Source organism: Rosa chinensis, chromosome 1 (genome assembly GCF_002994745.2).
Source record: "Rosa chinensis cultivar Old Blush chromosome 1, RchiOBHm-V2, whole genome shotgun sequence".
Classification (NCBI taxonomy): domain Eukaryota; kingdom Viridiplantae; phylum Streptophyta; class Magnoliopsida; order Rosales; family Rosaceae; genus Rosa; species Rosa chinensis.
The window spans coordinates 33,530,287-33,602,375 of NC_037088.1; the positions used below are offsets into that span (position 1 = coordinate 33,530,287).

At 39.7% G+C, this 72,089-nt stretch overlaps 2 protein-coding genes and 1 pseudogene across 2 annotated transcripts; 1 reads left to right on the forward strand and 2 right to left on the reverse strand.

The window, feature by feature from the left end:
• Positions 1 to 8,835: 8,835 nt before the first annotated feature.
• Positions 8,836 to 9,992, reverse strand: LOC112165366 (annotated as a pseudogene).
• Positions 9,993 to 12,079: 2,087 nt separating this feature from the next.
• On the forward strand, positions 12,080 to 12,818 carry LOC112182844 (protein ECERIFERUM 26-like). The gene is made up of 2 exons (XM_024321397.2): positions 12,080 to 12,576; positions 12,688 to 12,818. Exons 1-2 carry the CDS (start codon positions 12,241 to 12,243, stop codon positions 12,691 to 12,693), a joined length of 342 nt encoding a protein of 113 aa, XP_024177165.1. The 5' UTR covers positions 12,080 to 12,240; the 3' UTR covers positions 12,694 to 12,818.
• Positions 12,819 to 24,399: 11,581 nt separating this feature from the next.
• Positions 24,400 to 51,616, reverse strand: LOC112165376 (glutamate receptor 1.4). Its single transcript, XM_024301870.2, has 6 exons — positions 51,319 to 51,616; positions 32,403 to 33,754; positions 31,930 to 32,233; positions 31,412 to 31,791; positions 30,540 to 30,845; positions 24,400 to 24,486 (listed from the first exon to the last, which is right to left on the reverse strand). The coding sequence occupies exons 1-6, from the start codon at positions 51,614 to 51,616 to the stop codon at positions 24,400 to 24,402; spliced, it is 2,727 nt and encodes a 908-aa protein (XP_024157638.1).
• Between the last annotated feature and the right edge of the window lie 20,473 nt (positions 51,617 to 72,089).

Here is a 72,089-nt window from a genome sequence, read left to right on the forward strand (position 1 = left end):
TGTACATATATCAATATCATATAATATTTTGTTACACTTACACATAATCATCTGCATCTAAGTCCATTGTGCCCTCTCATTAGTCACGTTTTACCGTAGCTTGTAAACAAACGAAACACAAAACTAGAAAGTGTCTTCTAAAACAGCAAAAGGCACCGATCTAAAAGAGCACCTAATTTGTCCCATTTTCTAGTACTGGTGGGTCGATGGGTTCGGTAGTAGAACTGCTGGTGCCTTCCTCTTGGACACGTTGAGCAGTTTGATTTAGTGGAGTGGTATGTGGTCCTTGTACGGGTAGCAGAAGAGCTCCGTCCGTGTTCACCGGCGGCCATGGCCTGTTTTCATCTACATTGTGTGGTGGTAGCTCAATCCACCGTGTGGCTCAAACAGATCAACTGCACTTGGGTAACCCTAATTCCAAAGGTGAAGACTCCAGAGTTTGTTCATCAGCTTAGACCGATCAGTTTGTGTAATGTTATATATAAGATTGGGTCTAAAGTCTTAGCAAATAGATTAAAGCCCCTCTTGGATGATATCATCTCACAACAACAGAGTGCCTTTGTCCCCGGAAGATTAATTTCGGATAATTCTTTCTTGCTTTTGAGATCTCTCACTGTCTCAAGCGTCGTAGAAGAGGTAATGTGGGTTATTGTGCTCTTAAATTGGATATGAGTAAGGCTAATGATAGGGTTGAATGGAATTTTTTGGAAGCAGTCTTGAGAAAATTGGGTTTTGGAGCTACGTGGATCAGATGGATTATGACTTGTGTTCGTACAATGACCTACTAGTTTCTGGTGCATGGCGATCCGTGTGGTAATATTTCACCTTCTAGAGGACTTAGACAAGGCGATGCAATATTGCAGATGACTCGTTCATTTTTTCTAAAGCAGAGACCACTGACATATTGAGCATGAGAGATATTTTCCAGAAGTATGAGTAGATGTCTGGGTAACAAATTAATTATGAGAAGAGTTGCAAATCCTTTAGCAAGAATGTTCCAAGATGGAAGCAAGATGATTTGGCTTTTGTGTTGGGTGTGAAGAGAGTGGACAAACACAAAAACAATTTAGGTTTACATACAGAACTCAGTTACTCTAAGGATGAGGCCTTCAAGTATCTGGTCGATAGGGTGAGGAAGAGGACGCAGGGTTGGAGAGACAAAACTCTAAGCATGGTGGGGAAAGAAGTGTTAATAAAAGCTGTGGTACAATCTATTCCAACATATGTGATGAGTTGCTTCGAATTACCTAAACACTTGTGTAATGAGATGCATAGCCTGATGGCCTGGTTTTGGTGGGGAGAATTTGGAGAGGAGAGGAAGATCCATTGGGTGGCGTGGGAAAAGCTTTGTGCACCAAAAAAGGAGGGACATGCTTTGTGCACCAAAAAAGGAAGATCCATTGGGTGTCAAGGGAACGTTACCCACTCGAGCTGCCCTAGTTAAGAGGGTCCAACTCTCAGACCTGAGATGTGTGTATTGTTCTAATGGTGTGGAGGATAGCTTACACGTGTTCAAAAACTGTGTTGCTTTGAGAGATTTCTGGATGCATCGTTCACTGGGGCTACAACCCGGTAAGTACCCCTCTATTGTTATTGATATTTGGTTTTGGGATATGGTTGATGCACTTAATGGTGTGAAGCTGGAGTATTTTTTGATGGCTCTTTGGGTGATTTGGATGGAGCGAAATAATATTGTTTGGAAATGGTCAATTTACAACACCAATAACATGCATGCATGGGCTACATCTTTTCTTAATGATTATAAACAATCACATACACGTCAAGGAGGCAAGCCTAAGAGACCACTCATCAAGTGGACTTGTCCACCAACAGGAAGGTTGAAAATTAATATAGATGGAGGTTTTTGCGATGAAACTGGTGGTGGAGGTGTGGGGTTGTAGTCAGAAACTTTGAGGGAACGTGCATGGCTACTTTTGCGCGACCTTTTCACTCTGCACAGTCAGCCATCCATATGGAGCCTGAAGCTCTTAGGGCGGGTTTGTTGATTGCAATTCAACAGGATTGGAAGGAAATTGAAGTTGACTGCGTGAACTTGGTGAGTGCATTACATGCAACTGATGATGATTTTTCGATCATTGGAAGAATCTTGGATGATTGTAGAAGGTATGTTAGTGCTTTTACGTTGTTTCAGTTTCAACATATATGTCGTGAAGCAAATGGTGTGGCCAATAGATTAGCCCACCTTGCTAGATGTGGTAATTTGGATGAGTTTTCTTTAGAGGAGACGCCTGCTATTATCCAAACCATTTTCAAAAAAAAAAAAAAAAAAAAAAAAATTCTGTTTAAGTATAATGTATTTGAGAGAGATTGATGAGAGAGATGTGTTCTTATTATTGAGAATAGGAGCCCTATATATAGGGATTACAAAGTGCTAGTTCTAATGTTACAAGGAATACCAATCCGTGTAGGATTGGGAAATCTAGAACCTTCTCTCCTATTGCTACTCCTAGTTTGATAAGGCACACTAAATCGATATTCCTTCAACACTCCCCCTTGTGCCGCTTCAAACTTGGTGGTGACGCTTCATCCGTTGCCTCGTTAAAAACCTTGCCAGGTAACAAAAACCCTGTGGGATAAAAATAACCCTGGTCGAAGGACAAAAAGAGCACAACACGTCATTCACTCTTCGAGATCGAACATCATAACTCCCCCTGATGTCGATATCTCCCCCTGATTGCTATAATCGTGGGAGTTCGGATAACTTTCTCAATCCGATGCTCTTCACATGTTTCTCGAAGGTGGATTTAGGTAACGACTTAGTGAATAAGTCCGCTACATTATCCTCTGATCGGATTTGATTCACTTCAATCTTTAGAAGTGATTGTTGTTGCTGATTATAAAAGAACTTAGGCGATATATGCTTGGTGTTGTCGCTCTTGATGAAACCTAACTTCATTTGTTCAATACAAGCTGCATTATCCTCATAAATGCATGTAGGTTCATTTGTGGTAGACTTCAAACCACAACTTCCTTGAATGTGTCGAATTACAGACCTTAGCCATACACATTCACGTACAGCTTCATGTAGAGCAATAATCTCTGCATGATTTGAGGAAGTAGCAACAAGGGTCTGTTTTGTAGACCTCCAAGATATCGCAGTGCTTCCCATGGTAAAGACATAACCAGTTTGGGAGCGACCTTTGTGAGGGTCAGAGAGGTACCCTGCATCAGCAAAACCCATCAAGACATCATTGTCGTTTTGATGGAGGGAGATAGGAGAACGCCGGCCACCATGAGCGGTGGCGGCGCCGGCGGCGGCAATATGGCCGACGGCCATTCCATGGACGGGGGCGTTTTGCCTTTTGGGGTCTAATCCCAATTTTCCGTCATTCCTTCTCTCTCTGTAGGGATAGAATAGGCCCATATCAATCGTACCTCTTAGGTATCGAAAGATTGTCTTTATACCAATCCAATGGCGGCGTGTTGGCGCAGAGCTATGTCGAGTTAACAAGTTCACTGCGAATGAGATATCCGGTCTTGTGCATTGAGCTAAGTACAATAATGCGCCTATTGCACTCAAATAGGGCACCTCGGCCTCTAATGGTTCTTCGTCCTCATCCCTTGGACGAAACGGATCTTTTCCGGGCTCAAGACTACGGCCGATCATGGGAGTACTCGTAGGCTTTGCTTTATCTTCATTGAAGCGCCTTAGGATTTTCTGAGTATATGCAGACTGATGGATCAAGATTCCATCACTACGGTGCTCGAGTTCTCAACCGAGACAAAACCGTGTTTTCCCAAGATCTTTCATCTCAAATTCGGATTTCAAGTATTTAGCAGTTTCCTTCAACTCATCTAGAGTTCCAATTAGGTTCATGTCATCGACATAAACTGCTACGATTGCAAATCCGGAACTTGTTCTTTTAATGAACACGCATGGGCATATTTCATTGTTAATATATCCCTTCCCAATCAAGTAGTCACTTAGACGGTTATACCACAACCGTCCGGATTGTTTTAATCCATATAGTGAGCGTTTTAATCTTATTGAAAACGCGCTCCGTGGTTTAGAGCCACTTGATTTGGGTAATTGAAGTCCATCTGGAACCTTCATATATATCTCTGAATCTAGATCCCCATAGAGATATGCTGTAACCACATCCATAAGCTGCATGTCAAGTTTTTCGGAAACTACCAAACTGACAAGGTAGCGGAACGTTATGACGTCCATTACGGGAGAATATGTCTCCTCGTAGTCAATTCCAGGGCGTTGTGAGAAACCTTGCGCCACAAGGCGGGCTTTGTATCTAACAACCTCGTTTTTCTCATTACGCTTTCTAACAAAGACCCATTTATGGCCAACAGGCTTTACATTTGGGGGTGTCTGCGTTACAGGCCCAAATACCTCTCTCTTTGTTAGTGAATCCAATTCAACCTGGATCGCATCTTTCCATTTAGGCCAATCCGCTCTTCGTTGACATTCTTCAACAGAGCGAGGTTCGATATCATCATATTCTATAATTCCTTTTGCAATATGATATGCAAATGCATCATCAATCGCTATAGAATTTCTATCCATCATCTCATGTACACTAGTGTAATTTATGGAGATCTCTCTATTCTCTGGAGTTGGTTCTGACATTGGAGCGTCCCCCAATGATGTCTCTTGGACATAACCATAATCCGGAATATTCTCATGAGATGGATTATTTACATCGATGATTAATGGATTATTTTGTGCCGAACTCGCTTTCTTTCTTGGGCGAGAATCCATCGAACCTATGGGCCTCCCGCGCTTCTTGGCGGGAGCCGTGGGCCTAGCCATAACGTCACCATCATTGAGAGATGGGACGTTGGCGCCATGCTCATGCATTCTTGAGTTGGCGTCATGTCCTCTACTTTTAGGGACATCAATCCTTGCAGGCACGTTTACAGCAGGTATGTGTGATCTTGTCACTTTAGCGATATCAGAAAACGCATCAGGCATCGAATCTGCTACGTTCTGAAGATCGAGAATTCTCCGCACTTCAATTTCTGACTGTGCGGTTCGGGGATCAAGATGAGACATAGTGGGGACAGACCACGACAATTCCTGTCGTTCCTATTTGAACATTTATGTTCCTATCTCCCCCTAACGACGGGAAGACTGTCTCATCAAAGTGACAATCCGCAAATCTAGCGGTAAAGAGATCGCCTGTCAAGGGTTCTATGTAGCAGATAATCGTTGGAGAATCATATCCAACATAAAGGCCTAATCGTCTTTGAGGACCCATTTTGGTGCGCTGTGGCGGCGCAATAGGCACATAGACTACACACTCAAATATGCGTAAGTGTGAGACATCAGGCTCATACCCAGTAACCATCTGGGATGCAGAGAAGGGTTGAGTGGCAGTGGGCCTCAGACGAATAAGCACAGCTGCATGCAATATTGCATAGCCCCAAACAGAAATAGGGAGATTGGTGCGCATCACCAATGCTCGAGCAACCATTTGTAGTCGTTTAATGGTGGCTTCTGCGAGACCATTTTGGGTATGAACATGAGGAACAGGATGTTCAACATCAATCCCAATGGACATGCAATAATCATCAAAAGTCTTTGATGTAAACTCCCCAGCATTGTCTAATCTTATAGACTTAATGGGATGATCAGGGTGGTGAGCCCGTAACTTAATTATTTGTGCTAGGAGTTTAGCAAATGCAGCGTTCCTTGTGGACAATAGCATGACATGTGACCAGCGTGTCGATGCATCAACCAACACCATAAAATATCTAAATGGTCCGCATGGTGGTTGAATAGGTCCATAAATATCACCTTGGATTCTTTGCAAGAATGGTATATTTTCTTTGGTGTCCTTTGCATAGGATGGTCTCGATCCTAACTTTGCTAAAGAGCAGGCTTTGCAGAACGAATGATGGGCTTTGGAAACAACCAATGAGGATTTTGGTTGAGCCATGAAGTCACAATGGACCTTAGAAGTAAAAATTGGAGGCAAAGGAGCCTTGGTGGCGTCAATGCCACCCTGAGGCCGCAGGGGGATGGCGGCGCCGGCCAAGGATGGCCGGATTTTGGGGTGAACGGCGCCGTGAGGCGCAGGGGCTCCTTCGGTGTCCAAAAACCGAGTTTGACTTCTTTACGTTCTGAAAAAAGGGATGTCCGTGTGAAGTCTTTAAGATACGGATCATCATGTCACGACCTGGGTGTCCCAAACGGTCGTGCCAAAGCCTATATGTGTCGGAATCCCATAAATCATCTCTTATGACATGGTTGGATTCAATTACTCGAATAGTGGTTGCATACAACCCACTAGAGCGACACATAAGTTTCTCTAATACTCGTTTATTTCCGTAGTCATTAGAGGTGATGCAAAGGAACTCTTGTCCATTCTCACAATGTATTTCCACATGAAAACCATTGGCTCTTATATCTTTGAAATAATAAAGTTCGAAAAACATGTCTACGACATGAGATAAAATAAATCGATACTTTATTAATAATATCCAATGATGACACCAAAGTTTCGTGACCATAATCTAATCCAATATAAAAATCAAATCGTAGACAAATCGTAGTCACTCTATCCGTTCGGTAATTTCAATTTAGTTGTGACCAGGTAAGGTAAGGCGAGATTTTGGTGGAGCGTTGCTCACTTTTAAAACCGTTCTCTCAGATCAAACCTTGCCTAGACATCACAAGTACTCTTGAGTACGCCTAGAGGGAAAGAGTTAATACAATAAGTCATTTTATTGATTTAAGGCATAATTGCCATGACATAATTCTTGGAAAAATAAAAGACTATAAATAAAAATCTGCGGTATTTTGTCTTCATCGCCATATTTAAAGTCTTTGTGAACTCGAAGTCTTGATCACCATGATGCGACTACCTTCGTAGGTACATTGCAAATTCAGGTCCATTGATCAGACGTTCCATATCAGAAATAGACACCATAAAGAGGATTCTCCCTTGATTGAGGCGCATTGGTGCAATATGCATAGTCCCTAGGACTGGTGGCGTTGGAAAGTGGTGCCCATGGCCAACGTTGGCTCCATGGTTTCCAACCCTATTTCCCTCAAAATCACGCCTCCTACGGTCGTGGGATTGTCGCCTTGAGCGATTACCTTCTTGAGCATTTCGATCGTATGGATCATGACGTCGATGGCGACTTTCTCTAGCCATAGGACGATGCTCTTGATAGCTATCTTGAAGCCTATCAAATCTTCTTTTCACAAGTTCATTGCCATGTCTTTCAGTAGTCACCATAGCTTCAATAAGCTGTTGAAAACTTGTGATTCGCCTTGCATTTACATGAGTCCGGAATAAGTCAGAGGACCTCATAGCATAGACGGGGAAGGTATTGAGGGTTTTCTCAATCAATTGGTCTTCTGTGATTGTTTTTCCACAGAGACGCATCATTGCTTTGATGCTGAGAGCTTCCGAATAAAATTGCATGACAGTGTCAAATTCATAGAAGCGAAGATCGTTCCATTCTGCTTCTGTATTCGGAAGAATGGAGTCACGAACATTGCCATATCGTTCGCGAAGCGCATGCCAAAGCTTTATGGCGCTATCCTCATTTATGAACTCAAACTGGAGGTCACTATCCATGTGACGTTTCATAAAGGCAAGTGCCTTGGAATTATCTTTCTCAGTTTGAGGGTCTGGAGCTGTTTCTATAAGACAAAGCTCTTGGATTGTATGCAATAAATCACGGGCAATGAGGTGGATCTCGACATCAGTGACCCAAATTAAGTACCTTTTGCCTGCATAATCCAATGGAACAAAATCGAGTTTGTTTGTGTTTGACATCCTGAAAGATGAAACAAAAACAAGTTAGTTTCGGAGTCAATGCTTCCACGAAAACTAAATAAGATTTCCGAGCTATGCTACCAAGAAATCGATTTCCAAGAATAATTGGATTAGACCGAAACAATGATGTTTAAATGGTCAAAATCTATGCTCACGAACGCTCTTAGTCCGTAGCTTACGAACGCTCTTAGTTCGTTAAATCGATGCTTACGGACGCTCTTAGTCCGAAGTCTTACGAACGCTCTTAGTTCGTTAATTGCGTGAATCCCCACGATTCCGCTTTTCTCAAAAATCGAACCCACGTTATAAGAAAGGTGGGATGTAGAAGAAGGGAGGTTTTCAAGTCCCCGAGAAAAGAAGAAGAAATATAAATTCTGAAATTATAGGAACTTCAAAACTTACTCTTTTGAATACTTACTTGTATTTGGATCACGCGCGTGTCGATGCAGGCGTGATGGAGCGAAGCAATCCGAGTAGATTCTGTTCTGAACAGCTTGTACCTCGATTGGTGTACAGATCTCAATATGACTCCGATAAGGTTGAAATTCGGAGGTTAGATGGAAGAGACAGAGACGAACAACTTTGATGAAGAAAGTTTTTCGATCTGAGCTTCCGAACTAGACGTTTCGAGGCTTGCAAGAAGACGGATGTGCACAGGAACGGGAAAAAGATGCAGTGGGTGTGCGTTGGCTTGTTTGCGCAGCAGGGATGCTTCGGTGGCAGCAGGCTGGAACGCAGGGCTGCAGGGAGGGGGCAGCAGGGGCTGCTGTGCAAGGTTGCAAGCGCACGGGCGCTCGGGCTGCAGCGAAGGCTCGGCTAGCTCGGGCTAGGGGCTGATTTGTGAATGAGTTTTGGTTTTCTGTTTTGTGGTTAGAGTCGTGCTGATAACGTGTTTAAGTATAATGTATTTGAGAGAGATTGATGAGAGAGATGTGTTCTTATTATTGAGAATAGGAGCCCTATATATAGGGATTACAAAGTGCTAGTTCTAATGTTACAAGGAATACCAATCCGTGTAGGATTGGGAAATCTAGAACCTTCTCTCCTATTGCTACTCCTAGTTTGATAAGGCACACTAAATCGATATTCCTTCAACAAATTCAGATTTTTCATATTATTTGAAAAGCCTTTATTTGGTCTTGCACAATTTACCCTGATGACTCTGATTTTATCTGTTCCTTGCAATATGAAAAACCAATAGTATTAACAATCAATGCAAAACTCTTTATCAAATAATGATGCATACAGAGATGGTCTTTAACATCATATTATATGAATATAAATTGATATACTTACTGTATTAAAAGTTTGAACATAAACAACATCCTCGTGACGTGCCACCACAGTCTGCACCGCTCTTCAGGTTCGTTTGGTGATTCTTGGTGAACTATATCTGTTCCCATTTCCTCGTTCAAATCATGCATCGAAACAATCTTACCAACCAAAGGCTGATTTGAAATAGTTATAAGGGCCTTTTCTGCAAGTGTTTGAATAGCAATTCTAGAGTCTAGTCCAGAATCTTCTAGAATTTGTTGTACATATTTCATCTTTTTACCTTTGAAGAAACATGCAATATCAGGGCTATTTTCACAGTATCGTTCAATGCATCATAGCTTCGTCTAGGCACATATTCAAACTCAATGTAATGGGCTCTTTTGGAATGCAAAGTCTCTTTCCATTCATCTATACTTCTACCACGTAGATGACTACCTAAAACTGCCAAAAGTAATGGAAGACCATAAGCATACTCTATTGCATTCACTGCCAGTTCTGCATAATCACCAAAAGGCTGTCCTCTGAAGGCATGCCAACTGAAGAGTTCAAGAGCTTCATCGTGATTTAATTCCTCGACCTTGTATATGGTTTCAACTTGATGAGCATTTAGCAGATGTGTGATGATAATTTTACTTCCTGAACCAAACCAAGTGGACCTTTGAGCTGATTTGTCTAACTGATTGAGCTGATTCACATCATCAAGAACTAAGAGAACTCTCTTCTGACTCAACTTCTCTTCTATTAGTTGCATTCCTTCCTCAACATTGGTCACTCTCAAGCTTTTGTCTCTAGAATATCAGTAAGTAGAGTTTCTTGTAGTTGGACAAGGCCTTCATCCAGCATCGACTTTTCTCTAACGTTGGCCAAAAAACAAGTTCCTTCAAACCTATGGGCAATTGAACTATAAACTTATTTAGCAATTGTTGTCTTGCAATTCCCCCAATCTCCCATATTCCTACCACATGGACCGAATTTTCCCCAATGTTTAAAAGATTACACATATGTCGTCTACAAGGACCCATTCCAACTTTATACATTGCCATATCCAAAAATGTCCCATTAATTGGATAGTGTGGATGAGATATCCGTGACCAGCATGTGAATAAACTGAGAGACATATCTGAAAAAAAAAAAAAAAAAAAAAAAATTATATATATATATATATATATATATATATAATGAATGAACAATTTGCACTAGAATTCTTATATCTGTACATTTTATACACACACACACACAAGACCAAATGTTGGTTTGCTTGTTGGTTGAGTTTAATAAATCATTATTAAACTAGATCTATTAGCTAATTTTTCTCACAATTAATCAAAGTAAGTAACAATATTATGCGGTTAGAAATGCACATACCCGTCCAAGAAACACCAACGTGACAAATTTGCTATATTTGAAAGAGCACTACGATCTCGTAGATTTGTCGGATCCACCTTGTAGAAAATCGGCTGAACCAATTGCTGCTTCGATTTACTACATTGAATGATCTCTACAAGTTGTTCCAACCATGTGGAGGATGCCAAAGTTTCAGAGAATACAATCAATGAAATCTTTGACAGTTCAAATACTTGGAGAAATATTGCTGATATTTCCTCCCCTAATGCAAGTAGGTGTTAATTCCCATCCCACACAAAGCAATATGCAAATGGCACGTAAAGGCGCTTGTATCCTCGCTATTATTATAGCTGAGGAAGACATCATATCCATATGAATGGGCGGAACAAGAGGAGGAAGAAGCACCTTGATTGGTCATAGAAGCCTTGGATTATTAACAGGTAGCTTAAGAGTTGCCTCTAGCTGCATCTCCTCTGGAGTCTGGACCGATTTATCTCGATATAAAATGTGGAGAAGGTTACTGCTACCTGCAGTGTAAATGGCTCGGGAACTTTCATTGCAACTTCGAAGGTGATAGTTCGTCGTGGTTTCCGTGTTCAACTTTCATTGTGTTTTCTGCAACACATCGTTGTAGATCTTTTTTTTTTTTTTTTTTTTTGAAAGGACACGTCGTTGTAGATACTGACTTTTGACTGGAGACTGTAGTTGTTGAGAAAATTCAAATTTGGATTTGATGTAAGCATTGCGTTAGTAAGTAATCTAGAAGTTACTTAACTGTAGCCCCTCAAACTACAATATAATTACAATTTCGTCTTCATGTGGTTATTTTATTTGATTAGTTAGATAATGCAGTGCTGGTTTTTCATTCTCCTTACTTCACAATCTTCAATTCAAGTATCATGATAAAAGCTTCCACCACAGTGTTTGTAATATTATTTAGGGCTAAATATTGGTTACTACCATGTGGTTTAGGTCCAAAATCAATTCAATTCATGAAGTTCTAATTTTATCAAAAACACCCATACAGTTTCAATTTTGATCTAATAGGTCCAATCTTATAAATAGGTGATATGTTAACTACTAATTGCACCGAGATCTTTCATATTAACACTTCATATTTATTGTTGGATTCAATATCGGTGCAATGTCAATGGAAAACATGTCACGCCGTGAATCATGCTTGTTAATTCGCTGTTGTATAATATCATAGTAAATTATTTATTCTAGTCACATTGTCACGCTGTGAATCACACTTATTAATTCGCTGTTGTGTGATATATTAATTAATATCTGTTGAAGGATGTCGACATAATGTATGCCTCTTCAAACTAGGGTTTAGTCTTACAGTTGTAATAGGAGAAGGTTTTAGATTTCCTAGTTATGTTCGGATTGTATTACCTTTTGTCAAGGTTCGAAAAATCGCTAGGCGCTAGTCGGGCGGTGGCCAGGGGACTAGCGCCCAGACGCCTAGGCGGGTGACTAGGCGGCGCCTAGGCGGTTTTGTATTTTTTTAATTTTTAATTTAATTTTATAATATATAATTATATAACTAAGAATATTTAGACTTAAAAGAGGAAAATAATTGTTAAATTGTCAAATAATTAATTGAAACAAGGACACCTCATGCCTAGAGGCTAGACCTTTAATTAAACATGGCAGCACATGAATTCAAATTGTTTTCTTCACATCACACGTGCATACTTATCCATTTCTCTTGCCTTCGCAGCCACACACTGAGAAAGGCCACCTCGATCATCGTCTCTTATTCTCTCTCGCGAATAAACCGAGAAATATTTTCAAACCAAAATCATCGTACGACGTCCAGCAATATCTCCTCCTACCTCTGCGATCCAACATGGACTTGGCTATGAAGCTTCACTACATCAAAGGGATCTACTTTTTCAAAAGTGATGCAGTTAAGGGGCTTACGGTGAATGACTTAAAGAAGCCTATGTTCCAACTGCTCCAACTATACTTCGCCGTCTCTAGGAGAATCCGGAGATCCAGAACAAGCCGGCCTTTCCTCGTGTGTAACGACGGCGGTGTAAGAACTGTGGAGGCATGTTGTGACGAAGCCATTGATGAATGGTTGGCCATGGCTGTGGAGGATGATTCTGTATTTGATGGCCTGGCTTATAATCAAGCACTTGGTGATCCTGATCTTGGTTTCTCTCCTTTGGTCTTTGTACAGGTAAAATCACTAGCTCATTACTCTGGTCAATTATGGAAATGGCCTCCACCAGTTTCAGAATTTCGCCTTCTTCCACTAACGATATTCGCTTGTTCGCGCCTCCACCATCAGAAATAGCATGCTCAACACGTATGGCCGACTAGTCCACTGTGCTTGCCTTGAATTCCGCCGTACTTCGCCGTGAAATCCGCCTAGCCCAACCGCCTAGCTTGTTCCACCCAGCCGCCTAGGTGCCCGCCTAGGCCGCCTAGGCCCCCGCCCAGATCTAGAACGCCCAGAGGCACCGATTACCTATTAGGCGAGTCGGAGAGCCGCCGCCCAGAGCCTAGGCACCGCCTAGGCGGCCTGGGCGGCCGAGTTTTAGAACACTGCCTTTTGTCTACTCTGTAAATCCCTGTATAAATGGCTCCTATTATCAATAATAACACATAATTTTTCCATCATTTCTCTCTGCAATTCCAATTTACTACAACACGTTATTAACACGAGCCCTAACCCTAGCCCTAAAAACCCAAACCCTAAAACTCTCCTCACCTAAAAAAAAAAAAAAATTTGCCGCAAACCCTAACCACAAACTGCCGCAAGTTCCTAGCCCTAGCTAGCCATACCGTGCGCTGCCCCTGCAGCCCCTCCGCACCCATTTGCAGCTGTTGCTGCAGTTTCCTACTACTTCTGCTGTTGTTTTCTGCCGTTGCTGTCCTGTTGTTTTGCTATTGCTGCTGCTGTTGCTGTTTTGCTGCTACTGCTACTGTTTTATTGCTACTGCTGTTTTGCTATTGCTGCTGCTGCTCCAACATGCCTGCATCAACTCACGCGTGTTCTCAAGCCCTGAATCATCAAGTAAGTTTTTGTGATTAAAGTTCCTACTTTCTTGTCTTTTAAATTTCTTTATTTACTTCAGGATTTGCAATATACGAACATGGATTTGATTATTTAATAAGCGGAATTGTGGGGATTCATGCTATAAGAACTAAGAGCGTTCGTAATCAATGAACTAAGAGTCTTCATAATATTCGAACTAAGAGCGTTCGTAATCAATGAACTAAGAGTGTTCATAATATTCGGACTAAGAGCGTCCGCAAGCATCAAATTGTGACCATACTAAACATCATTGTTTGATCTAATCCAACTATTCTTGGAAATTGATTTCTTGGTAGCATAGCTCAGAAATCTTATTATTTTAGTTTTCGTGGAAGTTTAGCTCCGAAACTAATATATCTTCTCTTCTTATTTTCAGGATGTCGAATGCACAAAGACTCAACAGGCTCGGATTACCATAGCTGGGTAACCGATGTTGAGAAAAACCTCACTTCAAAGGGAATATTACCCATAATCTAGGCACCTAACCTGGATCTTGTGTTCGTACGAACACCTACAAAGCATGCTCAAGCAGTTATCTTGGTACGACGTCATATGGACAAATCACTCAGATTGGAGTACATGTCGATCAAAGATGCAAGAGAGCTATGGGTAGCACTAGAAGAGCGCTTTGGCAATGTCCAAGATTCCCTCCTCCCTAACTTGAAGGTTCAATGGAACAATCTACGCTTTGCTGACTTCAAGTCCGTTGCTGAATATAATTCAGAAGCTCTTCGTCTACAATCTATGTTGAGATTTTGTGGACAACCCATCATAGAGCAAGAGCTAAATGAGAAAACTCTCTCCACCTTCCCTGTTTCAGCAATTTCGGTCTCAAAGCAATATCGTACCGAGGTCAATGCTGGACGGATCACGAGGGTTCATCAGCTTATCAATGTTATGTCTGTAGCTGAGAAACATGATAACATACAAGAATTATAATTCAAGGCCCATTGGAACTAAGAGCGTTAATGAGGCGAATTATAATGCACCCAAAGGAGGGCGCAAGGAGCGGCACCCTAAGAATAACGGACATGAGGGACATATGAGTCCATATATAATAGCCCTAACAAGGAAGGAAACCGCAAGTTTGGTGCGGATATAACTGGTGGCAATGCCACACGTGGGAGAGGTGGACATGGCAACACCGGCCGTGGTGATGGTGCCAACACTCCTAGGGAGTGTCCACAACGTGCACCTCAATTGAAGGGATGCAACCACAATGACGTGTGGCATTGATGTGGATCAAGTGAGCATTGGTTCAAGCAATGCAAGACAAGTGTTCAACTAGCTGCACGCTACAAGGAGTATAGAGACTTGAGGGAGCAAGAGGTTTACCTTGCAGAAGGAGAAGATGGCGAAGATGTCAATCTCACCATAAAGGACTTCAAAGTTAGAAATGAAGAGCACAAGGATGCCGTAGACTTTGATTAGAATAGTCCTTTTTATTTTCCAGGAATTATGTAATGGCAATATGCCTTAGTCAATAAATGACAATTGTATTGAGTCTTTCTCATGTGCGCATCCAATGAAGTATGATGTCTAGGAAAGTAATTGAGATTAGTGGTACTTAAGAGAGCCTCGCTTCATTGACATCTCTCTCTACTTCCCTGGTCCTATTTGATTGGAGTTACCAAACGGATTGAGTGACTACGATTTGTCTAAGTTTGATTTTTTTATTTTGGATTAGACTTTGGAAAATTTGATGTAATCATCAGCTATTTTTATTAATAAAGTATTGTATTATTATTCAATGTCATGGACATGTTTTAATTCCGAACATTATTATTTTTCAGTATGTTTCCCGGAGAGTTGGAATGCCTTGTTGATAGTGGCACCACACATACTATATTGCGACATAGGCAACTATTTCTATGGATGATGCCTAGTCGATCTTCAGTGACTACAATGGCTGGACCATCACAATTGATTCATGGTCAAGGACCAGCTCAATTTATGTTGCCAAATGGCACACGTATTAATGTCACCGAAGCTCTATATGCTCCTAGGGCTGGAAGAACCCTATTGAGTTTTAAAGATATAAGAGCCAATGGTTTTCATGTGGAAACATACTGTGAGAATGAACAAGAGTTCCTTTGCATCACCTCTAATGACTACGGACATAAACGAGTATTAGAGAAACTTATGTTTTGCTCTAGTGACTACGGACATAAACGAGTATTAGAGAAACTTATGTCTACAACCACTATTCGAGTCATTGAATCCAACCATGTCGTGAGAGATGACTTATGGGATTCTGACACATATAGGCTTTGGCACGACCGTTTGGGACATTCAGGTCGTGATATGATGATCCGTATATTATAGACTTTACACGGACATCCGTTTTTCAAAATGAAAAGAAGTTAAACTTGAAATTCGGTCTAAGGAAGGGCACTGGCAGCCATATGGTGCCATTCCTATGCAAAACCAGCCATCATTGGCCGAAGCCGCCTACCCCCTGCGGCCCAAAGTTGGCTTTGACGCCAACACTGCCTCCTTGACCCAATTTTCTGCTTCTAAATCCCATCATTCGTTTTGCAAAGCTTGCTCTTTAGCAAAGTTAGGATCGAGACCATCCTATGCAAAGGACACTCAAGAAAATATACCATTCACTAGGCCAATAATTCAATCAGACGACAGTTTTTCACTGTTGTCTGAGTATAGAGGCTGCTGTTGTCTATCTCAATGTCGTCTGATACAGAATCAGACAATACCAGAAAACTGTCGTCTGATAAAGTTTAGTACAACATCATCTACTATCATGTCTGTTGTCTGAATACCACGAAGAACAACAGCGGCTTATGTACTTACTATTGTCTGAAGGTGTGCCAGACAACAGGGGCTTATATGCTTGCTGTTGTCTGACAGATTGGTCAAACAATATATACTTGCAAATCCCATTGTCTTTCCATTATTGATACTATAGATTTCTCCAAAAAACCGTTGTTTGTTGTTTTACTGGACAATGGCTTTCTCGTTCTTTTAGTCCTTAAAGTATTATAGTTAGATGACTCATACAACAGTTTTTGTTAGGAATTTTATGATAATCAATTATTGCACAATAGTTTTTAACTGGAATAGAATGGTCCGAGAGACATTCAAAAGACCTACATTCTGCATATATGGGATCCAAATGACAACCCAAAACACATTCATTTATGTAAAGATTCGATACATTCATCCATATATCCAACAAAGTCATTCTCTCCCAACATTAACCCCAACGATAAACTTATACTTGTCCATAAATGTGATGCACATTAACCCAGCCTAAACCTCACAAATAAGTAAAAACAATGCACGAGCAGCTTTAAGTACATCCTTTTGTTTACCCTAGGTAAGAACCTCCATATAATAATGTAGAGATGAGTGAATACATTATATACTAGTATTGTATATCTTAAGAAGCTATAAAGAGATTGTAGAAATATTAGAGATAAAGGCGTTCAATTAATCAAATGCAAATTAGAGTTCTTACTAGAATTTACTCCTTTCTACCTGCTAAGAGAGTCCTATTTACAACATCAACTAGCAAAGCATAAGTTTATGGAATTTATATCTTCTTATGTACACATTTAAATCTTCTTACTACTCTATATTTCATTATTTCTATATAGCGCACAGTATTTAACCGGACCAATCATACAAATGTGAAATGCCACAGACCAACAATGGTAGAACATAACATACCAACAAATGTAAACCTACAACTATTAAACACTACACAATCGTGCCATATATTCATGAGCCATCAGTACACTTGGTAGGAAGCAAATCAATCTTAATGAATATAGGAGACTTACAATTGAGTTTCTCGTAGGGTAAGAACCTGCATATAATAATGCAGAGTTGAGTGAATAGGCTATATACTAAGAATTATACATTGGACTGAACAACAGCTGAAAGTACAACATATTCTACCAGCCAATTAATTATCCCAACCGTCAATTTTTGGCAAAGATTTCTAACAGAGTAGAAGAGTTGAAACCGATACTTGGTCTGCTCCAAAACCAGATCTTAGAGACAATTCAATCCAAAACAAGCATGTTACATATTGTAACAAAACCTAGAGATTTTGAAGCTGCCTACTTTCTTTTACACACACACATACACAGAGCCCCCTGATGCATTGACGTGGGTTCATTTTACACACACACACACAGTCCCCTGATGCATTGACGTGGGTTCCATTGTGAAAATAAAAGTGAAGGCACTAGCAATTAAATATAACAAGATTTAGAGAATGAATTGTCAGATATTTGATTCATCTCACAGTGGAGGTATATAAAGAAGATTACAGGAACACAACAGGTAAGTACTAACTATGCAATAATTACAATATATTCTATTCCTAATGTTAAGCCATGACTCACGCTAACACTCCCCTCAAGTTGGTGCATGCACATCAACCATGCCCAACTTGCTTAGTGAGTCATAAAACGCCTTCCTGGAAACTCCTTTGGTAAATATATCTGCAAGTTGCTCTTCAGTCGGAACAAAAGGAAAGCTAATAATTTTGGCATCTAGTTTCTCCTTTATAAAGTGACGATCAACTTCTACATGCTTAGTACGATCATGTTGTATTGGATTCTGTGATATGTCAATGGCTACCTTGTTGTCACAATACAACTGCATAGTACTTTTGAGTTTGAAACCCAGATCACATAACAGATTTCTCAGCCATAGCAATTTACACACTCTGTGAGCCATAACTCTATACTCGGCCTCAGCACTAGGTCGTGCCACAACTTTCTGTTTCTTACTCTTCCATGTAACCAAATTACCTCCCACATAGGTAAAGTAACTTGATGTTGACCTCCTGTCTGTAATATTTCCAGCCCAATCTGCATCTGTAAAGCCACAAACCTCAAAGATGTTGTTGTGTTTAGAAAACAATACTCCCCTTCCTGGAGCTGACTTCAGGTACTTTAAAATTCTCATAATAGCATCCATGTGAGTTTCACTCGCGTTATGCATAAACTGACTCACCACACTTACTGCATATGCAACATCTGGTCTAGTATGAGCCAAATAAATCAAGCGCCCAACTATCCTCTGATAGCGAGCTCGATCAGTAGGTACCTAATCTGGATACTCAGCTAAACAATGATTCTGCTCAGTAGGAGTATCAATAGGTCTGCAATCCAACAAACCTGTTTCTGTTAGCAAATCAAGAACGTACTTCCTCTAGCACAGGTAGATCCCTTCTCTCCCCCTGGCTACCTCAATTCCTAAGAAGTACTTAAGTTCACCCAAGTCCTTCAACTCGAACTTAGAGGCTAGCTGTCTCTGCAGTCTATCCATCTCAACAGTATCATTGCCGATGATTACCATATCATTCACATAAATAATTAGAGCTGTTACCTTCCCTTGTTGATGCTTGAGAAACAAGGTATGATCTGAGTTGCTCTGTTTGTAACCAACCTTCCATATGAACTGTGAAAATCTCCCAAACCAAGCACGAGGCGACTGTTTGAGACCATACAGAGACTTTCTTAATTTGCATACAAAATCACCAGGAGAAGCAACTACATATCCAGGTGGAAGGCTCATGTACACTTCCTCGGCTAACTCTCCATGAAGAAATGCATTCTTGATATCAAACTGTCGGAGTGGCCAGTTTAAACTAGCAGCAAACGAGAGCAGAACCCGAATAGTGTTCATCTTGGCAACAGAAGCAAATGTTTCATCGTCGTCTATACCATACGTCTGAGTAAACCCCTTTGCTACAAGGCGTGCTTTTTACCGATTCACTGATCCATCTACATTATGTTTCACAGTAAACACCCAATGACATCCTACAACCATCTTACCTTGTGGTGGAGGCACAAGTTGCCAAGTATTGTTCTTCTGCAATGCCTCCATCTATTCCTCCATTGCTTTCCTCCACTTTGGATCCCCCAATGCATCCTGCACTCTGTTAGGTACTGATATAGCATATAGTTGATTTGCAAATGATTCATATGACTTAGACAACCTCCTAGTGGACATATAATTGGCTACTGGGTATTCTGATTTGGCAGTAAGAGTAGGTTCATATCTTTTGGCTGATTGACCTCGAGTGGTTCTATTTGGTAACACATATTGCTCAACATTAGACTCACTATTGCCAGTACCAGTGGGGGGATATACCTCAAATGAGTGATCTTCAGTACCAGGAAGTTGTGGGTCAGGGGTAGAAGTGATGGCAGGAGGGGCAGTTGTGTCTTCAACTGCATGTTCAATGATTGAAACTGGTGTCTGGATGTCTGGAGCTTCTGCTTTTGGAGGTGATGAGCCAATGCTCTCAACTGGATCAGTCAAAATACCTCCTGCCTGTGCAACTTCTTCTCCTCTTGCTGATTCCTCCCCCTCTCCATGATATAGCTCTTCAAAATATGAATTCTCCCCCTGAAGAGCTGTATCGAAGGAGGAAAAATAACTCATGTCCTCAAAGAAAGTAACATCCATAGTGACATAGTACTTTCTGGTTGGTGGATGATAACACTTGTACCCTTTCTGATAACCTCCATAGCCCACAAACACACACTTAAGCGCTCGGGCATCCAACTTAGACCACTGGTTTTTAGGAATATCTAGAAGATTATGAAATGAAGGTAAGGAAGCATGAGATGCAAGAACCTCAAATGGAATTTTTCCCTGAAGGACACTAGATGGAAGATGATTGATAAGATGGGAGGAAGCATGAATAGCATCACCCCAAAGATACTTAGGCATATGAGCACTAAAGAGAAGGGCACGAGCCATATCAAGTAAATGACGGTTTTTTCTTTCAGACACTCCATTTTGCTCTAGTGTTTGTGGACATGTGGTTTGGTGAACAATCCCATGGGTTTTGAAAAACTCTTGGAAAATATGATTAACATATTCTCCCCCATTGTCAGAACGAAGGACTTTAATGGTGCTATGGTATTGTGTTTGAACAAGAGTACGAAAAATTTGAAAAGCTGGAAAGACTTCATCTTTGGTTTTAAGGAGAGCAACCCATGACAATCTCGTACAATCATCAATAAACAACACAAAATATCTCATACCGGACACAGTGGGTTCTCAAGAAGGTCCCCAAACATCAGAATGAATCAACTCAAAAGGAATAACACTTTTATTAGAAATACTAAGAGAATAAGTAGAGCACGATGACTTATGGCCAAGACACATGTTTCACAATGTAAAGCAGACTCATCCACACCAATAAACAGAGTAGGCATGGTTTTTCTCATAAGACTAAAAGATGGATGCCTAACCGGCGATGCCACAACCAAATTTCACTTAGCTTATCAGAATTCGAAGTCAAAGCGGCGCGGGACTGTGCTCCTGGTTTCTCCCCTGCATATGTCTGATCCAGATGGAACAACCTGCCCCTCAGATACCCCTGACCAATTAACTCCCGGGTGAGAAGATCCTGAAAAATCACATACATAGGATAAAAGGTCATGGAGTATTTAGACTCAGTATTCAACTGTGGAACAGATATCAAGTGATGAGACAAGTCAGACACATATAACACATTATGAAGTTCTAAAGTGGGAGTAATACGCACTAACCCTGACCTTAACACAAGAAAAGCCTCACCATTGGTATTGGTGACATAGGACACTGGTGGGAAAGACAATTCAATAAAATATGATTTATCATAAGTCATATGGTCAGAGGCACCAGAATCAATAATCGATGTATCAGAACGAACAAAGTTAGAAACCTTTAAAGCCATACCAATCTTATCACGACCAGCTATATAGGCTGTAGGAATAGCCCCACCTGTTGTATGATGATCCTGTCCAGCCACTCCATAGAAATCTGGTTCTTGAATCAATTGAACAGTAGCTACTTTCGCCTTACGATAACCTTGCTTTTTAGGTTTAAGATGCTGGTGCAGTTTCCAACAAGTCTCTTGAACATGCCCAATATCATTGCAATAAGAACACTGATGATGAAGGCGGTGGGCAAAACCTGGTGGAGGTCCTTGTTGATGAAGTGGGACCTAATGCTGCTGTTGGAAGAAAGGTGTTGGTGCTTGAATGGCTAGGCTAGAAACTTCAACTTGTACCTGTTGAGAATTTCCTACTGAGATTCATCCTTATGAATATATGTTAAAGCTGTGGTCAAGCTAGGAGGTTCATGTATTCTGAGCAACTCTCCCTTCGCACTATTATGTTTCACATCAAGTCCTCTCAAGAATGCATGAACTCGATCAAGTTCCTTCTCTTTCTGGTACCATGTAATATCCTCCTGATTCTTGATCTTGCAAGGACGCTTCTGATCAATCTCAGCCCATACATTCTTCAGCTTGGTAAAAAACATTGACACTGGTTGCCCATTCTATTGCATTCCTGCAACTTTGCACATCAGTTCATGAACCTGTATAAAATCAGACTCATTTGTATAGAGATCTCCCAATGTCTTCCATATTGCCTCAGCAGTTTCACATTCCTCTACCATCTGTAGCACATCATCAGTCATGGCTCTAAATAAAATGGACATTACAAACCAATCATCATCTTCCCACTTAGCATAGGACTCCACGTCATCTTCACTAGGAACCTTGATTGTTCCAGTCACATGCCCCATCTTGTGTATCCCACGAAGATAAACGGACATAATCTTCTTCCATGTTCAGAAATTGGTACCAGTGAGTTTGGTACCCCCAAAAGAACCACCTTCTGAGCTCTTGACAGAGACCTCAACTTTCTGAACCTCATTGGCCTTAGAACCCTGACCTTCACTTTTATCACCACCCATCACAACAATACAGTAGCAAAAATCACAGAGTATGCAGCAGAAAAAGAAAGGAAATTCCAACAATTGCAGCGATTTTTTTTTTTTTGGTAACCTGTTGGGATTGACCGAGTGAGGTGGGCTGATCGAGTTGACCGAGTTGCTCGACTGTGGCTGGTTTGACTGAGTGAGAGGAGCGACCGGAAGTTGGGCGAAACCGGACTGACCAAGGTAGACAAAGAGATCAATCTGGGTTTCGCAGAGGACGGCGGTATCTGGTAATCGAGGAACGACGCCAGACTGGTATGCAAGAGAGAGACGACGCTGGCCTGGATTGATGACACACGAACTAATTGCTGGGGCTTGGATCAATTCGTGAAGACGACGTGACCAGAGATGAAGGTGACCCGACCGGAGAAGATGGCCTAAGTGAGGCGAGCGACAGGTATGAACAAGGGCGATGCCGGAAACTGGGTAGCAGTACTACGAATTTGATCAGGAGCCTTGGACCAGTTACGACCTGGAGTTATGGAGGATTAAGGATGACGCCGAATCCGATCTGGAGTAGATGAAGGATGATGCCGCCGGTTGGAAAGAACTGGACTGATGACAACGCCGATCTTGAAAGATGAAGGCTGACGTCAAGTTGGAGATAACACCCAAACAGATGGGATTTTAAAACTATTCTCCTCTAATTAAGAGAAAATTGGAGAAAAATAAAGAGACAAAGTCCTTTTCAGATCTTTGCTCTGATACCAAGTTAAATATAACGAAATTTAGAGAATGAATTGTTAGATATTTGATTCATCTCACAGTGGAGGTATATAAAGAAGATTACAGGAACACAACAGGTAAGTACTAACTACGCAATAATTACAATATATTCTATTCCTAACGTTAAGCCATGACTCACGCTAACACTAGCAACCAGTCAACATATTAAATAGATAGGGCTAAATACAAATTACTACCCTATGGTTTAGGTCCAAAATCAATTCAGTCCCTGAACTTCTAATTTCATCAAAAACACCCCTGCACTTTCAATTTTGATCTAATAAGTCCAATTTGTTAGTTTTCTGACAATTGAGTTATTTAACTTGTTAATGTGGCTCATATATGGCCTATGTTTTATGATGTGGTGTCGAGGTGGTCTTCATAGTCAATTTAGGAGTGAGTCCTACTATTAAAAATAAATAGTTTTTCAACAAATAATCCAACTATAACTTGAACCCATAACATAATATTAACGAATTGGACCTATTAGATCAAAATTGAAAGTGCAGGGGTGTTTTTGATGAAATTAGAAGTCCAGGGACTGAATTGATTTTGGACCTAAACCACAGGGTACTAACTAGTATTTAGCCCAAATAGATATGTAGCCCTAGAACACTGAACATAGGTAAAATCCTATTGCAATTTTCTCTTTGTAACATGAAAAGGAGTATCTTTCACAGACTTCAGGACCTCCCACATATTTATAGGTGTCCTGTAGAGAAGTCTGAGCTAATTAAATCCTTATACTTGGGTCTTGGCATCAAAGTGGAAAGAAACAAACAATCAAAGCTAGTGTGGCATAAAGATGTTACTATCGTAGTACCAAACAGATAATTGTTGCAACCTGCGACTATCCTCACTTAATGCAGCTCCATTCATTATGGAAAGCCACATGCGTCAAGAACAGTAAGCATTGTTCTCAACAAATTTAACATTTGTGTCAAGAAATCAGGATTACAACTACCATAAAAACAAAAGAAAAATCTAGCTAGTTACTGACTCAATTCTTGCAGGGATGGAAACTAGAAAGGACATCGTAAGATAATCAATTAAATAGTATCTGCTACCCTTGGGAGGAGAAACAAGAAAGATTAACTGTAAAGAAGTAGAAGTAGATCTTATATTGTGACTTACAGAGATTTGGAGCAATTGAGTCTTCCAATATTGACTGAGAATAGGTGAAGCAAGCTTTCCGAACACATATTAAGAAAAACAGAACAAATATTCAATTTGATAATCAGAACAGTAGAACAATTATCTAATCAGTAATTCAGCTTTTTAAAAGAAAAATATAGATTCAATAATTTCTGGCACTTTCTACAAAACCATTTGCTACTTTGCTAGCACTCTCAACAAAACCATTCCTCCATTTTCATTTTACAACAGATCAACCAACTATATTACAACTAGGTCAGTCCACTACAACAAATCAACAGAAAAAGAAAAAATAGCAGTGAACAATAGAACAAAGAATCAGTAAATGTGAGAATTGACGAATATGAGATGAATACCATTTGGAAGCATTGACAATAAGTAGAACTTTTCGTTGCCATTAGCATCCTGCATTAACAAACTTAACAAGTCAACCATCAAAGGGATTGCAAACTGATTGAATATGAAGCTTTACCTTGATAGTGAGATCATAAATTGAATATCACTAGTCGCATCATTCCTGAATAGCAGTTAACAGAAGTCTTACTTAAAACCCAAAGACTACTAGCTAGAGTTAGAAAACTAGAAAATTTACACACACACACACACACACACACACACACACATATATATAGTACCTCGTTAACAAAGAAAAACCCTAGATTTGAAATAAAATCGAATCAAATTAAAGAACCCAGAGGTTTCCTTACATTTTCTCGACTACGCTGTCTTAGAAAGAGCGGTTCTTGAATTGGGTATCGGGACTTGGCTTTCTAAAGATAAGAAACAAAAAATTTATAATTTTAACTAAAGGACTGCCAAACAAGCAAATCTGGACACTTGGGTTTCTAGCTAAAACCCCAGAAATTAAAGCCATCACTCATGAATACAGCAGCCTCACATGCACCCAATTAAAACAACATACAACCAAATCACTTCCTTCAATATAGAACTTAAAATTAAACCACATGGATTAGTGTAGGCTTGATGTATAATTTCCAGGAAACAAGAACAAAGATCAGACATACCAAGTCATAGAAATTCTTTCTAATCAAGGGAAAGGGAAACTAACATCTTTACTACTACTACCAGATTGCATATATTCCTCTCATATGTTACATTCCAGCAAATCATGTTAGCATTGTATACTGCTGAGAAGTAGCTTTACATTCATATGTTACGTATTAGAATACATGGCTACTCTAAACAGATAGAATTAAATGTAGGAATTCTGCTCTAATAGATAGAATTAAATGGCTGCTCTAATATGCTCTAATGATTCTAGAGATCAAATATCAAACTCAATCTCAACACATCCAATTACAGATCATTCAAACTGAACACATCCAATTCTAAGCAATAAAAATCATTGCAGAACTCATATATTATCAACATATCTAATTTCCAGAATAACCAAAACTCATAAATCCGAAAAGAAGAAAAATTGGTACCAGAGCACCACTTGACTTGGAGAGATTTTGCCTCTTCATTTCCAGCAATAAGACAGAAGCTCTCAGCATGGGTATTTGGTATTGGACTTTTGGGTAATCAGTTTATGACCTCACCCTAAACACCAAACATCACGATTTACGAATCTGGACAACCCATTCCCAATTATCAAACATCATCAGCATCATGGGTACTGGGTAATCAGTTTACGGTGTTTACCAAAGATTCAGGGATTTAAGCCTTCAAGGAGTTGCAGAGATCAGAAATGCAGACTCGCAGTGGAGGTGACTCGGTGGCAGAGGAGGTGGCTCGGTGGCTGGAGTCTGGAACTCTGGAAGGAGGAACCAAAATCGATCCGAACGGGGAGACGGGGAGAGTATGAGAGTCGGGTCCGACAGCAGCAAAACACGATAGCAGCCTAAGTAGCCCTTGTAGTGGCTCCGTCCCTTGTTGAAAGTACTAAGGACTGAGCACTAGTGAGATCAAAAGTGATTTTGACACAGAGAGAGAGGTGGGAGCTCGAGTGTTTTGGTCGAATGGAGAGGGAAAAGTTAAATTTTAGATTTTTGTGTATTGAAGTGGTATATCAACCTAGCTAAAACTGAGCTTGTATCGAAAAATTAAAAAAAAAAAAAAAAAACCCCCTAAAATTCAGACAACATCAAATAAGGTAAAGGTGCATTGTCTGAAACTAATGTGATAACAGACAAATTAAAAACTATTGTGTGAAACACTCAAATCAGACAACATCTTTCAGCAAGCATTGGCTTAAAAGATATCAGACAACAGACACCTAATAACAGTTGTGTGATTGAAAACAATCAGGCAACAACAAAAAGCGGCCATTGTATAAATGAACCTTGGACAACATCACATAATAACTGTTGTCTGAATTAATTCATTCAGAAAACATCAAAAAAATCAACCATTGTCTGAAATGCTATTGCACAAGAGCTAAGAAAAAACCATTGTTGGATTCAAAACTTAGACGATAGAATATTTCTTGCTATTGTCTGATTATTTCAGACGACAGTTAAAATATTTGCTGTCGTTTGATATGTGTTGTCTGATTCTGAAATTGGCCTAGTGATTCTTGCAAAGAATCCAAGGTGATATTTGTGGACCTATCCAACCAACTTGCGGACCATTTAGATATTTTATGGTGTTGGTTGATGCACTGACACGCTGGTCATATGTCATGCTCTTGTCCACAAGAAATACTGCATTTGTTAAACTCCTAGCACAAGCCATTAAGTTAAGGGCTCACCACCCTGATCATCCTATTAAGTCAATTAGTCTTGACAATGCTGGAGAGTTTACATCAAAAACTTTTGATGACTATTGCATGTCCATTGGGATTGAGGTTGAACACCTTGTTCCTCATGTTCACACCCAAAATGGTCTAGCAGAAGCTGCCATTAAAAGACTTCAAATGGTTGCTAGAGCATTGGTTATGCGCACCAATCTCCCTGTTTCTGCTTGGGGCTATGCAATATTGCATGTAGTTGTGCTCATTCGTTTGAGGCCCACTGCCACTCAACATTTTTCTGCATCCCAGATGGTTACTGGATATGAGCCTGACGTCTCACACTTACTCATATTTGGGTGTGAGTTTATATGCCAATTGCGCCGCCACAGCGCACCAAAATGGGTCCTTAAAGATGATTAGACATTTATGTTGGATATGTCTCTCCAACCACTATCCGCTACTTAGAACCCTTGACATGCGATCTATTTACCGCTAGATATGCGGATTGTCACTTTGATAAGACAGTCTTCCAGTCGTTAGGGGGAGATAAGAAAAATAATGTTCAACAGGAACAACAGGAATTGTCGTGGTCTGTCCCCACTTTGTCTCATTTTGATCCCAGAACCGCACAGTCCGAAATTGAAGTGCGGAGAATTCTCGATCTTTAGAACGTAGCAAACTCGATGCCTAATGTGTTTTTTGATATCGTTAAAGTGACAAGATCACACATACCTGCTGCAAATGTGCTTGCAAGGAATGATGTCCCTAAATATCATGGACATGGCGCCGGTCCTAGGGGTATTGGGCACGACACCGCCACCACCAATGGTGATGGAAATATGGCTCAGGTCGGGCTCCCAGTAAGGAAACTTGGGAGGCCCAAAGGTTCGATGGATTCTCGCCCAAGAAAGAAAGCGAGTTTGGCATAAAAATATCCATTAATCATCGATATAAATAATCCATCTCATGAAGATATTCCGGATTATGGTTATGTCCAAAAGACATCATTGGAGGACGCTCCAATATTAGAACCAATTCCAGAGAATAGAGAGATCTCCATGAATTACACTAGTGTACATGAGACGTTGAAGAGAGATTCTATTATCCTTGATGATGCATTTGCATATTTTATTGCTCAAGAAATCATAGAACATGATGATATCGAACCTCACTTTGTTGAAGAATGTCAACGAAGAGCGGATTGAGCTAAATAGAAAGATGCGATCCAGGCTGAATTAGATTCACTAACAAATTAAGAGACAGTTATTTAGGCCTATAACGCTGACACCCCCAAGTATAAAGCCTGTTGGCCATAAATGGGTCTTTGTTAGAAAGTGTAATGAGAAAAATGAGGTTGTTATATACAAAGCCCGCCTTGTGGCGCAAGGTTTCTCACAACGCCCTGGAATCGATTACGAGGAGACCTATTCTCCCGTAATGGACGTTATAACGTTCCACTACCTTGTCAATTTGGTAGTTTCTGAAAAACTTGACATGCAGCTTATGGATGTGGTTACAGCATATCTCTATGGGGATATAGATTCAGAGATATATATGAAGGTTCCAGATGGACTTCAATTACCCAAATCAAGTGGCTCTAAACCACGGAACGCGTTTTCTATAAAATTGAAACGCTCACTATATGGATTGAAACAATCCGGATAGATGTTGTATAACCGTCTAAGTGACTACTTGATTGGGAAGGGATATGTAAACAATGAAATATGTCCATGCGTGTTTATTAAAAGGACAAGTTCCGAATTTGCAATCGTAGCATTTTATATCGATGACATGAATCTGATTGGAACTCTAGATGAGTTAAGAGAAATTGCTAAGTACTTGAAATTTGAATTTGAAATAAAAGATCTTAGGAAGACACGGTTTTATCTCGGATTGAAAATCGAGCACCATTGTGATGGGATTATAATCCATTAGTCAGCGTACACTCAGAAATTACTAAGGCGCTTTAATGAGGATAAAGCAAAGCCTATGAGTACTCCCATGATTGGCTGAAGTCTTGAGCCCAGAAAAGATTCGTTTCGTCCAAAAGATGAGGACGACGAGTTATTAGAGGCAGGAGTGCCCTACCTAAGTGCAATAGGCTCATTATTGTACATAGCTCAATGCACAAGACCGGACATCTCATTCGCAGTAAACTTGTTAGCTCGACATAGTTATGCGCCAACACGCAGCCATTGGATTGGTATAAAGACAATCTTTCGATACTTGAGAGGTACAATTGATATGGGCTTGTTTTATCCCAATAGAGAGAAAAGAAATGACGGAAGTGTGGGATCGGTCTCCATAAGACAAAACGCCACCTTTTGTGATGTAGACATCGGCGCTGCCGTCACGTTCTCCTCCTCCCCTCCATCAAAATGATAACGATGTCTTGATGGGGTTTGGTGATGCAGGGTATCTCTCTGACCCTCACAAAGGTCACTCCCAAACGGGTTATGTCTTTACCATGGGAAGCACTACGATATCTTGGAGGTCTACAAAGCAGACCCTTGTTGCTACTTCCTCAAATCATGTAGAGATTATCGCTCTACATGAAGCCGTGTGAGAATCCATATGGCTAAGGTCTGTAGTTAGACACATTTGAGGAACTTGTGGTTTAAAGTCTACCACAGATGAACCTACATACATTAATGAATATAATGCAGCTTGTATTGAGCAAATGAAATTAAGTTTCATCAAGGGCGACAACACCAAGCATATATCGCCTAAGTTCTTTTACAATCAGCAACAACAAGCACTTCTAAATATTGAAGTGAATCAAATCCGATCAGAGGATAATGTAGTGGACTTATTTACTAAGTCGTTACCAAAATCCACATTCGAGAAACATGTGAAGAGCATCAGCTTAAGAAAGTTATCCAAACTCCCATGATTGTAGCAATTAGGAGGAGATATTGACATTAGGGGGAGGTATGATGTCTACATGTTCGATCTCGAAGAGTGAAGGACGTGTTCTGCATTTTTTGTCCTTCGACCAGGGTTATTTTTGTCCCACACGGTTTTGGTTACCTAGCAAGGTTTTTTCAGTGAGGCAATGATCAAAGCGTCATCACCAGGTTTGAACAGCACAAGGGGGAGTGTTGAATGATGTCGACATAATGTGTGCCTCTTCAAACTAGGGTTTAGTTCTAGAGTTGTAATAGGAGAATGTTCTAGATTTTTTAGTTATGTTCAGATTCTATTACCTTTTGTGTACTTATTACCTTTTGTGTACTATGTAATTCCCTATATAAAGGGCTCCTATTATTAATAATAACACACAATTTTTCCATCAATTCTCTCTGCAATTCCAATTTACTACAACAATATCAAATAATTCTTTATTCTAGTCACATCCTCTTATGGAGCCAACCTTATCTTTATGTTTCTCATGTGAAAGTTTAATATGCTGTTTACCTATTTTATCTCTTTGCTTCCCATGTCACTTGTTTAAGAATGAAAATCATCGCACCTAAAAAGTGACGAATTTTTCTCACATGTAGACATTATACTTGCACACATAATTATAGACAGAGAATAGTAGCTAGCATGGCACTCCAGCTAGCTACATACAGTCAAACCCATCCTTGGAACTCTAGCTTCTGCACACTACAGTAGGCATACATGCACATATATTCATTTTTACAATAGCAAATACCGTGGGAACAATCGATTATGGGTTAACCCCAGCAGGCTAGCTAGCACTTGTAATGCAGTTTTGATGATTCTCATCGGATACTTTTGTGGACAGCAATTTTCTTACATGCTGCAGTTGTGCTCGGATCACATATCCAACTTTGAATGTCTTCACGACATGCCATTTCTCTTTCACCAAGAAAATTGTGAACAAGATAAGTGCAACAACTGAGGAAACGCCACTGACGAGGAATAAACCCCGGAAGCTGTGGAGATTGAGTGGATTGGGATCACTTGTTGTGTCATCAAACATGAGATCAGTTTTTATACTATGAAACCAATCCTCTTCCATCTGTACAAGCTTTCCTTCTTCTCTCAAAATTTCAATTTGCCTTGAAATATCATGGACCAATTTGGAACCTTTAGGGAAAACCTGAACACAAAAGATGAACAACAAATTCATCAGACGGTACCTAAGTTCTTATTACTATTTTTTTATTTCTTTTCCTTTTTCTACAAAAGCTTAGTATATAATTCTGCATATGCCATGTACCTCTCTATAAATTTACATATATAAAAAAAGAGGAGGGAGGATCAAGAGAGGACCTCCTTAAACTTGAAATGTGAGGATGTTTTTATTTTTAGCATGTAGTTCAATAATCTAAACCATTCATTCTCTTGCGACAAACACACATATGAATCCTACAAAAAATTAACCAAATCGGAAAATGTTTAACCATTTAATTTTTAATTTTGTTTAATGGATTATATTTGTCTACACAATTTTGAGTGATCAAATAATTATGGATTTGGTTGGTTTTCTTGTAGACATAATTCTTGCATGGGAATCTAAAGGATCAAGGGTTGAAGTCATTGAATTAGGTCATATACTAATGATAAAAATCCTCAAATTTTTAAAGTAAGGAGGTCATCTCTTGATCCTCCCTCTATAAAAGAATAACTGCATACAAATAAATTTTGGGGAAGTTGAATACTCACAAAGCCAAAACCATTGGTAGTAGACTTGGTTTTAATCATGGAGTACTTGGAGGAATACTTTGCTAGGAAGATCTTGATGTAAGGAATCTCGTCAATGATAGCAGAAACACCACCATGCTTACTGCCTCTTGATAAAGCATCAACATATGCTTCTTCTGTCTGATCAAATTTCTTGAGTCCTTTGCAAGTAAAGTCTATGAAGCCTAGTTTGGTGAATGAACTGATTTGATAAACTATATAGTTCACTTTTGAGTTCATTTGTATCTGTTTCATGGTCATCATTGAAGCTAGATTTGCAGTGTAACTGGAGCTCAGTATAAGCACTACAAACACCCATATGATCACTACAAACTTTGTCAAGTTGTTTAACAACTTCTCCCCTGCAACAAGTAGCAATGTTGACCATGAACCAGGGTTGGGCAGGAGATTAAACCGGTAAAAAATAAATATAGATGATGAGTATTGCTGAGTAGGAAAAACTATTAGGATAATTAGAAGAAATGTAATTAAGTGCTTACTATGAGCAAAAACAAGGGTTGAGAAGGAGAACCAGAATATCGTTCCTATTTGCTGCGATAGAGAGCCTTGAAATTCTTGGTTAATAGGGCGCTCAATTATCCACACAACTAATCCCGTCAGGATAAAGAAAGCAGCACTTGTTATCCAAAGATCTGCTGAAAGAGGTTTCAAGAAAACCCACATGTTTTCCTCATCTTTTCTTACCAACACTCCCACACCCAAGTCAGTATACGGTATTGTAAAATCCACATATAAAGATCTGTTCGCTGAGATTGTCGTATCTCCAACAACAGCATCGTATTTCTAGTTCATCCACACAGCAAATAAAGCCATTATAGAAAATTTTAATTATCGTTATATACTCATTGAGGTTAAGGTTATCATGCAGAAATAAAAATCTCACCTCATGATAAACAAAAGGAGCCAATGATAATAGATTACGAAATAAGTTTATAACTTGAATGAAGAATACCTTGAGATAAACTTGCTGGACCAGATCGTTATAAGTCCCGGCCATATTTCCGTGGGAATCCTCAAATGGAATAAACTCATAATGCACTTTGTATGGTAAACCTCTGATTGCTGCTTTGAACACGTCTATCGAGAAGCCAGTGATATGAGTTGTATTGGTTTCAATATCATGTTCCATACGCACAAATTCCTTAAACCCTACTTTTACTGGAACCCCAATTCTCAGTTTTTTTTCACTACTCATCAATTGCTTCTTGGAACCTTTCATGATGCTCGGTGATTCTTCAAAAAATTTGTTTGTTTCAAGATCATGGGTGGAAAGTAAACTTCTTCTATTATTGAACAAGTGCCACTCTTCGATGCTTCTTTTCTCGCAAGGCCAAAGTCCAACCCTTTTGATCTCCCCTTCTCCTATCACATTTACTATCTCGAATGCACCTGAAAATAGTCTTCCATTTATGTACTTAATCTCACCACGTAGACCTTTTAATCTACTTTGCAATATCTCTCTAAGAAGCACAACACCATGTTTGGAGGACCTACTCTCAATCAAATGCCTCGGGTTAAGTCGAATATTTTGTTTCCTAGTTGTAGAGAACTTTTTCCTTGACCTCTCAACTGCTTCTGCTAGAGCCCAAGTTGCATCATAAGCCCGGATTCCATCTGCATTTAACTCCCTTACTTCCACATGGGGTTTCTCTTCTTCCTTATAAAATTTCGGCCTTAATCTTGAAGTAAGATTGTGGAGAGTGGTTGATGCTGGAACATAAGACCTCAAACCCACCACTCCTTGCATTAACTCAGTCACAGATAAGTTGATAGAATGTAAGAAATTCATGCTCATTGATGTCATAATCCAATCATAATCTTCACTCATCATTCTTAACTTCTTTGCATTTAGAAAAATACGAGGTACGATCAAATGCGACACATGCAATACAATTGTTTTACTGTTTAATGCCTTTAGCTTTCGGAGCTCTTCAGTGATTTGTTCATTTGTTGAGGTGGGAGCAATGAAACTTCTATAAGAAATATTGATATTTTTCTGTTGGAAGGAATTGATCAAAGATGGAATCATGTCTCTCCCATATTTGGTGTTCTCGTATAGAAGAACAATATCCCTGCATTTGAGAGCTTCAACAAGAGCAGTGATTCCCATAACTTCAGAAGTTTCATCCAGTGTGATCTCAACAAAGAAGGAATATTTGTTAGATGGAAGAGAATGACTAGGTTGAGAAAGAGACATTACAGGGACCTTAGTTGCTTCTCCCAGCTCTGCCAAAAGGCTTGCTTCCATACTTGTTTGTGCACCAATTATAGCTTCTACTTTGATTTTATCCAATAGATTAAGAGCTGCATTCAGTTGAGAGAGGAGGATACACATCAGGATTTTATGGATTGTAATAAACTAATATAAAGAAGCACCGATCAACTGAATGAATGTAATCCTATCTGTTTCCAAGAGCAACCTGTAATTCAACAGAGTACTAGTTAATCAAACCAAAAAGAAGTCTTGTTCAATGTGCTAAAAAACAAAGATTCCCGTGTGAAACTTTTTTTTTTTATCAAGAAGAAACTTCATTAATAATGAACCGGTTATAATAATTTTGGGCAACATCTTTTACACGGAAATGGCCATTAGACTTCACATTGGAACTCTAAAATGACTGACTGAAGGAGCCAAAGAGACTCCAACTAAAAGAAAACTTGCACAACAACTAAATGACAAGGACAACATGCGCAGAAGCAGTGAATCTTTGACACTCAACTTTGTCAACACTAACTTGCCAGCCAGAGTCCGGCCTTCGATCGACCAAGCCTACACTCGTTGTGACTTTGAACCCGACCAAATTGAATAGCTGGACCGTCAAACCTAGGACTAAAGTAAACCCAACACCGTCACCACCCTAATGTCAACACCGTCAATCCACTATTGCTCCAAATCGCCATCGCCTCTAAGCCGAAACCAGACAGGAACGACCCACTAGAAAGCTAAGGATGATTGTCTATGCCATCGCCAGACATTTTCGCCATCGTTGCTGACCCAACTCCAAAACAGGAACTACCCAGTAGACGGTCAAATAGAAGATTGCCTCTTTCACAACTTGCAGTGTGCCCTAACCAAACCTTGGTAGTGACTTATTACCAACAAAACAAAACAAAAATAAAACCAAGTTCTAAAACACTGGTAACAATGCCCCACCAACAAGGGCCCAACAACTTAGACCCGGCCCAACCACAGCTTCATCTCCCCTACTCCGATCGCCGGATCACTCATGCCTTCCATCTTCCTTGTTTGCGCCAACAAGCAACACAGCCCCTCTTTACCATCCCCTCCTCAGGAAGGCATCAAACAAACCAAATCAGATCAGAAAGATCTGATACGATTTACTCACAACCAATCCCGATCTTACCAGCAAACATTCCTTACCATCAGACGACCACCCTACTCACCATCCATACTCAAGCCGCGTCTGTCTTATCCCGACGAGTCTTGCAAACACTTGGACCAACAAGGCCACCACCACACAGCCATGAATTCGACTGGGCTTGTTGCACCACCACTCCACTATATCATCACGAACACGGCAGCACCCAGCATGCTCTAACCACGCTCCACCGATTTGGATCCTTCCAATCCGGCGATGAGGACCTCCAACCTGACCCCTTCTATCCTCCTTCCTACAACAACACCAACCAAGAAGGAAAACAGCTAGAGAAAACTAAGAAGGAAAAAAGAAAGAACCCCTCTTAGATCGAGACACAACGGCACATTTGCCGGCTACTTCCGATCAGGAGAGCACGAGATCTGGTTTTCTTTTTTCTTTGGCGCGTAAGGCGCGTTCTATGGTAAGAAGAGTGTGATTTACATTTGATGAGGTTTACTAATTTGAATTCCTGTGTGAAACTTGGTCATAGCATTTTACATTAAAAAGAGTGAATGGAGTAAAATAAACATTAATAAGAAAATGTATAAGGGCTGCAACTAACATCAACTAACATGTATATATTGCCTCCATTGTGAGAAGAATAAACTATCTGAAAATTCTCCGTGTTTGAACTCTTTAGTTTCTACGTGGTATCAGAGCAGTACGACTCCTAATTATACCTTGCTCTCTCCAAGTAAAGTGAAGCAAATTAAATTTGAAGCGAAGCATATTGAAGTAGCGAACCCAAATCTAAAAATTTTGCTGCGTGCTCACCCAAATCGAAGAACCCTAATTTTCACAATACTTGTGAAAGGTGAAGATAATTTGAAGATCAATGGAAGACGAATCTGCAAACAGCATATCAACATTTATTGGATCAATTAAGTGCAACCCTTCCTCAAGTTGTTCATAACTATGTTACGAATCTGATCAACTCACCCTTCCCTACTGGCACCATGTTGACGGAGAACAACTATGCCTTTTGGTCCAAGATCATGAAGATGTGAATCAATGGTCGAAAGATGTGGGGGTATATCAGTGACACTAAGACAAAGCCAACGGAGAATAGTGAAGAGTTCAAAAATTGGTGTCTGAGAATGACAAGGTAAAAGGTTGGTTGTGTGATTCAATGACCACTATCTTAATGAATTGATATGTTGGTCTCGAAAGTGTGAAGGAAGTTTAGGATTCTCTTGAGGCTATGTATATCGACACCTTAGATGAAACTCAAATATTTGAATTGCATATAAAGTGATTTTTAACAAAACAAAATGGTCGATCTCTTGCAACTTACTACGATGAGTTGGCTGTTGTTTTCCAAGAGATTGATCAACGTACTACTGTGAAAGTTGGAAATGTTGAAGCCATTGGTCTCCTACAAAAATATGTAGGTCGCCTTCGGGTTCATATGTTCCTCTCTAGATTAGATGTTGTATATGATAAAGTGTGGGGTGAGATTCTTTGTAAAGATCCACCACTTACTCTAGAGCAATCTTATCAAACTGTTCATCGAGTTTTCACTCATAAATAGGTGAAGGGAACTCCTACACCCGTGAGTGAATCTTCAGTTATGGTTGTTAATCGTCTGAAAGGGCAAACCCTGATTTCTCTAATCCTCCTAGATGGCCGTGGCCTCCCAGCACTAATATTCCCTCATTAGGGTGTACTTATTTTGGAGATGAAGGGCAACTAAGCAGAGGTGTTATGAACTGGTTGGGTCTTTAGAATGGTAGGATTTCACCAAGAAGCCATGGAAAAATATAGCTGCGAAGAAGAGTAAAGTTGCTGCGGTTACTACAAAAGAACACCCATCTGCAAACATTGCTTGGTTAGGTATGGATGGTAAAGGTAAAGTTTTTTCGGCAAATTCTTCTAATAGTACTTGGTTAATTGACACTGGTACATATGATCCCATGGTTAATGATTCTAGTATTGTGTCATCATTCAAACCCTCATCTAAAACTTATATATTTACTACGAATGGTACGGTGGTTCTTCCCAAGTAATTAGGGAGGGCTTCATTCGTCTCTTTGTATCCCTTAGCTTAGATTATGTCCTTGTTGTTCCTTCTTCATTCGTCTCTATGAAGTTGAACACTGTTGGAAGTATTGATAGATACAAGGCATGATTAGTTGTTAAGGGGCATAGTTAGAAGTATGAAGTGGATTATTAGGATACTTTTACTCATGTGGCAAAGATCAACACTATTTGAATACTTATCACTCTCGTAGTTAATCAGAATTGACTGTTACAACAATTTGATGTGAAGAATGAAATCTTGAATGGAGATTTGGAAGAACAAGTGTACATGGACGTGCCTCCTGGAGTTGTGAGCTCTGAATATAGGAAGGTGTGTACACTAAAGAAGTCATTAATTATATGGCCTGAAGCAGTCACCTTGAGCTTGGTTTGGATGATTTAAGAAGAGTATGAAGGCATTTTGATATAGACAAAGTAACTCTGATCATACTTTTTTTATAAAGCACAAATCAGGAAAACTTACGGCCCTAATCGTATATGTTGATGACATGGTTGTGTAATACCCCAGAAATTCGTCATTCATTTATGATAATTTCTGAAAATTATTAAGTTGATTGTTAGGACGATTTAGTGGTTCGAGGATGGAATGGAAGTGTTTCGGACGAATAATTTCTTGAAATGTTTTATTTTCGAGGGGTCAAAAGGTTGACTTTTTATTCATTGGGTTTCCAAAAACTTCCTTCACGAAAATTGTAGAGCGCGTCGATACGAGTTTGCGGACATATGGTACGTGTAAATCAGAGTTCGTATGACAAAGTCATAGTATGCGGAAGTTATTAATTTTAGTATAAATGGGGAAATTTCCGGAAATATCGCATAATTCCAAAACTTTCCATTTTGGTCCAGTTTCCAAAATTTCCAGAAAGCCTTTCTCTCTCAACTGAACTACCGACCCGACTTGGACCGGCTGAAACTTGCTTTTCCGGCAATAACCGGCAGTGAAACCAACCCAGAACGACTGCTTTCCTTGTTTCGGTCCTCCTTGCGGTGGTCTTTTAGGGGCGATTCATACCGAGCATGGCGGATCAAAGCGGCGGAGCTAGGCGGCATCAAACCCGACCGGAACTCTCTCTTCCGGTGAGGCTGAGCACTAAACCGATCTTGTTTTGCTCGTGGAAGCATCCTCTTTTGATCCTAGGTGGTGGTGTTGAACTATTTTCATTGGAGGATCCTTAACTCACAATGAATAGTGGTTTTTAGCTTGCAGCAGTGATCTAGGCCAAGTTGGCTCAAACCCTAGGTATTAAAGTTGATCATTATGTTGAGCTCTCTAAGTTGGACGGTCGAATTGAGCTGGTTTTGAGTTTGGCATGGCGGCACATGGGGTGCATATGCAGCCGTTTGTGGCGGCGCATCCGGTCATGGTTGGGGCAAGTTCTTTCACCAAATATCATCTATTCATCGATACGAGGATTTTGATATATGGTTTGTAACTTTTGGAGATCGTTTGATATGTTGGGGTTTTTCTGTAATTTCAATTATATCAGTTTTCGATCCATAAGGATCTGACCATTGGATCGACTTGATGTTTTGACATATCAATCCTAGAAGTGTTCCAGAGACTTTGGATGCTTTTAGATGAGGTTTTTTCTCGATTGGCATTACTTTTGAATTTTAGTTCAAAATGAGGGTTTCGAACTTTAATCGCTTTGTGTTTCGTGTACTGAGTTGAGACCTTATATGATTAGGTACGTGACGAAGTTATCTTGGACGGATTATTGTGATTTTTGTTAGCTCAGTTCTGTAAGAAGACGCAGCAGGATTTTGAGGTGAGTAATCTCACAATGTTCATTTACGAATGAAGTTACCTTATCTTTTAGGGAGTTATTTACTTAATTGCAAACTATAGTTGGTATTAGTAGCATTCCTGAGTGAATGACAACGTGTGTGTGTGTGTGTGTCTGTATATATATATATATATATATATATATATATATATATTACAAGAAATATATATGTATGGGGTGGTTTTATTGTGATATAAACAATATTTGTGAACGGGTTTATTTTTTTGTTTTGGGATGTGACATTTTGGGGATCTGAAAACTTAAGAGTTGAGGATCGGGGAGTCTTTTATTTTAAATTCGGGTAATATTTTAGGTCTAATGTGACTTTCTTAATGATTTGGTCTTTGTACAGGGAGGTCACAGTTGGTGATCGGGGTTTGTGTAACATTTTGGGTCCAGTGAGACTCCTTTAAATGTTTTGGTATTTACATTGAGATCCAAAGACTGGAGGATTGAGGATCGGGGGTCACGAATGTGACCAAACATGTTATTGGGAACCACGCCTTGGCCGTGTTAGTGGTTATAATCAGTTAGGGCTCTAGTCTGTCTACTGGGGTATCTCATGGGGGTAACAGTGAGGTTACTTGTGACTCATGAGTACGAGTTCTTAAAAGAAAGTCTTGAATATATTCTTTCTTTTATTGTCTATGAAGGACGGGTTTTCAGATTTAATTGTCGGTTTCAATTAATGTGATTTTGTCATGATGTGACACGTGTTTTCCTTATGAGAAAAGGATGGGATGTGTATTAAGCTCTGAGGAGCATTTACGTATTATTTTGTTATGCAACTTAATTCGTAAACTTATGTGATGTAATAGATGACTCTATAGAGCTGGTGTATTAACATTGTGCGTTCAGGGCATCAGTTTGTACTTGGTTTAAAAGGAAAAAGTTTTTCAGGTATTTGTATTGAGGACTGAACCATTCACGTCCTGTATAATTGTGAGATTATCTTGATTTTTAATCGTTTTAAAAATAGGAGTGTGACAGGTTGTTACTAGAGATAATCCTATAGAGATGAAAGCACTGAAGGATTATCCTCCACGTGAATTTGAAATGAAGGATTTGGGTCAGTTGAAGTATTTTTTGGGTATGAAGTTGCTAGATCAAGTCAAGGTATCTCTCAATCTTAAAGGAAGTATATCTTGGATCTTCTTGCTGAAACTGGAATGCTTAAATTGCAAACTAGTGGAGACACCTATTGAGATGAACCATCGGTTTGGTGAATTTCCTAACCAAAGTTTATCTAGTAAGGGAAGTATCAACTTTAGTGGGAAGATTGATCTATCTTTCTCACACTCAACCAGACATCGCGTATGCCATTAGTGTCGTCAGTCAGTTCATGCATAATCCTAGTGAAGAACATATGAATGCAGTGTAGGATACAGATGCATAATGGGCAGGAGATCAGACTAATCAAAGGTCAACTTCTGGCTATTTTACCTTTGTATGTGGAAATTTGGTTACTTGGAGAAGTAAAAAGCAAAAGATAGTTGCAAGGTCTGGTGATGAAGCTGAATTTCGGGTATGATTCATGGAGTTTGTGAATTGTTGTGGATTCAAAATGTATTGAAGGACTTGGAGTATGAAGCATGTACAAGACTTTAACAAAGAAATCTTTTTTTGAATGCGTGGGGTGTCAGTCCATTATAGTAAAGTAGGAAACATTACAAATATGACTCACCCGGACTCTGGGCAACGACAGAAGAGAGCCATGAATGAATAATCTAAAGCAAGTCCTAGACTACTCAAACATAATGCAACCATAGGATTAAGCTCCAATGCTTCAAGTAACCTTGACACTACTAGGGTAGACTCCGAACACGGCCAAGACCCTACCCTAATATTATTCATGTACCCAAAGAAAACCCTAGACAGAGGGGAATTCTCCTGGCTCGATGAACAGATAAAAAATAAAAATAAAAACTCGAGACCCGAAAGACCGTCAAGCCCAATCTACAACAAGCCTGATAGGAGCAAAAAGTGTGACGATATTATTGAATATCTGTCCCATTTTAGCCTTGTTTCTCCCTTAGTTTAGTGTTTTGAGTCATTAAGTCATTTTGAGAGTCTTGTTCAGTTTTTGGAGTGAAAGAGGCGGAAAAAGTAAAATTTATGAAAAATCCTAGCTGGATCAGGATTCCTCACTGTCGACTGTTTTTGCGGTCTTTACATTTTAATTCCCTTTACTTTCTCTAGAAAATTCTGATATTCTCCTGCTTGTTGTAGGAAACCTTGCCTGGTGGAACTCTTGGAAACAGCAATGATGGAGTTATAAAATAAAGCATTTAAGACATTTGACCAAGCAATGAAGAAGGGAAATAAAAGTGAAAGACGTTTTCAGTTGGACAATAAAGGAGAAAGACGTTTTTCAGTTGGGGAATAAAGGAGAAAGATGTTTCAACTAGAAAATAAATAAGAGAAAGACGTTTCAGCTTGTTAAAAAACCCCATTATAAGAGGAATTAAGGCCATAAAGGAGACGTTTCAGTTGGGAAATTAAAGAAATTATGATGCAATCCCATCCGTTCAATGATGAAGGGTATGATCGACAAAAGCCAATCAATGCTCCCCTATAAAAAGGCAACGTCCAGAATAGAATTGGCCGATCACTTCCCAGCCAAGATCACTTCCTGGCCGATCACTTCCTGACCAAGATAATTCCTGGCCTATCACTTCCTGGCCAAAAGCCATTCCAAGACTGCCCAATTCACTCCTCAAACTTCCATCACCTACAAGACCGTGACACCATCCATCCATCCATCAATCCACAAAGCTGTAAGGAGTTGAGTCAATGACGCTCCACCACCATAGCAGAGACGAGTTCAACACCGTGTTGTGAAGCCGCTGAGGAAAGCTTCAAAGTGTAACTATGACTCTACTTACAATTTTTGTTTCAGTTTTGTGTGTTTGGATTTGGGAGTTGTGTAATTGGAGACCTGAAATTTTCAGAATATTTTTATTAATATTTTTGAGATTTTTAGTTTATTATTGAGTTAATTTCAAGAATTCTTTTATGATGCATGTTACAATCTTGTGCCCTTTTACGTGTTTAGGTAATTTTCAGAGTTAGGTTCATAAGTTTGCATGCCAGAATAACGGTGAGAGTTCTTGTGTGTTTGCTTAATTTACCAAGAGAATTGTTATTTGTTAAGACGCTGAGTTAAACAAGTAGTAATTAGTTCTAACGAGTGGTAAAAATCATGCTTTAATGATTAAACGATTCTGGAAATTTCATGTTAAATTCTATGTGTAATGGTTAATTTGCACGTGTGAGTTGATTCGAGGGTTAGATAATACTACTAGTTAAGAGAATTACGCTGAGTGTTTTCAAAAATTAGTAGTATTAGACTTGGTAAGGACCTTTCCGATCCAAGCCTACATTAGAACAAATCAGATAAATGAATTGATCCGCTGAGGCTTTTCATTTGGGCTCTTATCTAGGCATTTAAGATGGGCACATTTTTGTAGCATGTTGAAATGAATTTTCTGTTTTTACACTTAGTAATTTCCAAGTGGTATTGGTCTAGGTTAGGGAAGTCGATCATTGTATATAGTTTTATTTGTTTTGTTTTTATTTTAAGTAGATTAGGATCCAACTTTCAAAACCCCCATTTTATTCTTTTATTTGTTAATTGACCTTTTTGTGTAGGTGTACCCTACAATCCCCAGACTGAATGATCCCTGCTTATCCTATACTGACAACTACATTTTGCAGGGTTAAATTGTGAGGCTATTTTAGCCGCATCAAAGCCCAAGATCCAGATCCAGCCCTTGATCCACCATGCTGTTTATCAAAGAAATCTTAATAGAAAGATAATTTGGTTTCCATTTGTTAAGTCTAAAGAACAACTTGCTGATATTCTTACAGAAAGTGTATGTGGACGAGTATTTAGGGAATCAACTACAAGTTGGGCATGATTGACATCTATGCTCCAACTTGAGGGGGAGTGTTGAATGACGTGATTTGAGATCTCAACAACTAACTGTGGAGTGATTTAGAGCTGATTGAGTTGTAATCAGTTTTCTAATAGGATCAGTTGACTTATTCAGTATTTATTATATTATGTAGTTTCCTTGTTGTATAAGGCTGTAACTAGTATATATTGCCTCCATTTGTAGAAGAATAAACTATATGAAAATTCATCATATTTGAGCTCTTTAGTTTTTACAATTTTTTTAAATTTTTTATTATTATTATTATTATTTTTTTTAAGGGAAGGATGTCAAGTTTTAATATAACTAAATGTTGGAGACAACATAACATGACTTTCCCAGGAGGGCCACCTTAGTATGCAAGGCTATCCTAGAGCAACCTAAATGAAATTACTATAGTAATAACACAAAATAGAACTATAATCTCGAGAATGTTAGAGTAAAAGAAAGAAAGCACCCTAACATTGGTTAATGTTAGAAAATGAAGGGACTAAGCTAGCTTGTGCTGAGAGATACAAATTTTTATGCCAAAATTAAATCTAATTATTTCTGTTTTGTTTTTTGGTCTAAACGTGTCTTTACATCTTACCATTGATTTGTTAGTTATATTACATAAAAACATAGAGAGAGTACAATTAGGGTTACCTAGCTTGAGAAATTCTTAGTAGGGCAGCTGTGCCAAGTAGCTGGTATGCCCAGCCAATCATGTTTCTTCGTCTCTTAATTGTATTCTGAAACTAACCATATTTTATTAAATTGAAATACCCAAAATATCCCCACTACCCTCCTGCATGGACACTAACCACGTGACACGCTTGCTGTACCTAAGATTTTCTCTACCTAGCTCAATAGAAAGTCAAGAAATGTCAACACAAGCATAGAATTTATTTCCTACAAATGCACGCAATAAGAAGTTGCTCGGTTATTGATTGTTATTTGCAGCGTAAACCTAACCAGAGTTATATCTTGCACGTCCTTGGTTAGGCTGGTGTTTTGGGCGACTGACGATCAAAGTGGTGGAGATTCTTCCGATCAGTTTTTAATCAATTGTTGGCAATAGTTGTAGAAAGCAGGTGATGGCATGGTTGCTCAATTTTGGCAAGCGACGACTGTATCTACATTGTGGACCTATGATGTTGTTATGAATGGGCATCTTCCACTTTTTACACATTCTATCTTGAACTCTACTCAGTGGTGGTGGGATTTGTTCTTTGTTTTGAGTTTCTGGTTCTATTACATAGGCTTTTGAATTCTATTGTTTGTAAGTTTTGTGTCTAATCCCTTGGTTCTTATTTTGGGTGTTTGATTTTAGGTCATGGTATGCAAATACGTGGCAGTGATTGGTAAATCATTAGGGGTCAGATGAACCCGATACCTTCATCTGACCCTAATGTTGGTCATAAGTTATGATAGTTTGGTGGAATTGTGATGACTAGGGATTCCTAGATCTCATTCTCCACTTTTTAGGGGTTTTGATTAGTTTGGAAGTTGGGTTATTTTTTAATCAAAATTGGCACCTGAATCGGTTCCTGGTCTAGATTTGGATTAGATATCTGCTTGTTATCTGGACATCATATCTTTGTCTTGCCATGGACTTGGATTTTAGACCCAGGTCAGGAAGAAATTTAATCAAGGTCCAATTTTGTAGTTCAATAGTGGATGTAGTCCGGTCACTTTTTCTTTATTAATTGCGATCCATTGACTATTTGTTATATCCAATTTGCCCCTTCCTGATATTGTGAATTTTTCATTATTATTTTTTTTAATTTTTCAAATTTTGAAATTTGAATTTGAGCATTATTAATTATATGTAATCATTCCAAAAATTATGAATCAATATGAAATGAACATAAATAAACAATACAAAAATGAGTACTACTAGTCTTATAAAAAACAAAAATCTAGGGTCTGTAGAAACCCTCGAGAAAACACACACACTCTCTCTCTACGCAGTTGGCTGTGTTGGTGTCTGTCCGGCTATGTCCCGGTGTTGGCAAAGGCCTTTAGGTACGTAGTTTGTCTTGAAGGCTTGTTTCATGCTTGGAGGAGAAAATTGAAGGGTGTACCATCTCCTCTCTCTTGGATGAAGGGAGCGGCTGACTTGTGGCTGGGGGCTGGGATCATAGTGGGTAGGGAACTTTGCCGGGGAAGAGTGGTGTTTGGTGGCAGTCAGCAGTCAGCGGGCCAAATACGATGGATTAGATAGAATTTTGTCTGGTTGGCTGACAGCGGCGACCGGATGGTTGATTTGGTTCTTGTGGCAAAGCTTCCAGGGGATGCATGGTGTGGGATTTGGACCACGGTGGTCAGCGTTTCTCGCTTTTGGTCGGACGCCGACGGTGTCGTAGTCTTGGTCCGATACTAGTGGTGGATAGACCTGGGTGAAGGCGCGGCGAGGCATGTCTTGGCTTGGGCCAGGAAGGCTGGGGATGGCCTAATTGCTAATCTGTTCCTTTGGGCTTGGGCACTGTCTGTGGGCTCATTATGGGCTGTAGTTTGGGTTGGGGCTCAATTTTTGGGCCCTGCCCTAGGGTTTATTTTACTTTTTGTTATTTAGTTTTACTGCTCTTTATGCGAGTAATTAGTCTTTACATTAGTTATGTAGGGCTAGTTAGGCTTTACGCCTGTGTATGCACTCAAAGTGCCTTGTCTGCTCTAGGTAGGCAACGAGTTCTTTGCTTTGTCAAATGGTCGCTACCGTAGTGGTAGGGTGAAACTGAGTGTCGTCGGTTCTATTTTCCGGCGGCAACATAATAGGAAAACTGGGCTATTAGTAATTATGCTACGTTGTAATCCGGTTACATATCGAGTTATCTTTCCGTTATGTCACCGCTATGTCGAAGCAAATAGAGTAGCCATTAGAGCACTTTTTGCTAGTTGGTGATTGTTTGAATGCATGTCTTATGTAGAGATTCCTGATATTATTTCGGGACATACTCTAGATGCTTATTGTACTCAGGGGATTAGGCTCAATCTCCCCCCTATATTCGACAGTTTCATTAATCAAGGCTTAAGGGCAGCCGCACCAGCCACTTATTAAAAAGAAAAACAATACAAAAGTGAAGACATCAACTCAACCTAACCATGAGGTATACTTAAAGCATATGAAATCAATTTAACCAGAAAGTATGCAAACATGAGTGTTTGACCTCATATAGAGGTATATATTTTCACCTCGAAAAGAGAAAACATAGTATGTCTAGTATAAACCTAACCAAAAGGTAGAAAGTGAATAACATTAGATAACCTAACTACAAGGTACATAAAAACTGCAATGTTTAACCTCATATAGAGGTATAATTATTTACACCCCATAAAGAGGTAAAGTTTAGGGAAATTTGATTCTACACCCAAATTCACACACAATTTTTTGATTAACCCCATCTATAAGATTGTTTTAATATACACCCAAACCTATTAATTAGGTTTATTTATAAAAAAAACCTATTAAATAAGATAAATATTAAAACCTACTGTTGTTAAGAATTACTAAAGCTGCCACCATCCCCAAACTTTGTACGGATGCAAGTCTTGAAACAATTGCATAAAGACATTGCCCAGAATTAATCAACTCTTGATTCCAGCAATTGAAATCAATACCTGGGTTGGAGGTTATGTAATCTCCATATTTAAAAGTTGGAATTATAGGTGCCTAAGTCATTCTCTGAATGATTTAGGTACAAATTGTGAACTCCCGGAATGATAGGTACTTAAATCATTTGCTTATGTTAAAACCCACACGATGTTTAACACTTGAATGATAGACAAAATTATGCAATTTTACCAATGGTTCATTCTACCTAAGTTATTCCCTGATTGATACGTACAAATTGTGAACTCCTAAATGATAGGTACTGTAATCATTTGCTTATGTTAAAACTCACAAGATATTTAACACATGTATGTACGATATAGGAAAAATTATACAGTTAGGCCTATGGTTCATCTAGAAATACCAAAATTGCAAGTGAAAGTTAATGACAAGGGTGTTGGATTATTCTATTTCATTTCTGGTAAATGAGGTGAAATGAATATTTTACTAAAAAGTCAACAGCTATATTTGAGGAATATTTTACCTATTCAATCAGAAGGGTAAAATAGTCAAACTAAAAAAACAAGAAAAATCATAATTATAGACTTAAAACCTATAAGGAAGGTTTAATTATGTGAATGAGTGTAGATTAAAAGAAAATATAGGAATGAGTTCTTCCTAATAAGAGCTTCATTTTTTGGGTTTATTTTATTTTTTATAATTTTTTCAGAAGTTTAACCACGTACTATACTTCATATGCAGATACAAAAACAAAAATTATATTGACACGACAACAAATCATATATCCATTAATAAGATAAAAATGGTTCATTTAAGAGTAAATATAAAATGAAGAAAAATTTAATCAACAATTTCAGCACATATATATACCTATATTATAGAATATAAAATTAAGAGACACATGTAGTTTACTTCTATCATTTCAAATATGGAATAATAATATTTAGCTCAATGATGGTGATAAGAAAGACGAGACAAAATTGATAGGAGATGAGAGAAAGAAGAAGAAGATGGAGGAAGAGAAGGAGGCAAATACGTCATAGGCAAGATCAAGGAAGAATAATGTGTTAATATATATAGATTATTTAATCAAGAATTTAATAATATAAATTAAAGCCAACATATTAAATTTGCTAATTTTACATTAAAGAAGATTGCAATAATTTAGGATTATAGTTAATATATTGATTTTTACTTTTTTTTGTGCAAAACATATTAGATAAGGGTATATTAGGAATGAAAAAGTTAGGTGTTGAGTCAGCAAGATAGAAAAGAAAATAAATTCAATCTGATAACTGAGTCATAGGAATGCATTAACAAAAAAATTCATCAAGACTACATCCAATACGGGGTGTGAGTTTTGGACTTGGATCAAATTAATTAAAAATTAGGTGAAATTGGCATGCCTGTTTTGCAAATCATATTCTCCTCTTTATTTTTTCATGTACATGTCTATTATGAGAATGAGGAAATAGGGAATGTGATATAAAACAAACAAATAAAAAAGGGGTGATTCTAGTTGGAGGTTGGACCTCCAAATTTGATATTTGGACCTCCAACTTTTTTCAATTATTAATAGACTTTGTCAAGTTATATGAAAAGGCAAATAAGGACAAAGAGAGAAAAATGAATAAATAAATAAATAAATACTCTTCTTATCTCCTCCAATCAAATATAACATTCAATTAAAAAATTTTTTTCTTTTCAAAATTTCCTTATATTGCCTATGTAGTTTTACAATTTACCTAAAATAATTAAGTAAAAATAATAATTTCTATACATGGCCCATCATTCAATACAAAAATAAATTCAAAACAATCTGATTTGGAATTTTTTAAAACTAAATTAATTGAATATTATGATATAGTTATTACTCGATCTTCTAACCCAAAAACCCTTGAAATCCTTCTTTTAGCAAATTCAAAGAGATTCCAACAACATATCAAGATCGAGAACCAACCCTCTGATTAATTTTTATGGAAGAGAGACTCACTCATAACTCATAAGAGAGCAATATAATGTGATTTTGATTCATTCTTCTTCTCGTGGTTGAAGAACGATAAAAAATAGAGTAACAAATTATTATATCTCATGTTCAAGGGCGTTTTGATAAAACTAAGGAGGTCTACTTAGCTTTTCAAGTCTTCTAGAAAGTAAATTACAGGTGTACTAAGTATGTGAGGTCCAAATAACAAATTTGGAGGTCCAACTAGAACCACCCATAAAAAAGTGTTCGTTTCACTCTCCTTTAAAAAAAAAAATTATGTGTATCAAGTAGGATATTTAGTAGGGAAAATTTCACAAATTGTCACTCAACTATAACTCATTCGACACTCTGGTCACTGAAGTTTCAAATATATCACTTTGGTCACTCAACTATTACATTGTCAATCACTTAAGTCACCAAAAGAGTATTTTTTATAATTTTTTTCATGAAAAAAATTAACAAAGTGACTTAAGTGATTGACAATGTAATAGTTGAGTGACCAAAGACCAAAGTGTCGAATGAGTCATAGTTGAGTGACCATTTGTGAAATTCTCCCTATTTAGTTAGTTGCTTACGGTGATTTTGAGATAAAACAAAATAAGGAAAAAGTATTTTCTTCAGGGGCGGAAGGAAGTAGAAGGCTATATGGGCTCAAGCCTAGACAATATTTTAGGCCAAAAACGCTTAAGTATATATATCTATCTTTAGCCCTTACCAGCCCAAAGAAAAAAAAAATATCTGTAAAAGTTGCATGTATTCCCAGTCTCCCACAGCAGCTCACAGCCGGACACTACTCAGTACGTAAGATTTGTGCGTTTCGATGGAGCCTCAACTACTTATCTTCGAAAGCGAAATGCCTAAAGCAATCCACACCCAAATTCCCTTCTTGTGGAAAATCTCACCCCTTGTTGTCTGGAAGCCTCAGTCTGCGACGCAGACCGAGGAATTTCCAAAGCAATAAAAGCCTCACACTACTTATCTTCGACAGCGAAATGCCTCAAGCAATCCACACCCAAAGTCCCTTCTTGTGGAAAATCTCACGTACCCCTTGTTGTCCAGTAGCCTCAGTCTGCGACGCAGACCAAAGAATCTCTAAAGCAACAAGAGCCTCACACTACTTATCTTTGAAAGCGAAATGCCTCAAGCAATCCACACCCAAATCCCCTTCTTATGGAAAATCTCACCTTTGTTTTCTAGTAGCCTCAGTATGCGACGCAGACCAAGGAATCTCTAAAGCAACAAGAGCCTCACACTACTTATCTTCGAAAGTGAAATGCCTCAAGCAATCCACACCCAAATTTCCTTCTTGTTGAAAATCAGTAACCTCAGTCTGCGACGCAGACCAAGGAATCTCCAAAGCAATAAGAGCCTCACACTACTTATTTCGAAAGCGAAATTCCTCAAGCAATCCACACCCAAATTCCCTTCTTGTGGAAAATCTCACCCCTTGTTGACCAGTAGCCTCAGTCTGCGATGCAGACCAAGGAATCTCCAAAGAAACAATCTTTCTTTCGATGGAGCCTCACACTACTTATCTTCGAAAGCCTAAAGCCTAAACCTTAAACCTAAACCCTAAATTATTATTAGGGTTTTTGACCATTTACCCCATTTCTAGAGATTTTTCCCCACTTACCCCATTAAGTTTTTTTAATTCCCTCTGACCCAAATCACTCTAAAGAGGTCTTCCCTAATACCCCATTAAATTTTTTTTTTGTTTTTATTTTTTTTAATACCATTTTACCCTCACCTTTGTTACTTAGAGAGAGAGAGAGAGAGAGAGAGAGAGAGAGAGAGAGAGAGAGAGAGAGAGAATGGAAGAGAGAGAAACCATAGGGGACTTCGTCGGAATTCAGTCACCGGCCGCCGCCCACCAGACTTTTCTGAAAACCTCACCAGAAAGGTTTATTGCCCCCAATAGAGGGGCAATCGACCTCTATTGCTCCACAATAGATGTCTATTGTCCCAATAGTCTATTGCCCCCCAATAGGACTTTCAGTGGCCAGAATGGGAACTAATCTCCTTAAATTTAGACAAACAAAACTTTGATTACAGAAAAAATAACAAGGAGATTATATCAATTCAAAATATCTATTGCCCCCAATAAACGTCTATTGCCTCCCAATAGACGTCTATTACCCCTCAATAGACACTATTTTTTCTTCTTTGTTTCTTTCCTTCTCGAACTTCCTTCTGCCCACAGTTTACAATAATAATAATAATAATAAAATAAATAATTTATATGGGCACCCACGTCTGCCTCCTGGATCGGATCCCACAGTTGTTGCTTTAAACAGAAACCAGTACAGTGGTACTTGATTTCTGAGGCTTCTCATCCCAACTCCCAAGCCACCACATCCTTTCCACCAAGCATCGACAGCATCACCGACGCCTGAACATAGAAACTCCTGGCAGCCGGTCGCGGAGATGAAGTCATCGAGTTGGAAGCGCCTTCTACATTAAATCTCCGGCACGAGAAGCTACTACAGCTCTCGAACTCACTCACATCGGTGCTGAGGCTGTAGCTCCCGCACCGATCGCTCTGCTAGTCGGAGCCATTGTTCGACCAGAAAGAATTTACTAGACACCAGAAAGTAGACTGGAAGAAAGCTCCGATCTCGTCCTCCGGGTCCGGAGCCTCCATGGCGCGGTAATGTAGGCGTCGTGCTGTGGGGGAGAGAGGGAGGGAGGGAGGGAGAGAGAGTCTGAGTGTTTTCCGATCTGCATGGGAAATGAAAATTTGTTGCTGGGGTAAGTGGGATACTTTTGCCCAATTTTGGTGCTTTGGGCCAATGACCCTTATTATTATTAGGGTGGTTCTAGTTGGACCTCCAAATTAAATAATAGTGTTTCAAGCAGCAAATTTCTTCTGGAATTCTGGAAATCTTGCTAGCTAGGAGCTGCCGATGATAAGGCTTAAACCTTGCAAAACAACTCTCTTACTTTAACAAAATCATGAGAGTCGTTAGTGAATTTATACCAGAAATCCGACTATCTTGTTGCAAAAAGAGGAATGGGACACAGTCATTTCATCACGTACCTTGGTAACTAATCTTACGTACGTTAGATTTGATTAGATATAACCATAACTTATTTATCTTGATCAACCATGGTGAAAGCTTAAACGATATATCTGAAACCAAATCTTCAATAATTTAAACTTCAGAACCTATCATAAACAGGACTCACCAGCCCAAACAGCATGCAGTGGGTTTCCTTTATTTGAATCCCTGCTGTGTAGAATGACTCGTGTGCTGTAGTTACTATGCTGATAGTAGAAATCAGAGAGGGCCATCGAAATGCAACTGAGGACAATACTTCCTTCTCTTGATCTCATATCAAGAATCGCGCCCACATGGACTGCTTCTTCCGTGATAATGGGTGTATTATGATGCACTTTCTCGTCAGTTGCAGCATAGGAATCACCCAGCAGGAGGCAAAAGAAGGTGAGGCATAGGATGGTTTGCTTCTTCCAAGGGAACTCCATATTTAGCTAAGCCTAAGCGTTTTAACAATGCTGCTCTTGTTTGGTTTTGGTTATATATATATATGTACTAGTTATATAACTCTTTAATAATGATCGGGCGGTAACTTCAAGACTTCAGGATATTCAAAGGAAGCAACTTCATCAGGATTAGTTGCTGACGTAACTAGAATATACAATATGCTTTTCCACCAAGTATCTTGCATACAAAATTAAAATGCCCTGTGCATGTTAATTAATTGCCATAAAAACGTTTTATTTGGAAATTTGATGGAACTTTTCCTTCTTTCGGTTTTTAAATTCATCATGCAGCCTTACAAAAAAAGTTCATCATGCAGTTTGTCATATTCTGAGTTCTCTTCATTAATATAAACTTGGATGTATCCCTTCTTTTGGGCTAAGATATTTTGTGCGAGACAGGAATTGGACCCATTCAGAGCCGACCCCAGAAATTACCAAGAAATCTCTCAAGTTAAATCATTACAAACGTTATGGACTAACGAATTTTTTTTAATATATGTACTAAATGTCTTAACCATTAGCCAAGTACGTCTTTGCCGGCATATACTTATTTCACCTGTAATTGTAATTACATATCAATGCGTTGATGTAGTTTATTTTTAATATATACGTGTTTAAGAAAATCTGAATTGGGGAAAATGAATGTGTATTACATCGATAATAAGCGTCTTTTTATATAGAGGATTACAAGATACAGAATCTGAAATCTACAAAGAAACGTAATCTTACGATGATTGAAATATCTTGTAAATATCTACCCTATTACAACTGAAACAAGTTAGTAGGTTCAAAAAATAAAAATAAATATATTTTTTTATTTTTATTTTTTAAAAGGTTATCAATTCATTAAAAAAAGAGAGAATATAGATAATTATTTTAGGGAATCAGAAATTGAGAGAAATTTGCTGTATATTCTCATTGATAATAGGGGTCTCTTTATATAGAGAATTACAATGCATAGAATCTCAATCATACAAGGAAAGTAATCATACATTGAATAGGAATCTAGATCCTTCTAATTTAACCCTATTACCACTAGGTCAAGTAACTTAGAGTCTGGGCCAAACACAAATTAGGGTTTACTTGAACACTCCCCCTTGTGTTGCCCAAACGCGGTGCTTCTCTCGTTGCTTCGTTAAAAACCTTGGCGAGTAACAAAAACCCAGTGGGACCAAAATAACCTCGGTCGAAGGGGAAAAAGAGCACAACACACCCTTCACGATTTGAGACGAACATATAGACATCTCCCCCTGATGTCTGCTCCTCCCCCTGATGACTACGATCATAGGAGTTCAGATAATTTCCGCAAGGCAATTCTTGCCACATGTTTATCGAACGTGGATTTGGGCAATGACTTAGTGAACAAGTCTGCCACATTGTCCTCAGATAGAACCTGGTTCACTTTGATTTTGAGGAGCTTCTGTTGTTGCTGATTGTAGAAGAATTTGGGCGATATATGCTTGGTGTTGTCGCTTTTGATGTAGCCTTGCTTCATTTGTTCAATGCAGGCAGCATTATCCTCATAAATGCTTGTTGGCTCATCTGTGGTAGACTTCAAACCACAATTGCTTCTAACATGCGTAATTATGGATCGAAGCCATATACATTCACGAACTGCTTCATGAAGAGCAATAATCTCTGCATGATTCGAAGAGGTAGTGATTAAGGTCTGCTTTGTAGACCTCCAAGATAACGTGGTCTTTCCCATGGTGAAAACATAACCAGTTTGGGAGCGACCTTTGTGTGGGTTAGAGATGTAGCCAACATCAGCAAAACCTTCCAAAACACTTATATAGTTTTGGGATGGGGAGAGTGAACACAGTCCACCATATGTGGCGTCCCTGACACTAGATATGTCTGAATCCATCTTCTCTCTCTAGGGATAGAACATGCCCATATCAATCGTACCACTTAGGTATCGAAAGATATCTTTAACACCAGTCCAATGGCGTCGTATTAGAGCAGAGCTATATCTAGCTAGCAAGTTCACAGCGAATGAGATATATGGTCTTGTGCATTGTGCTAAGTAGAATAATGAGCCTATTGCACTTAGGTAGGGCACTTCTACCTCTAGCACTTCTTCGTCGTCAACTTTTGGACGAAATGGATCCTTCTTTGGATCAAGACTACGAACGACCATTGGATGCTTGAAGGCTTAATCTTGTCAGTGTTGAAACGCCTAAGCATCTTTTGGGTATAAGCTGATTGATGAATTAGGATACCATCTCTACGGTGCTCAAGTTCTAAACCGAGGCAAAACCGTGTTTTCCTAAGATCTTTCATCTCAAACTCGGATTTCAAGTGTTCAGCTGTTTCCCTTAACTCTTTAAGGGTGCCAATTATGTTCATGTCATCGACATAAACCGCTACTATTGCAAATACGAAACTTGTCCTTTTTATGAACACACATGGGCATATTTCATTATTGACATATCCCTTTCCAATCAAGTAGTCACTTAGACGGTTATACCACATCCGTCCGGATTGTTTCAATCCATATAGTGAGCGTTTCAACCTTATAGCAAATGCGCTCCGTGGTTTAGAGCCACTTGATTTGGGTAACTGAATTCCATCTGGAATCTTCATGTATATCTCTGTATCTAGATCCCCATATAGATATGCAGTAACCACATCCATAAGCTGCATGTTTAGTTTTTCAAAAACTAACAAACTGACAAGGTAGCGGAACTTTATGACATCCATTACGGGAGAATAGGTCTCCTCGTAGTCGATTCCAGGGCTTTGTGAGAAGCCTTGCGCCATAAGGCGAGCTTTGTATCTTACAATCTCGTTTCTCTCATTACGCTTTCTAACGAATACCCATTTGTGACCAACTGGTTTGGTATTGGGCAGAATTGGTACAACTTTGCCAAATACCTTTCTTTTCGCTAGAGAATCAAGTTCTGCCTGGATCACATCTTTCCATTTTGGCCAATCAGCTCTACGTTGGCATTCATCAACGGAGCGTGGTTCGATGTCATCGGTCTCAATAATCTCACGCACCACTGAATACGCTAATACATCATCAATGATAATGGAGTTTCTTTCCCACGTCCCATGTACACTAGTGTAATTTACAGAGATCTCTACGTTCTCAAGGATAGGTTCTGACATTAAGGCGTCCCCCAATAATGTCCCTTGGACATAACCATAATCCGGAACATTCTCATGGGACGGATTTTGGGTATCGATGATCAAAGGATTTGTTTGTGCCTCATTCGCTCTCTTTCTAGGGCTAGCATCCTTCGAACCAATTGGTCTACCGTGCTTCCTTGCTGGACCTGCGGCCATATACGCCACATCATTACAATCCTGGGCAATGGCGCCATCTCCTGGTGTCACAGGAGTGGCGTTATGTCCATTATTCAGGACATTAATCATTGCAGGCACGTTTGCAGCAGGTATATGTAATCTTGTCACTTTGGCAACATCAGAAAATTCATCAGGCAGAGTGTCTGCTACGTTCTGGAGCTAGATTATTCTTCGCACTTCAAGTTCAGACTGTACTGTACGGGGATCTAGATGAGACATAGTGGGGATAGACCACGACAATTCGTGTCGTTCCTGTTGAACATCTGTGTTCTTATCTCCCCCTAATGATGGGAAGACTATCTCATCGAAGTGACAATCTGCAAATCTAGCGGTAAAAAGATCGCTTGTCAAGGGTTCAAGGTAGCGGACGATCGTTGGAAATTCATATCCAACATAAATGCCCATTCGTCATTGTGGACGTATCTTAGTACATTGTGGTGGCGTAATAGGCACATAAATGGCACACCCAAAAATGCGTAAGTACGAGATATCAGGCTTGTACCCAATCACTAGCTGTAACGCAGAGTAGGATTGGGTTGCAGTGGGTCGTAGACGAATTAGCGTCGCTGCATGCAATATTGCATATCCCCACGCAGAAACAGGGAGATTGGTGCGTATAACCAATGTCCGTGCTATCATTTGTAGTCGTTTGATAGCGGCTTCTGCGAGACCATTTTGGGTATGAACATGGGGAACTAGATGCTCTACATCAATCCCCAGTGACATGCAATAGTCATTGAACGTTTTCGATGTAAACTCCCCAGCATTATCAAGTCGAATCGACTTAATGGGATGGTTAGGATAGTGAGCCCGTAGATGGATAATCTGGGCGAGGAGTTTAGCATAAGCAGCATTTTGAGTGGACAACGGCGCGACATGTGACCAACTTGTCGACGCATCAACCAATACCATAAAGTATTTAAAAGGTCCGCATGATAGTTGAATTGGTCCACAGATATCCCTTTAGATTCTCTATAAGAACAGAATGAGTATTTTAGAATCCTTTGCGTAGGACGGTCTCGGTCCTAATTTCCCGAAGGAACAGGCTTTGCAAAATGAGCGAGGGGCCCTATGAGCAACCAATGAGGATGTTGGTTGGACCTGCGCGTCTGTAGCGCTATTAGAAGCAAAGTGTGACTACATCTCCCAACATGGTGTTGGAGCCATGGGAATTAGTATTTATGGCGTCATGGCCATTGGGAGGAAAAACCATGGCGTCATGCTCATGGTTGGCGCCATTGATGGCATCATCACATGGGACTTGGGTAGCCCTATGGCACCCCAGGACGGCTGCAGCGCCAAATGCTGCAATTGTTGCTGTCTCGCTAAGTCCATGAATCAATTTTCGATTCTTGCTTCTTCTCACTCTGAAAAATGGATGTTCGTGTGAAGTCTTTAGTATACGGAGCATCATATCACGACCAGGATGCCCTAGTCGGTCATGCCAAAGCCAATATGTGTCTGAATCCAAGAGATCTTCTCTTATCACATTATTGGATTCAATTGGTCGAATTGTAGTGACATAAAGTTCACTAGATTGATACATAAGCTTCTCTAAGATGCGCTTTCGTCCGCAATCATTAGAGGTAATGCAAATGAACTCTTTTCCATTCTCATTATGCGTTTCCTCATGGAATCCGTTGGCTCTTATATCTTTAAAACTCAATAAGGTTCGATTTGCCTTAGAAGCGTAGAGAGCTTCAGTGACCTTAATCAAGGTGCCATTTGACAATAGGAATTGGGCCATTCCATGTCCTTGAACTAAATTTGATGGCCCAACCATCGTCGTCATAGAGGAATATGTAGGCAACATCTCTAAGAATAATTGCCTATGTCGTAGAATGGTGTGCGTAGTCGCACTATCCGTAAGACATTGTAGTTCATCCATTCCTAAAAGAAAAGCTCATAATTAAAAAGGAGTCATAAAGAAAAGCACTCAAATTTTATTAATAAGCCAAACATAATTACATCATCATTTCTTTAACCAAAAAGAATCTAATCCAATAAACTAGCTAATGCAAAACAATGGTAGTCGTCTAACTCCTTTCGGTAATTTCAATGCAAATGTGACCAGGTGAGTAGAGAGATGTCGGTGGAGCAAAGCTCACTTAAGTACGTACCACTTATCTCAAAACCTTCCTAGACATCACACTTACATTGAGTACGCCTCTTTGAAGAAAGACTAATACCATTGGCATCTACTATAATAATATGGCAATTGACTACATCTCTTGGAAAATAAAAAGACTTAATCAAAATCGCCAGTTTCTGGGTCTTGATCCTTGTAGTCTTCCACCTTTATATTGAGATCGCCATCTTGATCTTCTTGTTCCATGTAATTTGCCTCCCTCGCTTCACGATACGTCTTGTATGCGTTTACAATATTCTGGGGTGCTTTACATGCTTTGGCCCAATGTTCAATTGATCCACATCGAAAACAAACATCATTATGGTCAGGCTCCCCTGATCGAGGCACCTTTGGGGCGCGATTTGGACGACCATTGTTCTTGGTGGCGTTACCACCATGGTCGGAGGCTCCGCCTTTCTCTCTCTTCACACATTGACCTCCACGATTCTGTGCACGCCTCTCTAGGTGATTTCCTTCCTTTTTAGGGTGAGAATATGGACCAGAACGTCCAGAATTGTCCCTACTCTTAGGGTTTCGCTCCTTGAGACCTCCCTTGGAGGCGCGACTATAGTTAGACTCCGGAATAGACTTAATTCCCATGGGTCTAGCGTTATAGTTCTTCACAAGAATATTGTCGTGCTTTTCAGCTACGTTTATTGCGCCAATGAGCTCATGAAACCTTGTGATACGTCCTGCATTCACATCAATCTGATAATTCTTTGAAATCATTAGAGCAGAGACGGGGAGGGTAGAGAGTCTTCTCGATCAACATTGTATCAGTTATGGCTTGGCCACAAAACTCCATCAGAGACTTGATACGAAGAGCTTCCGAGTTATAATCAAGCACAGACTTGAAATCACAAAAGCGGAGGCTATGCCATTGTACTTCTAAATCAGGAAGAAGAGAGTCACGAATTGTTGCCAAATTGTTGCTCAAGTTCTACCCATAGATTTCTTGGGTCTTCCTCATTGAGGTATTCACTTTGGAGCGAGTCATTCATGTGCCTTGTCATGAGAATTATGGCGTTAGCTTGATTTGCTCCAAAAGCAGTAGCTTTCTCAATAGAGAGCACGTTCTGACTAGGCTTTTGGATGGTTTCCAGAAGTCCATCAGCCTTAAGATGTTGGTGCACATCTCAGACCCACCTATGGTATCCTGCGCTAGTTGTCTCCAATGGAACAAAGTTCAACTTGTTCAGGTAACTCATCTTGAAAAACAACACAAGATTAGGGTTAGTTTCAGAGCGAAAAAGGCTACCACGAAAAACTATAAAATTTCTGAGCGTAGTCATTTCCAAGAAATTAGGGATTTTCTGAGCGTAGTCGCTTCCAAGAAAAACCCGATTCCAAGAGGGGTTTTGGATTAGATAGAAACAATGATGTATGTGGTCGATCGTTTTTCTTCTCAACAAACTTTAATTTTGGAGGACTCTACAAGCTCCAAGCTTGGAGTGAGCACGAATCCCTACAGTTCGGCTTTTGGTCTTCCCTACGAAGAAGAAAGGGGGTAGAAGAAGGGATGTTGGAAGTCCCTGAGAAGAGAAGGAAGCATGAAAAACTTCAAAAGGGGGAACTTTTAGAAAAATTTACCTTGAAAAGATGCCGGAAATCTTGACTGGAAAAGGATATTGAAGATGACCGGAAAAAGGTGCCTGGTTTGCCGGAAAATTGGCCAGAAGCTGATGGCCGGCAGTGGTGGCCGGAGCTAGGTAGGGTGCTTGCGGAGGTTGTGCAGAGGCTGTGCTGGCTTGTGCAGGGGCTGCACAGGTACTGTCAGCAGAAGCTCGACAGATGGTGTAGGGAGTTGGAGGAACTGCGCGCAGTACTCTGCAGCGATCGCAGGGGCTGTCGACAGGTGTGTGTGTATGGGGTGTTGTCTAGGGCTGTCGAGTGCAGGGGCGCGCGCAGGCTGGTGCAAGGGTTGGCAGGATCTGCAGATAGATGTAGGCATGGGCTCGGCAGATGGTGCAGGGATTGTCGGCAGACGTCGGCAGCACTCGACAGGAGCGTGCAGGGACCTCGGCAGGTCTTGGCAGATGCTTGCAGGGGGCAGGCACAAGGCAGGGCAGGGGTCGGTCCAATTTTTCAGACGACCGGTTCAAGCAGTTTTTGGCCGGTTCCGGTGGTTCCGCAGCCTGTTCTGGGTTCCTTAGGGCTAGGATTTTTATATGTGGGCCAGTAGATGTTGGGACTTGAAGGCTACGATATTAGGGTTTCAGGCTTGGGGCTTCATGCTGATAACTTGTTTTAGGGAATCAGAAATTTAGAGAAATTTGCTGTGTATTCTCATTAATAATAGGGGCCTCTTTATATAGAGGATTACAATGCATAGAATCTCACTCATACAAGGAATATAATCGTACATTCAATAGGAATCTAGATCCTTCTAATTTAACTCTATTACCACTAGGTCAAGTAACCTAGAGTTTGGGCCAAACACAAATTAGGGTTTACTTGAACAGTAACAACATAAACATGATCTACCCTCGCGGGCTATGTCAAAATTGAGCAATGCAAGATAAACCTAAAGCTAACTTAATATTAATACCTTGAAATTGGCACCAGAACCAAAGTAATAATGACAATGTTAGGGTGATGGACCAATGTTTGCCCTAACTTATTTGAAAACATTTAGGACCTCCCTAGGCACAGAGGGCTTCCCCAGGAGAACAACTAATAGGAGCATTTTAATGCGACGTTTTAATAATTATTTCCTCATATTTTACTTAGTTATTTCCTTAAATAAATAAATTTTAATTTAGTTTTTATTTTCTAGGTACATTGGAATAAATGAGAAGGAAATGAGCTGAAATGAAGAAATGGAGTTTTCCTGGTCCGACTAGGAATCCCAGTCAATGCAGGAATCCTGATGAGGCTAGGAAACCTGAAGGCATTAGGAGACCACATGGCTTGAAGATGACGTGGGAGATATTATGACAGATTAAATCTGATTTTTGCATGGGAAATGATGGAGATAATGTGAGAATCAAGGAGATTACGTTGAGAAAATCTTGGGAGAGTTTTATGGGATTGTGCAACAAGAAAAGGCTCATAACAAGTCCAGATTCATTCCTTAATTCCCTCAAGATATGTTGGCTGAAATTAGAGAATAAAATCTGCATTTTGTCATGAAAATCAAGAGAAAATCAAGGGGAGGATGTTAAGGATAAAGCCATGGAGAGATTTAAGGGAGAAAAGATCCAAAATGAGTCCGGATACATTGTCTAGGTTCATGCCTAGATATTTGGCCAAAAATTGTGAATACAATCAGATTAAATCATGGGAAAATCAGCAACAAAATATTAGGGATTGAATTTGGAGCTTTTTGATTGGTTGGATGACATAACAGAGCTGACGTGGTGCTACTTGATTGGTCGAAGCTGTGTGGTGCAACCAGAAAATTCTTTGGAAATTAAATTCATGAAGCCTTGCCTTTCCCTATATATATACCCTCCTTTCTATACCATCACGCCACAAAACAATCACCACAACACACCAACACACCACCACAACACAACACAACTCTCTCCCTCAGTAAATAAACATTAGAAAAATTCTCTCCATTCTCTAGTCTTCAGAAGCTCTGCCTCTCAACCAAGGAGGAGAAGAAGTCACGCAATACATCAAGATCCTATCCGCCATCCACCCTTGTGTCGTCCCTAGAAGATTGCTTGCTTTCAAGGATCTTCGAGTTTTTCGTCTCAAGGCTTTGTCATTCATCATTCACGGTGTATTTCATACTTTCTTTTGTTTTCCTTTGTTTAATTCGTAGAGTTATGAATTCTAGTTAACATGACGTTAAGGGAAAGTTTAAAGCCCATTTATATGTTTTGAAATAAAGTTGTGATTTCTTTATGTTGATTTATATGTTGCTTATGTGAGATTGCTTGATTGATTTTGGATTACAGAAAACTTTTATATGTATGTGTTCTTTGGTGGCCAACTTAGGATATATGCATGTAATTGGAGCTAATTTAAGTAGTAAAAGCTTTGGACAAAAGTCGAAATCAATTAAGGAGGATTGCAAATAGGTGAAATTATTCATAACTAGGTTGTGCATTTTGGTTGACATCCTTTCTTTGTTCTTCATGCGTTGAATGTGTTCTTGATTAGCTAGCTTTCTAGACTATGATTGCATGTTCAATAGGATTGATTTAGGTGCTTTCACTTAGATTAATTATTCAAAGAAAGTAAAAAATGGGAAATCGTTTGCTTTCTAACGTTTCACATGGTCAACTTTTTTCTCATGACATAGATAATCAACTATATGAATTGTATTGGATTTCATTCATATGATTGTGGATTTGATCTTTGTTCCTTGCGTTCCACCATTGTATATTATGTGTTTTTATATTTTTCTTTTATTTATTTTAATTTTCAAAAACCCTAATTCTAAAACCCCCTTGTGTTTGTTTTATTTTTGTAAATAATACTTTATAATTATTTTAATTCTTTATTTGTTGTACAATGACAGGTGTACCCTCAATCCCCGGAATAGAACGATCTCTATTTACCATATACTAATGATGACATTTTATAGGGTTAAATTATATGCTTGCTTTTAGCGTATCAACAACTAACAAAATCCATCAAAGTCTCCTCCCCACAAACTAGAGGGCCTGCATCAGACACCTCAACCATCTCAAGCTCATGCTTAGCACACCAGAAGCTCCTCTTCTTTGCATTCTTGGGACCCAAGGCAGCGACATCTAATTTTCATGGACGTATGTGCACCATTTTTTTCTTGTTCTTGGAACCTACCGAATGTCTAACCTTGGGTTTCTTCGCCAGAGAGACCAACAATTTACTGTCTTCATGAGATAGATGCATATTAGGCTCAAACTCCAAAGTAATGGGGGATTGGACTGTAGCAGGAGTCATAGCCTTGGATCTTTTACTATAGGTCACAAGCTCTATAGAAGCAGGACGCTTAGCCCCTGTAATGGCCAAAGGCTGACCAGCAGCACAACGCTTAAGGACCAGCTTTAGAACCACCAGTGCTGGAGAACGAAATCTGCTGAGTTGAGCCGCTAGCTCCACCACAGATATACCTGGAAGAGAGAAGGTAAATGACGATGGCATCGACTGAAATGGATTAGGGCTTAGAGCTTGAGCCATTAGACTTCCTACACTCATCGAAGCCATGCCTATTGGAGAAGAACCTACTTACCCAGACTCATACCTACCTAAGTTAGGGTTAGGGTAATTAGGGTTTTAGATACCCAACCCACTGGACAGCGCTGCTTGAAAACCACTACCACCTGCACTCTAGACATATCTAGGGGGCCACGATTTGCTCCAACAAACCACAAAGTTTACAAAACCCGTACAATTTCTTATACCTGAAAGTATGCACTGTTGACGCCCCAGCGGAACCAAATTTGAAATGTAATGGAGGGTATGCTTGCTTGACTGGATCAGATAGGAGATGAGAGATCTTGACCCGAGCCCTAATTTGAACACGACCTAAAGTCACACCCACCATCGTTGTCGCCTCTTTAGTCATTAGGGCAAGGGGAAACCCTAGGATCTCCACCCAAAATAAAAGCAAGGTAATAGGAACCATAGCAGCATCACTCAACCCATCATAGTTGGCCAGAGCAAACATTGATCGGCTGTAGAACCAATGTCCTCCTGTCATGATCTGCGTTCTCACGTACCTTCGTGAACGCGAGCACGTAACTTTCCCCCATAGCCCTCATCGAGAGATTTTTCTTCAATCCCCAAACTGAAGCCATCATTCCCATAAAAGCTTTGGGATCTGGCTTCTTCTTCCCAGCTAAAAGCCTCCTAATAACATAGGAGTGACCAGAGACGGCCAAATCCCCGACGGCTTCAGGATATACCCTGCCATTATCGGAAATGGCCAATGCCGCCGCAAACCTAACATGAACCTCCTTAACCACCTTTGATGTTGTGCTGAATGAAAAAGAAGTCGAAAACCCTAGTACAGAAACCTAGAGGAAAACTGTACTAGCTTTAAGGATGAACTGGATCTGTCCAACCTGAACCGTACTAGCTTTGAGGATTCCATAAAGCTAACAACTTGAACCGGAAACCCTATCATTTAAACCAATGGATGAACTGAATCAGTCCAACCTGAACCGTACCAGCTTTAAGGCAGTTATCAATACCTTCGACCATCAATTTGGCTAAAATTTTGCAGAGATGATCTATACATTAATACCTAAAAATTGAACGGTTGAGATGTGAATATGAGACGGAAAAGTGACCCTAAACTCCAACCTCGCACTTTAATTTCATAGCGGGGCCTCGCTCTGGATATGATATATATACACACACACACATTAGTACCTAAAAACTAAACGGTCGAGATGTGGATATGAGACCAAAAAGTGACCCTAAACCCTAACCTCGCTCTGAAATTTCAAAGAAAGGCCTCGCTCTGGATAAAATATATATATATATATATATATGTGACACCACATAAAATACTACAAGTCAAAATCTTTTGGTCTTTCAACGGTTCAACTGATTGAGAACATGACAAATAAATAAAGTTTACTCCTTCAAAATTTTAAACTAATCCTTTGATGAACCGATCCCCAGTTTGCGCTGGCCCTCTATATCTCAGGTGATAGTCATAGTAATATCACTAATTAATCAATGATTAGTTTTTTTTTTTTTAGTAAGAGAATGAAAGGGTTTCACTTATTAATCAATGATTAGTGATTACAAGAAAATTAATATTAGAGAATAAAGTGTTCAACAAATTAAAAAAGCTAAGGTGCCGCTCTGACGCTCTCAAACCCTAAACCTAAATACAGTTACCTGCGTTGTTGTCTTGCGATCTTTGGGATCGTTCTTCCTGCTGCTGATCCTCAAAATGGCCTCTTCCATTGATGCGGTGACTGCCAATTTTGCAACGTCCCTGGCTCTAGCGGGGAAGGATGTGGTAGACATATCTCGTTTGCCTGGATCTGCATCACAGTGCATCTCCCAATCTTTGCTGCTAACGAAGCCTCTGACGGCGAAACCGTATGCTGCCTCCGACCTCCAACGCCACTTCAGGAGGGTGTGGGTTCTTGATGGTCGTTTCAAAGTCCAGGAACGTGCTCACAAAAACTTTGTGTTTGCGTTTGACCTCAGGAAGGATCGAAATAGGGTGCTATGGGGAGGACCTTGGTACTTTAATCGTGCACCGATGATTATACAGGAGTATGATGGTCTAATGGCTCCCGGTGCGTTGACGATGGACTCTCTCTTCTTTTGGGTCCAGATTGATAACATCCCGCCGGCGTTGGAGGTGAAACAAACCATTGTCAACGTAGCATCCGTGGCTGGTAAATTTCTTGATATTGACAAGAAGCTCTTTGACAATACTGGCAAAATTCGGGTTCGCGTCTCCCATGAGATCTCCAAGCCTTTCTTTCTCAAAAGAACTCTGAAGTTAGCTCCTGGCATTGTGGAGGAAATATCTTATTTCTTTGAAAATTTGAATGGCGTCTGTCAGATATGCCACTTAATCCTTCACGAGGAGGGTACATGCCGGATGGCAACCCAGTCTGACCGGCTGCAGGATGAGCAAATGAAAGAAGGCACAAAGCTGGATCTGCCTAACCCGTTTCAGAGTGTTGCAAATGGCATGTTTCACAATGGGACTTTTCGTTTCAAGGGCATACAAACCCCGATTTTGCCACCGCTGGCTCGCAATCTCTTTGGCACCAAGGATGTCACAAAACAGCGGAAACCGGTCCTTCTTCACAGTGCACAGCTAAAAACTTCTGAGGAAAGTGTTAAGGCACTTGCGCTGGTCCCTTTTGATGAAGCACAAGTTCTGCCCAACGAAACGGAGTCCCTGGAATCGTTCAAGCGAGGTAGACCTTCTTCACCGTTTGCTTCTCCAAAGAAACTAAAATTCCTGCTGAATGATGGACTTGAGGGGAAGGGAGATACTTGCCTGCCTCTGAAAAAGATGAAGCTCCCTGCTTTGCGTTTTACTGCCCAGTCTTTGGGATTGATAGAAGCACCAGGAGGCATGCTTGTGCCTGCAGAAGTAGCGATGCCAAAGGCGGGCACTAAAACAGAACAAGCAGCTACCAAAAAGAAGAGAGGCCGCCCTCTTGGGTCCAGAAACAAGAATCCACCAAAATCCAAGAAAGTACCTGTTGAGGAGGTATTGAGCACACTCTACTCGGGAAAGCCTCCTAGCCCTAGCTTAAAGGGCAAAGAGAAATTTTAGTTTTGTTTTAAATTTAGCCTATTACTATGCTAACTGTTTCATAGTTGAATAGGCTTGCTTTGAATAAGTGAGCAAGACATGTCGAATGAGTAGACCTATCCTATGTACCACCGTGTTACCTTCACAACTCTCTGTCTGTCTATAGATGGCAGCGGGAGGGTATGTAATGGCTACTCTGGCCTGACCTTTTATTAATGAAAATCTCTCTGATGATGTTTATTCAAAAAGAAAATTAATATTAAAATCCATAAGTTCCAAACCATTCCTCGTCAAATTTTACAGTAATATTAAGTCATGAATAAATTCCCCTCTCCCCATATTGAAGAGAAAACAAAGAAGTTTACAAGACCGCAGAACAAAATGGCAAGGCAGTCCAACAACAGCTACATGACACTCACTCAAATCCAAGTAATGACGACCTGTCGTTCTAAAATTCCACATTTATTCATTTTAAATTTTTAATTAGTTAACAATTTGTATTCAAAACAACTAAATTACTGATTACACTAGGAAAAGTCTTTAGATGGAGAGTTGATCTTGGGTTAGGCTATCCGTGTCAACCTCAAAACAAAAAAGTAATAGTCTTATAGAGAAAGAGGCAAAAAGACCAGACTCAAACTAGTTGTCGAAACGTGGGTTGAATGAGTCGAAGTCAAGCTAATTGTTTCTAAGTTTACTTTTCCTAATGCTTAGGAAAATAGAAAAAATATTAAATATAGCTGCAGACCCATCCATACATAGAGGCCAAGATTAAATTAGGAATAAAAATGTGTTACATTGTTTTCATCTCAACTTCCTAGAACTCTGCAGTTTTTCAACTGATTTGTTTTGTAGATTGCAACTTGAGACTGATAATTTTTCATGGCTTGACTTGACTTGCTTTCTTGGTGGCTTTATTTTTGTGAAGGCTGAAGTATTTTTCAGGGTCCTTGACCCATAAGTTAAATTATAGGGAAAACTTTTCCATCAGCCCATTAACAAAAACAGCTTCTCTGTCAACCCATTTAATAAAAAAAAAGAGTGAAATGATGATTTTGTAATCATTTTAATTATAAGTTTACGAAATCTACCTCCCTCTCTCTCTCTCTCTCTCTCTAGAATCACTCTCTCTATCTACTTCGCTGTCATCTATGCAAATACGTCCAATGATTCTGTTTCATCTCCGGTTTCGAGTCCAGTTTGGTCTTCACGAGCGGCAGATTCAGTAGTGACGACACGGAGGAAACATACAATGTGGACCAAAACGGCGACAAGATAACTAGAGCAGTAGAACCCAGATTCGAAGTTGATACGTTGTCATTTAACATCGCGGGTCAGATCTTCGCTCTGAACTCCCCTTCACGATTGTGGGTCTCGTCGGAGTTGTTGGATATAGTACAAATATGTTCTGGAAAATTTTAACAACAGTACATGACAATGTGCTCACTTCGAATTTTGGTGAATTTACTTTCTAAAATATATAAATGGTACATAACTTTCAAATCTTGACCCAATTTTGGTACATGTCATTAACTCTTCCGTTAATTAGTGTTTTCCATCAAATTTCTAGGGGCAAATCAGTCACCCTTTGATTTTTCCTCCAATTGACTAAACAGAGAATGTCACCTCATCACAATTCCCTCCAATCCACTAACCTCCTAAAAAGTAACCAACAGTTAAGAGATTTCCTTCCAAAAATCCAATGTTATGTAACCACTATTACCTATACTTCAACAGTAGCACTTTGCAGAGTGGGAAAACTGTCATTTTGTAACTAAATGGAAAAAAAGCAAGATACAATTTGGGAACCAAACCAAAAACCAAATATGGGAATCCAAAGATCTACCATTCAATTGGCATACATATTGTTCCAAATAAAACAAAAACCATTTGTTACACAAAAGCTTATAAAAAGCATGATATTTATTGAGTTTCAAAATTAAAAAATAGCACAAATGCCGCCATAACAAACAGATTACATACATGCCTAAAAATACCAGTTTCAGTCAATGAACATCTATTCAATAAAGAAGGCCTTCATGGCTTTTAGAGTCTCCTCTGCACTTAGTTCTTTGGAACTTGAACATTTTCACTTCATCTATCAAATGCTGCAGCAAGTCTGGGTGATTTTCTTTGCTTCATCTGCCTTGCAAGCATCTTGTATCTCTTGCTTGAGCTTTTTGGTGTAACAAATGCTTCTTGTTAATTAGAGAAATACAGGAATGACACCAACAACAATATCAAAATTCTATCATCTAAATTTATAGCGAGTGAAGCTGTTACATTAAAACTTTCATATTGGACAAGAATGCAAGCTACCTGAGAATTTCCTTCTACCACATTGGTCTGTTCATATGGCATAAAACTATCATTATTAGCTCCAAATTCTTCATTCATAGAGACATGGACATTGAGGTTGACACTCACATTCACATTCACACTGTCATTCCCATGGTTGTCGTCATTGTGTAAGTTTGGCACAGATGATGCCTGAGAGAACACAGGGTCTGCAACTTGAGGGTTTGATTCTTGGGTGGGCTGTGGTGCTTCAATTGGACTCTGTTGTTGAGGCATGTTGGTCTGAGGCACAGGTTGTTCAACATTTTCTTGTTCTTCTAGAACATCTTCATTTTGATTGGGAACCTGCAAAACCAAAAGCATAATAAACAAATAGTTTGCCCAGTAACGAACTATCAGAAACACAAAAGCATCCAAGTATACAAAATCGTAACTTTAACAGTTTAAGCAATTATACTTGGTTCCTTCTGTTACAAGTTCTTTTGTTGTGATCTTTCTTGTAACATAACCCACATTTGACTTGAGAATAATAGCTCATTGGCAGCTTTTCAATTCAAGGAGGTGGTGGTGCTTCACCTACAGTTTAAAGCATATATATTGGTCAGTAAGTATTAAATTGAAATTGATACAGAAAAATGCATATAAATGTTGATGTTGTACCTGGTTCCTTTGTTCTCTTTGTCTTAGGCCTCCCTAGTTGCCTTCTATATAGTGGAGGTGCAATCTTTCTCTCTTTGCGTTCCCATTCTACAATACCAGCAATTGGATTGATCATCATCTCATAAGCATCCATATACTTCTTTTGTGTATACCATTTAGCCACAAAATCATCTAGAGACCATCTCTTGGAGTAGATTGCAGAAAAATAGCATGGTCACATGTCAATCCACAAAGATCCTACCTTTTACATGTGCATGACTTTGTGTCCAATTGCATAGAGTGTTGAGCAATCACTTAAACTCACAAGCATCACCTCTCCCATGTAGCTCAAACCTAAAACTGCTAGACTCAAGAAGCCTGTAGTCATTGGCCCATGATGCATTCTTCTTCAGGAGTTTCTCAATCCTTGGTCCTAACGTACTAGCACCTCCATCTTGCAATAGAATTCCTCCTATTGGCTAATCTGACCATGCAGGGCAACCTTTATATCCTCCAAATAGGGTAGGATAGGCTTCTTCCTTGCATTAAGGATGCTCTTGTTGAAAGACCCATTGTGATTATTGAGCAAAATGTCACATTGAAACTTTTCAGCAAAGTCAGATTTTAACCAATGCTTAGCAGGGCTGTCAACACACCATTGCCAAGCTGAGAATGATGCCTTCTACATCTCTTCCATTCCCTTTGTGTACTGGGTCATAATTGTTGCTCTAGCCACTGCCCAAAGCCTTTGGTTCAACTCCAATCATGTATGACCATCTCCTTTAAAGTTATTATAGGTGTAGATGTCTGACACAATGTATGTGCTCTGCATCAGGAAAAAGGTCCTTTATAGCCTACTCCAAGCCCTTTTTCTTATCATTTTTAAAGGCATAGTGGCTAGAATGATGGATTTGCAAGTCTTCTTTCAGGAAGGACAGAAACCAGGTCCATGAATCCTTACTTTCCTGCTCAATAATAGCCCAAGCAATGGGGTAGAAGCCATTGTTTCCATCAATGCCTACAACTAATCAAATATATTGGTTAGTAAGGAAGAGTAGATATAAATTTAAAAGTGCATATAAATGTAGCATAGTACCTGATAGTAATTGTCCCTTATGAACACTCTTCAAATGACACCCATATAAACCAATGATGGGTTTGCATCTTGCCATCCATCCTTCTCTTAAAGCAACTAAGCATATATAGATTCTCTTGAATCTAGCCACTACCCTTTCAAGCTCAGTTTCAATCTTGCACATTCTTTGAAAAAGCTAATATTCCAGTCCAGTTGCGCCTCGGTGTTAGTGCTGGCTTTTGGCCTCGTCGGTGCATGATGTGTATGGCCAAACGGAATGCGTGATGTGTAGGCATGTCTAATGCTCAAAGGCCAGGGTCGGGAGAAGTATTTCTTCTTTTCTCTCTATGAATGGTGACTGCATTTGGTGCGATGTCATCATTGGGGGTTGGGATTGGGGTAAGGTCACGTGTCAGCTGGGTTAGAGAAACGTCTTGTGGTGGCCAATGGAAGGAAGGCGGCAGGGATCGGTGGATAGATACAAATCGATGACTAAATGGGAAGGATGATGGTGGTGTACTGAAAACTGGTGTCACTTGCCGATGGTCTGATTGCGGTGGAGACGCGATGGTGGTGGGGACTCAAAGCAGATGGTAGGGCGGCTGGTAAGGTGGCCGGGCGATGGTAGTGGTGCAGTTGCCGATTTGGGTTGAGATGGAGCGATATGTTTCCTTTGCTACCTTGGCCTTTTTGGGCCCGGGCATTGCTTGTGGGCCCAGTCTGGGCTAGAATTTGGGCTTGGAAGGGGTCATTTGCCCTTTTTTTGGTCTGTTTCAACAGAGGGATTTGTTGCCTCGCGTTGAAATATGTGTGGGTGCTCCTAGTATTAGTCATCTCTTTTTGCGTATGATTCCTTTATTTTTTTTTTCAAGGCAGAGAAGGGTGATTGTGATACATTGAAGAATATTTTGCATGAGTACGAATGTGCCTCAGGTCAACAGGTTAATTATCAGAAAAGTTGTATTTTCTTTAGCAAGAATGTCGATAGGGCCTTTCAAGATGAACTTGTTGATACTTTGGGTGTTGTAAGAGTGGAGAAACATGACAAATATCTTGGGTTGCCGATGAAACTTAGCTATTCTAAAGAAGAAGCTTTTGGCTTTCTAAATGAGTAAATCCGGAATCGTACACAAGGTTGGAAGGAGAAAACTCCTAGTGTGGCTGGTAAGGAAATTTTAATTAAAGCGGTGGCACAAGCAATTCCTTCGTATGTTATGAACTGCTTTGAGCTTCCCAAGCACTTGTGTGATGAGATGCACCGATTGATGGCCTGGTTTTGGTGGGGAGGGGCTAATACAGTGAAAAGATTCATTGGGTTTCATGGGAGAAACTTCGTTTTTTGAAGAATGAAGGCGGCATGAGTTTTAGAAATATACATCACTTTAGTTTGGCTCTTTTGGCCAAGCAAGGATGGTGATTGATTCAACAACTAGATTCTATTGTGGCTAGGCTCCTTAAACCTAAATACTATCCTCATTGTTCATTTTTTGATGCGGAAGTGAAAGGGGGGGACTCATATACTTGGAGGAGTATTATATCTGGTAGAGAAGTATTGAAGAAGGGCTTGAGGTTTCCAGTAGGAGATGGTTGGAGTATTTTAGTTTGGCGTGATCTGTGGCTGCCCTTACCTTTTTCCTTCAAACCGTATTCTCCTTTAGTGGAAGGGACAAAGGATTTCATGGTAGTTGATCTTATAGATGAAAGATGGCCGAGAATGGGTGATGGAGCTTTTGGAAGAACTATTCACAGGTCATGAAGTTGATACTATTGCAGCCATTCCCCTAAGTCTTTGAAATTCAGAGGATAGGTGAGTTTGGAATTACGATCGGAAGGGTATTTATAATGTCAAGAGTGGTTACTACATTTTTAATAAGGCTCAAACGGTGAGAGATTGTGCCTCTGGTTCAATGGTGGATGGTGGTGCTTGGAGGCGTTACTGGCAGATGCTTTGGGGTGCTTCTTTTCCCCCAAAAGTCAAGTTATTCATGTGGAAGTTTCTTAAGGGGATATTGCTAACTAAATGTGCTCTAGCACAAAAGAAGGTTTCACTCCCAGATGTGAAGTGCATGTTCTGCATGGCTGCATGTGAAAATCAGGTACACATTTATTTAAAGATTACCCAACATTACTTTGCTTTTGGTTGTATGGGCCTTTGCAATTAAACTCCATTAAGCACCCAGCCAAGACTCTCTCTTCATGGACGTTGGATATGCTAGATGTCTTGTCCGCAGACCAGCGTGAGTTTTTCTTTGTGGGTCTGTGGGCTATTTGGCTCGAAAGAAATAAGATGGTTTGAGAGAATGATGTCTTCCAACCGATGATGTTGATTGAGTGGGTTGTACGTCATCTTGTTGATTTCCAGAAGTACCATCCAAAGGTTGTGAGGAAGAAGAAGAGGGCACCCATGAAATGGCAGTGTCCTCTTAGTGAGAGATTGAAGATAAATGTTGACGGGGCGTTTAGAACGGATGTTGGATGTGGAGGCATTTGTGTAGTAGTCAGAAATGATGTTGGGGGTATTGCTTCTTTGGCTAGGCCTTTTCTACATGCGCACATAGTCCTAAATATGGAAGCTAAGGCTTGTAGAGCTGGTTTCCTTCTTGGTATTCACCAGGGTTTGTCTGAAATTGATATTGAAAGAGAATCTGCCATTCTGGTTGCTGCACTTAATAGTGGAGAGAAGAATTTCTCAGAGTAAGTCAGATTCTAGATGATTGTAAGCATTATAAGTCTTATTTTCAATCTGTTAGAATTTGTCATATTTACCGTAAAGCTAATGGTGTTGCAGATAGGCTTGCACATCTAGCTAGTTTATTTTCTA

Excerpts from the sequence above, each read along its gene's own strand:
- LOC112182844 (XM_024321397.2), top strand. The coding sequence starts at position 12,241 with ATGGACTTGGCTATGAAGCTTCACTACATCAAAGGGATCTACTTTTTC.
- LOC112165376 (XM_024301870.2), bottom strand. The coding sequence starts at position 51,616 with ATGGAGTTCCCTTGGAAGAAGCAAACCATCCTATGCCTCACCTTCTTT. Across the intron at positions 32,234-32,402 it reads TCCAGCAAGTTTATCTCAAG|AAATACGATGCTGTTGTTGG; the intron begins GTATTCTTCATT and ends TGGATGAACTAG. Across the intron at positions 24,487-30,539 it reads TCCGAGCACAACTGCAGCAT|GATGCTAATGGCAACGAAAA; the intron begins GTAAGAAAATTG and ends TTGTTAATGCAG.